The sequence below is a fragment of the Sceloporus occidentalis genome, unplaced genomic scaffold (genome assembly GCF_023333645.1).
Source record: "Sceloporus occidentalis isolate IW3139 unplaced genomic scaffold, rSceOcc1.0.p SCAF_135, whole genome shotgun sequence".
Taxonomy (NCBI): domain Eukaryota; kingdom Metazoa; phylum Chordata; class Lepidosauria; order Squamata; family Phrynosomatidae; genus Sceloporus; species Sceloporus occidentalis.
This window is the reverse complement of record NW_028317115.1, coordinates 1,722,178-1,794,266: the sequence shown is the minus strand read 5'-3', so window position 1 is coordinate 1,794,266 and position 72,089 is coordinate 1,722,178. Positions and strand designations below refer to the sequence as shown.

At 39.7% G+C, this 72,089-nt stretch overlaps 2 protein-coding genes across 3 annotated transcripts in view; one reads left to right on the top strand and one right to left on the bottom strand.

Moving 5' to 3' along the window:
- LOC149281338 (cholecystokinin receptor type A-like) overlaps nt 1-1,994 on the top strand; it is a 14,132-nt gene extending 12,138 nt beyond the window's left edge. The window contains exons 4-5 of the mRNA XM_089499439.1: nt 1,036-1,154; nt 1,456-1,994. Coding sequence (XP_089355565.1) covers nt 1,036-1,154; nt 1,456-1,994 — 658 coding nt within the window. The remainder of the gene's footprint in view (nt 1-1,035; nt 1,155-1,455) is intronic.
- A 16,841-nt stretch (nt 1,995-18,835) lies between these two features.
- On the bottom strand, nt 18,836-64,926 carry LOC149281337 (suppressor of hairless protein homolog). 2 transcript variants are annotated; one of them, XM_089499415.1, is made up of 11 exons: nt 64,868-64,926; nt 35,416-35,454; nt 33,019-33,114; nt 24,748-24,913; nt 23,773-23,947; nt 22,915-23,052; nt 22,331-22,443; nt 21,765-21,905; nt 20,829-20,984; nt 19,575-19,678; nt 18,836-19,151 (listed from the first exon to the last, which is right to left on the bottom strand). In XM_089499415.1, exons 1-11 carry the CDS (start codon nt 64,885-64,887, stop codon nt 18,836-18,838), a joined length of 1,464 nt encoding a protein of 487 aa, XP_089355541.1. In that variant the 5' UTR covers nt 64,888-64,926. The 2 variants fall into 2 exon arrangements, with proteins under 2 accessions (XP_089355541.1, XP_089355542.1); XM_089499416.1 differs by lacking the exons at nt 20,829-20,984; nt 64,868-64,926 and having other exon boundaries at nt 35,416-35,453.
- Nucleotides 64,927-72,089: the final 7,163 nt, after the last annotated feature.

Genomic DNA, 72,089 nt, shown 5'->3' with positions numbered 1-72,089 from the left:
GAACTTGATGGACTTTTTCAACCTTGATTACTATGTTACTATGTAAAAGAATTAGGCAGGGCATGGGACTGTGAATTGAATTTAGTTGCATATTTACACTACTACGAACTTCTAAATTTTGGTCCAGACAAGGGAAATTTCAACAATACTTCTTTTCTCTGGCCATTAGAGTAGATAGTTTTGTACTGTTACAGTCATACATTTTAATTTTTACCGGTGGAAATGTCCAAATCCAGATACCAGTCCCAGGTGGGCTGAAGCCTTCTTGCCTAGAGTCGAAAATACGATCAACCTCATGCAGCAGCAGTACTAGCGAACATCCTAGCCATAGTAGTTAAAATATTCTCCATCCCACCTACCAAAGTAAGGTTAAATGTTAGCCACTACCAAGGACTCACAGAGGGCTATGTTCTGGTGTTGTTGCTGGTGGTCCTGCAATGCAAAATTTAGTGTGTATCCCTTCCTAAACCTTAAGATGTTTCGCCAGTAAGTAAAAAGTCCACAACGTGGCGGGGAGCTCCCCCTTTGAAAATACCCCCCAGAATTTCAATTTGAATGAAAAAAAGACCTCTAAATCTCATCGGAACCCAACATTGGAAAACAAAAACCTTGTCCCAAATTAATTTTGCTTGCCGCGCACAAGTCTAATTTATGCATTTCTATTAATACATGGCATTAGTATTGGTTTTGTACTGTAGTCATACATTCAGTTACAGAATGCACAATACAAATGAAGAATGTGTCTGGAACTCAATAGCAAGTTATATCACTATTTTGTATTACTGCTTCAACACATTCCACGAAGGAGTTAATTTGCTAGGAAGGTCAAGTTAATCATGCTGAACATAGAATATCACAAATAGTTGAATGCCAGTAGGAATATTTTAAGAGCCAGGACTATATGTCCTTGGATTTGAGAATCCTTTTGGGTAGAAATCAACTTTTTTATGTCAAGGCATCTTTATCTAGTGCTCGGTTAAATTAAACTATAGTTTATTTGAAATAATTGACTTGATTTCTATGTTGTCTTCCTAGGTATGTCTTCTTGTTGTTAATCCTCTTCCTTCTTCCTGGAATTGTTATGACAATTGCATATGGCTTAATATCTGTCGAGTTATACAGAGGGATACGCTTTGATGTCGGTCAGAGAAAAGGTACAACATAGCTGGGGTTTTTTAAAAAAATGATATAATCATGTCATATCTTATCAAATAAGCAGATTTAGAATCTGGCTAAGTCCCTCAAAGGACCAAGAGAAAAACAAGAACTACCTTGACGCACATTAACCACATGTTTAGATACAGTTGTTTTTATCTGCCATCAAATTCCATGATTGTGTTGAAGCATCCTTCTTACACACTATAATGTAACTAGGATTTCTTAAGTATTCTTTATATTTATTCCTGCATGTTTTTTTTCCTTTATTTTCTGTACCCATTTGCCTTTGCTGCATAGAGTGCACCAACAACACAAGCAGTAAACAGTTTGAAAACGGAGATGGTTGTTATTTGCAGAAGACAAAACGGAAGAAATTTGAAATGCAGCAGCTGTCCGCTCATAACAGAGCCAAGATTGAGAGAGTGCGCAGTAACAGCTCAGCGGCTAACCTCATGGCCAAAAAGCGCGTCATCCGCATGCTGATCGTCATTGTTATCTTATTCTTTATCTGCTGGACCCCAGTATTCAGTGCAAACGCTTGGAGAGCCTTTGACACCACATCAGCTGATATCCTTCTCTCTGGAGCTCCAATTTCTTTTATTCATTTACTCTCCTACACTTCGGCTTGTGTAAACCCAATTATCTATTGCTTTATGAACAAGCGTTTTCGGCTGGGTTTTCTAGCTACATTTGCCTGTTGCTCTAGAAGTGGAGTAAAAAGTAGGGGCATGGTACCAGGTATAGCAGAAGAAGAAGGAAGGACGACAGGTGCTTCCCTTTCAAGATGCACCTATACCAACATAAGTATATCTGCCACTGCATCTGCCCCTACATGAAATACCAAGTGGGTCTTTGCATGGAAAACCAAGGATTGTGAGCACATAGGTACAAGTTGACTAAGTTACAGATGGATTTCTTTTTCTGAAAATGGCCTGGATAAAATATAACAGAACAAAACTATCAGCTCTACTGTTGCATAAAAGTAGATTGATATTGATTGACCTTGTGACAACTGTGTAACTCTGCGCATATACATGGTTCATTGACCTGCGACAGCAAGATATGTGAAAAAATACATTCATTCTATACAACATCTTTATACAAGGACCTTGATGTGGAATTTCAGCTGCATGGGGATCAGAACAGGACCATAATGACTCTCAGACATTCATTAACTTATATCGGGGAGAAAATAAAAAATGTAATAATTATAAAAAAAATAATTCTTGTTTTTACATTTAAATGTATGTGTCTCTGTACGTTTAAAGCATTTTCACACAGCCAGACCAATTACAAAGAATTAAGAAAGAATATAAATCACATCTTCAGATTAGCTTGCCAAATTAGCTGCCTACTGAGGGCTAGTTCTAGAATTCCAAGCTCCCTAGATAAATTTTATTTCTGGAGCCCCTCCTGCATGCAGAGCGGTCATCAGAGGGGTACGCAGGCAGGTCGGGCCCCCTGCTTTGCCACAGCGTTGTGATAAGGTGGGCGCATGAGAGAGCATGAGAGAGTGAAAAAGGATGACAACAAATTTTATGACTGAATGGAAAAATCCATCTGAAATTTGTCAGAAACAAAATGTAATGTGTTACTGTTTGGGACCATATTATGTTTGTGTAAGCATGTGTGTCTGTTACTGCATGGTGTTTAAGTCTACGTTAGCGTATGGTGTTAGCATAAATGTATGTGTGTTACTATTTGGTGTTAGCGTGTGGGTGGGTGTATGATGTTACAGTAAGGTCAGTTTGTGAGTCAGCATATGGTGTTGGAGTGTCAGGCGTGAGCTTAGGGTTAGTGGCATCTGGAAGAGGAAAAAAAGAAGAACATGAGAAAGACTGTGTATGTATGTAAGTGTACAGTGTTAGAGTGAGTTTGCGTGATAGCATGTTAGTTATGAAGAGCCCTAAAGAAATAGTGCACCCAGGCGCCACTAACCCTACACTCACCTCTGTTCTCATAAGGTGTGCTTACGATAGGATCTTAAGGTTGAATGATGGATGGAGCGATGGGTGGGACAATGGGATGGAGATGGGGCATGGATTGATGGAAGGGGCATGGGGGCCCCGGCACTAACCCTGTACTGAGATATTTGATGGTGGCCCTGCCTGCATGCACCCACTTTCTAACATAAGAGTCTCATAGTGGCACCCTCTACCTGCTAAGTGCCCTAGACAGTCATCTTTTTGCCTAGCCTTGCCTCGCACATTTTATTCTGCATTTACCTAAACTAGGTAAATAACATTTGCAAGCACAATCACAAAAATAAATGTATTTGAAAAATACAAAAGAATTATACTGTGGAAAATAAAACACTATTTTTTTTTTTTAAGATAATATTACAATAACTTGCTTAAGGGCATTTTAACATTGCAGCCTTTGGCAAATGTAACTTTTCAGACATTGTAACTTTTTCATGACAACATATTTTTTTACGTGCTGCTGTGTGAATTTTGTGTAATTTGGTTGGAATTCTAATCCTCTCTATTTCATTCCTGCTAATTAATCATGGAAGTTATGTCAGGTTTCCAAGTACAAAAAAGTACAACTTGGTTTTTTTATGTTTGTTCTAGTACAGAGTTTCGTACAGAGCTTGTGTCATTAACAAGATGCTGTTGATTGGCAATTCTTTTTATTTAGCAATAAAGAAAAAAAATTATCCTGTCCATCAAATTAATTTTATTGGGTTTTTAAACTAAAAGGATGTAGGATGTAGACACGTTAAAAGTAAAAATAGATGCTTGATGTCATCTCTGAGAGCTCTATTTTATTTGTTGTTAATACAGGTTGACACTTATTTTCAAATAAAACAACAAAATAACTATTGTGCAAATTACCTTTGCCATATTAAATTTGGTGAGCCGGTGTAACAAGCCATGTTGAATCAAATGCTCATTTACTATTTCAAGGCAAAATGGAATTGACATTGAATTTTAAATCTGGAAATACGTTTTGATCTAGAATTGCCTGTTCTGCATGGTGAAGATTATAATATTACAATCAAAGAGAACGAGTACTTAAATTTTGGTTGCATTCATACAAGTTAACTTCCTGATATAAATGTGAGCAGGCTCAAATTATAAAATTGTATTTATCAATTATATGAAAGTTGTTTGCATATTCTCCTTAGTAATTATAATTGAGAAACTTTAACTCTTTTGACTGAACACGCAAGCCAAGCAAGGTTGACGAGTGAGAGGATTTCTTCTTCTGTCTACCCAGAGAAGGCCCTTCACATGGTTACCTTGGATGTTATGATAGTTCTTCTGAAGCGTGTGGGACTTAGTGACACGATTTCAGGCTGGATTTGGTCACTATATTCATTTCGTACAGCTATGTTACAACTGAATGGGGCTGCGTCGGGAGCATTTCCAATACAGAACGCATGCTCCAAAGCTGCCCTTTTGTTCGCCCTCCTTATTAGAGCCGTTCCTTTCAAGAAATATTAGACAATCAAATGTAGTCATTATAAAGTTGCAGTCTACGATGATGACTTACTCTTCGCATCCCAGCCAGCCGTCTCTCATCTGAATATACATCTGGAATTGTCAGGGTATGGAGACCTCTCCACTTTGAAAATCAACTTTGGGAAATTGGAGGTCTTAAACATTTCTTTGACCTCGACTGAGGAGGCCAGGGAGCGGGATTCCTTCCCGTACCAGTGGTGTTTAACTAGCCTGAAACACCTAGGGATCCAGATTTCCAGATATATTAATATGCTTTATTAGGAGAACTTTCTAAATTTGCTCTTGACCTTACAGTGTGACCTACATAGATGGAACTTTATCCACATTACCTGAAATGGTCAAATTAATGTGATCAAAAAGACCATTCCCTTTGCAGTTCTCTGGGGGTTCATTCAGTTTGTAAGGACCATGACCATGAGGTTTGTTGGGGGGGAGGTGTTCCAGTTAGAGATATTCATTGCTAACATGCCCTAAGAGTAAGAGAGGACTGGCACTTCCGAATTTCGACAGATATTACTAGGCTTTCCATCTTTTGAAAGCCATGGAGTGGACGCATCCGTGGATCAAGTTGGAGTACTTGTTATCCTGCCTACCCCTGCAGAATGTCTTGAAATGTTTCTTAGAATTATTAAGAATTAATTAATTCTAAGAATTATTAATTTCTATTAAGGCAATAGTGCCACTTTAGATTTTTTGCATTTTATATCTAATGTTGCAGGGATCAGGAGAGTTTAAATGCATGCCAAAAATGAGTAGGAAAAATCAAGAAGAGAGAAATCAAGCCAAATATGTTGAAATACATAAATAAAAGATGTAGAAGTTTTAAAGTAAAAGGAGCATGTTTACACCCTGATGTAGCAAAATACCATATAGTGCTAGATGTTGGGCAGACAGGATGGGCCAAATGGCTCTTATCTGTCATCACTTTCTATGTTTCTAAATAAGTTTTTTCTTATTTAGGAAGGCAATCTGTTTTGCAGCAATGATCATAAAGAAGAGACAGAAAGATTAAGCATGCCACGTACATGACCAAATGCTGCTCCCCACTTGGAGACTGAAGTTGCTGAGTCCTGCAGACTCCCAGTCGGGTTCCAACTTTGATGCTAGTGCCTCTTTTACCCTAAAAATGATAAGGAACACTTGCATACATTTTTTTTACATACATGAACATGTACCCACTCCTCAAGGGAAAAAAACATTTATTAGACTTGAGATAGTGCTGTTAGAAAGATGAATTGACCTGTTTGCCACAAATCATTTAGGTAGATACAGTTGTAAATCTTCAATGAGTTAGCAAACATCAGCAGGCCAGAGGAAGAAGCCATTAGTTTTGGGCTTGTAATGTGATATATGTGTGATGCATCATTAACTTTGGTTGCTTCTAATTCCCATGGGGAGGTTCATACATTGCACCACAAGTGATTTATTTTATAAGAGCAGCTGACTGTTATACCAGCCATGGCCACAATATTCACAGCTTTTATAATTTCCTTGGGGAGTAGATTTAAGACTTTTCTGTTTCATGAAGGATGATCTACCTGGTAGGTCAACACAAAGGCTTAGAGATAAACTATATACCTAAGACACCCCAAGTTATGTCATGTTGTGCTTTTTTTCCTGGCACCAGATGGCAGCATTCAAAAACTATGTCCACATGTTTTTTTGTCATGTTCCATCTATCTTGTGTGGGTAATCTCTCTGGTTTTTAAAAGTTTTTACGTTTCTGTTCCTGTTTGTAGCCATGTTTTTGTGAAGTAATTCACTTTATGTATAATGTGCTAATATACAAAACTGGGGTCCAGGATGCGATTGAGTGAGTAGGACATGCAGTCAATATTGAACCTGAATGTCATTTACAGGGTAACATTTCCAGTATGGCCTCCTTGGTGCTCATGGAGGAGTTGAAATTGGCCAATCCATTCTCCTGGGATTCATATTCTGACAGGCTAATGTTTTCTTTGGAAGCTAACAAGGTAACTGTTGGTTCAGAAGAAGCCGTATTACTTTTGATATTGTCCACTCACTGATATCGCTCCCTTAAACCAAGTGGCCACTCATTTGAGGAAATAAACTGCTAAAAAAACATCTTGCACTCACACCATGTGAAAGAGTGAGGCGCTTCAGTTTGAGCAGACATAATTAACAACCATGTGAAAGTATTGCTGCAATGCAAGCTACCGGCAAAACAAAACCTGACTTTTATCATTGCACAAGAAGCAGTCTGCAACAAATCCAATGATAACGAACACATACAGGATGGTATATGTGATTCAACATCGCAAGCAGCACACACTGTTGATGCCCCATGTGATTGGAAAATGATTATGTTAATATAGTATAGTGAAACCACATACTAAAGGACCGGAGACACACACACAAGCTTTAATATACGGTTTTCCTCGCACTATGGAAGTAGACTCAGGTTGTGCATATATTGACAGTGTCCTTATTGGAGCAGATTACACGCAGTCCTTAACCGCACAACTGTGAGATATGTTACAGTGTTTTTCTGATGTTGGACTAAAACTGAAAAAATAAAAATGTGTTTGGAGCAGCCACTGTGGAACTCCTCAGGTATCGGATTGATGCGCATGGCATTCCTCTTAGTGACACTAGAAGCCATCCATAGTGCTCCAGTTCCAATAAGTAAGCAGGAACTGCAATATGTTCTAGGGTTACAAATATTTACCACTCTTCATTCAAAGACAAAGCTACTATGGCTATAACTATTCCCCACCTGCCAGATAAGGATGACAGCTAGAAATGGTATGACTTTCATAATAAATGTAAATATAATGTTACAACAAAACTGTTTTACTTGTACACTATGATTTGTGATGATTCTCTTTGTGGAATTGGAGCTGTACAGTACGGTACACTTTGAAAAATGGCGATAACTTAAAGGACGTATGCCCACACTAACCCTAAACCCAACCCACACTGACATTCATTTAGATTATTTCAGATGTAAAGAAATTTCATGACTACTTGGAAAAAGTTTATCATTATAGCAAACCATAAGACATTACTATGCTCTGTTCCCCAACATAGATCCCACTCCTCAAAACATTTTACCAAATCAGATCATGTAATCTTGATCTGAAGATGAAAACATCTTTTCATACATTGCATCATAAATAGACCAGAAACAACCATTTCAGTCACAATCTGGTTAATAGACTTATCTGAGTATTGGGTATAGGTGCATCCACCAAACTGCTGGAAAAAAAACCAAGATACAAGTAGGGGTCAGGAATGAAGGTGGGCATTAGTACATCCAAGGTCCTTAGCACAAGTGGCTGGTAATATTGTTTAATATGGGTTATTGAAATACTTTAAGTACTTCTGCATACCTCCTCCGCTTTTGGAAATGTGCCTTTATCAAGACGTTTTATATGACACAACTCTGCCTTCAGTGAACCAACCTCTTTATGACCTGAATATAAAAGATGGTGTTTGATACCAAAACCGGTAGGTATTTTGAGCTACAATTAAGATCTCTTCCGCACAAATGAAGCTTCTAAACACGTTAATGTAAGGGCTGTAGAACCCCGTAATAGAAGCATACCCAGCAAACAATCTAAGCTCTAGAAAAGAGGGACATCAGGGGAGGAAAGATGGAGTCTGAGAATTTGGTCCAAAAAGGGGACTCTTTCTCTCCTAAGAAGGACATATGCTTCTGAACTATTTTAAAATTAACAAGCCATTTTGATAATTTATTCATTTATATACAGCACTGTTTAGGTACCAAGGCCACTTCAAATAAACAAGTGACTGAATGTAGTACTCAGCAAAATATAAACGGTCTTTGCTGCCATGAATATGATCTAAACCTGTTCCATTAAGTCTCCTACCCTCTTATGTGCATTAGTATAACAGTAACAACCTTTTGACCGTTACTTGCTTGAGAGTTCACCAGCTAAACATTCTATTATAAACCGCCATGACAAGAAGCCGAGAATGTTTGGTCATGTATTTGCTTTTGTTTGTCCTTGTTCACTGCTTGGAACTATATCTGTACTTGTGCTTTGTTTTGTCAACTTGTTCCAACATCCGTGTGATTGTGCACACCTGTGTAACCTTCAAACACTGGCCTTTATCTTTTCGCAGCTTATGCTGGCTTCAAACCACTCGCTGCATTAGTTAATACATCAATACATAAAAAAATAATGTGAAGTTTATTTCCACTCTTTATATTATACAGAAATGAGACACCGATCAATGAGTCATGTTATATTGAGGATCAGTATCTCAATACTGCCATCTAGTGCTTGATACAAGAAATGTGCCTTAATGTGCAGAGTTAAATCGTGTTCGGAGTCTTGGGTAGTTTGATTTTTTTATACCAAGCAGGATCCTCACAGTTTATTTTGATTTGAATACATTTTGGTCAATGACACTGATTTGCCGTATAGTCCAATTGCACAGCACATGCAGGGCACACTTTACCCTGCATAAGCTCCTTTACTTTATAACACTACTAGGACTATGTCCAACAGTCAGACATGCTAACACCACAACGCCTTCGTGTGCGAGGGACAGTGTATATTATGACGAGAGGGACGGTGAGGATTCCTTTTTGTGGGATCTAATTGTTCAATTTTGGACTCTTTTCTCCTGTTTGGCAGGGGAATGTTTCATACACTACACTTTTACTAAAAAATGACATGATTTTTCAGGTCTGTGTGGTTGACATTTTACCACAGTATATATAGGTGGTATATACATTTGTGAGAAATATGAGCTTTCTGTTGCCAGAAAAGCAAGTTCATCCCCTAAGTGGATCACAAGGATACAGAGTTGGTATATTTGTATGGATGGGAAAACATTAGGAAGGCAAGAGCTGCATTTATTTTAATAGCAGAGAGGTCTTTTATTCTAAATTGGGTATTAGGATAGATTTTATGCTTCTCTAAACAGGTGGATCTTTAAGTGACTGTTTAAGCCTAGGGTATCTCTGACAGCGACAATGGTGGAGAAGAGATGCAAGTTGTCGGCAAAGCCAAGAGAGAAGAGTGTTTGAAGATAACAGCAAGGACATGGTGGGGTGCAGTTTTGTTGAGGACTCTGTAGGTAACAGTCAGGAGTTTAACCCATTCACTACCCTACTGAAAATAAACTATATAAGTTACTTATGTCAAGATTACCGAAAGGTATCGCTATCAGCATTGCACAGTGAAAATAACAAAACATTAAAACATCCCAATGCCCTAGCACAAGTAAAACTTTTATTTATTTATATATGTAATTATGTATGTGGGGTATTCTGCTGAACAATGCTGAACAATGCATGCCCTGATTACAGTAATACCCCACATACAGTACATGGGTATGTATAAAATTAGAAAGTGAAATTGCAAAAAAAAGTGTTTATTGTAGCATAGGTTTTCTTTTCAGAACAATATTTTTTGTGTGCTTCCATGGTTTCAAAAGAAAGTCCTAGTTCTCCTGAGAAAAAAAGGTGTCTAATTTGTGTAGGTACATCAAACACAGAAAAGCGCTATCTTGATTAAAACATATGGCAAAAATGGCCAAACATTTGTGGTAAATATGGAAGCATGAAAGATGGCAGACCAAAGAAATAAAGCACAGAATACATTTTCAAATACATTGAAATCGGTGCAAAACACCCCTGCTACAGGTAGAGTCAATGAGGTCAGATTTGAACCAAGAAAGAGCTGTGTCACAGATGCCAAAGTGTGTTTGGCCTGGAAGATTCACCTTCTAAATAGCTTTTAGACAAGCTGGGGAGAGCTTCTTGTGAGGGTCCTGGATGACAGCCCGCACAGGACAAATGTTTCAGTTTTGCTTTAGACTTCTTACCTTTTTCCTCTTCTGAGGGCTTATCAACACACTCCTGATTTAAAATATCTAGGAGTAATTAAAAAAAAAAAAAGGGCTGCAAATAAGATGCATTCAAGCAGGGACCCAACAACCTGCAAAACATATAACATAAATGCCACAAGGAAGTTCTCACTCGGGGACAGCAAGAATAACGGCAGCCTCAGAACCATAAAGTGCATTATGGAACACGGAGCACCCAATATGGCCACCAGAAGCAGCTTTAGGTTAGGCACATTGGGGAAGAAGTCAAGCCAATATGGCCTCTGGAGGCATCTTAAGCAAACAATGCCTGAAGTGGTTCTCGAGAGAAACTGGGAGGCCAGGCACTTTCCAGCACAGCAACTGGAGGCATAATGATGTGGGACTGCCAACTCGGGCGGCATAAATGTAAGATTTTAGAAAATTAAACCTGCCCTGGGGTGTGTAGCCACAGGGTCAAGCTCAATCTAGAGCCGGTTAAACAAAAACCACGTCGAAGAGACGTCCTCCCTACCTGTAGGCAGACAGAAAAACACATATAAAACAAAACTCTTCCTTGTTTTGTCCTATCTTTTAAAGTCATGCCCTACTAGGAGGAGTCTCTCACTCGTGTGCCACCAAGGATAACAAGGAAACAATGTGTGTATGTAAGTGTCTAGTGGTAGAGTGAGTGTTAAAGTGAGTTTGTGTGTTAGCATGAAGCTGTGTTCGTTATAGAGGGTCTTGAATATGTATGCACCCAGCCGCCACTAACCCTATGCTTGCGCATATGTGGTATGTGGATCTTAAGGCATTAAGTGATGAGTCGAACAATGGGTGAGGGAGTGGGATGAAGATGGGTGCCCAGGTGTTACGCATGTACCGGGCCCCAAGATTTCTGAAGGTGGCCCTGCAAATGACCTTTTGCTAACCACATATTTATATAGATATACACTAATTAGCCATAAAATTATGACCACTTGCCTAAAATTTTGTACGTCCCCGTTTTGCTGCCGAAACAGCACTGACCCGTCGAGGCGTGAACTCCACTCTACCTCTGAATGCATTATGTGGTATCTGGCACCAAGAAATTAGCAGAAGATCTAAAGTCCCGTAAATTGCGAGGTGGGCTTTCATGGATACATCCTGCCGCTGTGTGTTCTCCAGGCAAGCGACGCACACGCACCTAGCCATCCATGTGATGTATAAGAAAACGTAATTCATCCGACCAGGCTACCTTCTTCCCTTGGTCTGTGGTCCAGTTCTTATGCTCATGTGCCCATTGTAAGCACTTTCGGCAGTGGACAGGGATCCGCATGGAGACCCTGACTGGTCTGCAGCTACATAGCCCCATACACAGCAAATGGAGATGCACTTTCTATCAGAACTGGCATTAACTTTTTCAGTAATTTGAGCTACAGTAGCTCGTCTGTTTGATTTGACCACAGAGGCCAGCCTTCCCCCACGTGCATCAATGAGCTTTGGTCACCTATGACCCTATCTCCAATTCATCTTCTTTCCTTCCTTGGACCACTTTTGACCACTGCAGACTGGGAACACCCCACAAGATCTGCAGTTGTGGAGATGCTCTGACTTCTTGGCTCCAAAAGGGAATCAGATTTTTCCTTGGATAAAGAAGCTCTAAAATATTAATTCTATTCATAGCCCTTCAAAACCATCTTTGATTATTGGCCTGCACTTCTTAAATAGTGACCTCAGGTATTTAGGCTTAAAGATGAAACAATAAGATGGAGACTTCATGCATCCACAACTTAATGGTCTCCTTAGACCTGAAAGATGTGTATCTTCTGCCTGTAGCCATCCCATGGGATTCACATGTGTACCATTTCCAAACCCTTCATTTTGGCCTGTCGGCAGCTGCCAGGGTTTTTCTGAAGCTTTTGGTGGTTATGACAGCTTTATCAGGCTCATTCATGGCTATTTGGCCTCTGTTCTGCTGCCTCGCTTTACTGCGGCCATCAACACTTTGCAGGAGCTGGTGTGGGTCCTGAATTTGGATGCGCATCATTCCAGTGGATGCAGGAGCAGCACGCTGGCCAGCAGCCCCGATGAACACTCACAGCTGCCAGTGGAAGAGGTGCAAAGCTGAGAAAATCCCAATCTCCTGACCAGACAGCACAGCATCAGCTCACAAGCTAAGGAGGCCATCTCAAAATAGAGCAGTGAAAAACATAAGGGGGCAACATATCCTCCCTACCCGATGTAAGGGGCTTTTAAGTGCTTGAGTCCTGCCCTATTTGAGGTGTTGCAGAGGAGTCCTATCTGTGTCATGTGGGATGGCAGGGAAAAACATTTTTCCCCCAAATTCTTGATAAAATCCCCCCAAAAAGCTATAGCTTCTGCAGTTCCTCAACAGGGCAAATTTTTCTTCTTCCTTACTACTTCAGAAACTAATCATTTTCAATAGCAGTCCTTGGGTTGAGGTGGAGACTTAAATGTTAAATATTGACTACTCTCCACTGACTCAATCCACTATTTTTTTTTTCTATTGAAGTGTGTTTGGAGCAAAACATACATCTTGTATATTAAAAGGTCGGCAGTTCAGAATTTAACCAGTAAAACAGTACACGTTGTATTTACCTGACACTGCTGCCCATTTCTTTTCTTCTTTCACCCTTAATAATCCTGAGGTTATGCCATTATCCTTGTCTAAAGGCAGGCTGGCCCAAAGAGCTAACCAAATAGCTGCTTATCATATGGACCCAAAAGACAACTGAGACGTTGGGGTTATGTATAAAACACAATTCTGGTGCAACCAATGGAACATTTTCACTGGCGGGTCAACTTTTACCACTTTGCACCATAAGTACAGAGTAGTTCTCAGTAAGCATATAAAGTACATGTGCATGTTGGCATTTCTAGTCTGCATTGCTCTGATTTCGATCAATAAAAAACCTTATCCTTTGCTCCATTTTATTGAGGTTCTGTATTAGAGATCTGCCTTCTAATATTGATATGCATCAGCATTGACTGGATTTAGGTAAACTAGGCGTTTGCAGAGTCTTCCATACACAATACAACAGGCCACCCATAGCAAGTTTTTGCTGCCAGAGGTGGTGAGCTGACTCTCAACAACTTACCGTATGTATCGGTTTCTAAAATGTTATCCGACCTGTAAATAATGCATTAAGCTGGGTCAGCTCTGCCCTTCTTGCAGGGGAAGTTCAATAGGATTGGCCCCTCATAATGCATAGTGCAATGTTCTACAAACGTATGGTTAAGTAGATACAGATACACAAAATCTATTGTGTAAATAAAGGGTCAGCTTTATTGTTGGATAGGAATCATACTGCACAATGGCTCACGAATTAAGTGTAAATGCAAGCCCAAGAAAAATTGTGTTTAGTTGATGGCGAGACCTTTTCGGGCGCTAGCCAATCTTTCAGGACCTCAGATGTCTCCCTCTCCTCTTGGTTCAGTAAAAAAAAAAAGGTATAATCTGAGTAGAAACATTAAAAAAGATTTAAAGGTGATATTTGATTGAATGACTATAACACTATTTACTGGAAATATAGAGTTAAGAAAATTTAATATGTAAAAAAAAAGCCAAATAAAAAAAATACACACAAATACAGATACATGCTTGAACAGAATTGTATAAAAAGTTACCTTCCTGACAAGGTTTAAAAAGAAAAAAATGCACTTAATTTAGTTTCTTTGTTGCAAGCTCTTTTCACAGTTACTCATACTTTTTGCACTTCAAAAAATTTATGGTTTTAATTGAGTAATTTTAAGAATAATAAGAACACTAAGATGGTTTGCATTTTACGTTTTTTATTGAGACTGCCATATTGCATGATTTTTATTTTATTCCTTGATGAGAAAAATGTAACTAAGGTTTTCTAAAAAATAATACGGTAAAAAAGTTGCTGAATTCTATTTTATTGCTAAGAAACCAGGTGCACAGTTAAACAGCATAACCCTTTAAGCACTGAAAATAAAAGCTGGCTTCATTTCAAAACAGCACATAGAAGCATTTAAAAGAGGTGAAGCGTTGAAGTCAGTGACTGAAAGGACAGCCAAGCCTCTCAGTAACATATAAAAATTGATTTAAAAGAGCTAAGACCAAGACACAGATTCAGTTCTTAAAGGGTTAACCAGCAACCCCTATTAGCCCTCTGAGTTCCAGAGAGATGTGCAAGAGACCCCACTGTGACTCAAAGGGTTAATGTATTTTTACAAAGTTGTCATTCAAATTAACATTGCAGTACTTACAGGGAAATATACATTTGTTCAATACTCGACAGAAACACGGACGCTTTGAAAAGACAGGTAATAACCTTTACATAAAATCATTGCAGTTTTTGGTATAAACAGTTTTTTTTTGTTTTGTTTTTTTTACACAATACAACTGCATTGGACACAAAACGAGAATTGACGTAAACTGATAAGATAAACCCAATTACTGACCAAAAAGAGCAGAAACGCAGTATTTTCTGACCCTTTAAGGGTCACAGTCATGGGTAAAGCGAGCTCACCAGGTTATTCGTCCACTTGGCTGGCTAAGCACCATGTGAATTTTAGTTCAACTCCAGCGCCTTACCCACGGCTGCAAGTTAGGACAGTAACGGGTTTCCACAATAATAACATTGCCACTAAGAGACAACACTTTTCATGAAAGGAAAAAAAGACAAGCAATTAACATCAGTGAAACAGATAAAAAAAACAAAAAAAAAAAACAATCACCTGGCTTGAAAAACAGGTTTCATGATAAATCCCAACCTAAACATATTTCACAAAGAACAGACTGCACGTGTTTACAGTACAGCAGGTATCACAGAGCTTCATGGAGACAGGTTACAAATACAGGACTGGAGGCGAGGAAGACAACTTTGGAAAGACAGCGATGATGAAGTATATGTGTAGGTAAGCACAACATTCATTACACAAACGGCTTCTTGTAGTGTTTGGGCCAAAACGAATGTACACGTAAGAATTATTTGCTGGTGAGTTAAGCTGGTATGAACAAAGTATCACAAATGACGAAGTAGTACAATCCATGGATCACTGACTTTAGAAAAGGGGTCATCTGGTACCAACATACAGTTGTCATCACTGGCCACTTTGTTACACACAAAGCAACTAAAACACTAAAACTATACTTTGGTAACCGACACTTCTTGTATAATTAAAAATAAACGTGAGACTGAAATAGATACGCAGCACAGTCAAGACATACATCGGAGGATACATTACAAGCAAATGTCAAAGGACGTGGTGAAGACAGAGTAAACACTTTACAGCAAGAAAAACCAAGATATAAGGCCACAATGAATTCTGTTCTTGGTCAGGGACAGATGAGGGCAAGGCAGTTTCTAAAAGCAAAAAACAGCTTCGGTTTTTATACAAATGGAATATAAAAATACAAGAAATTAAGAAAGGCAAACGGCAACAATTATTTTTTTTCCAGAATGGGTAGAAATAAAGTTTCCCAGCAGTTTCCTTAACAGGATTTTTTTCACAGCTGTAGTTAAGTGGTAAGATAGTGTTTATTTTTTATTTATTTATTTATTTTGGCTGGGAGACAGCATATGAATAATCATATATAAAAAAAAAAAAACTATATATAAAAATGGTTGTTAAATCTAGTATTAAAAAAAACACAAAGGCAAAACATAAAACCCTGCATTTGCAATGTTTATAGAAGACTGCAAGCTGCTGCTGGAGCAATGATTTGGATCAAGATTGAGTTTCTGATCTTCTGCTGGTTAATGTTACAAAGATAACTTGAAAGGCACATGATGCTACGTGGGCTAGCAAATATCCAGGCTCAGAGTCACATGTACTGAACATTAACTCACAACAATGGAGGGACAAGACTATGCGAAACAGAACATGAGTGTAATAGCAAGAGAGCGTTGGCACTTCCAGATGGCATTGCGCAGTCATCAGCTGCCTGGTATGAGAGGCATGCAGGTAAAGGCAGAACGTGAATCGTCAGCTTCAGTATTCTATGTAAACACCCAAAAACCCCTCAAAATAAGTTATAGATCTGAAGCCGTCACTCAATGGCATTGACCTAAGGAGAATAGCATGGGTATAAGAAAAAGGGGTTACTTAATTCCTTAATACAGGACTGCTACAGTTATTGGTCATTAGAAAATATCACTCCAATTAAGCACCATTTCCATATAAAGTAATCCTCCTGGTTTTCTGGATGTTTGCTATTTAATAAAAAATATTAAAAAAGAAATTTGGCCTCAGCAACTGAAAGTTTTTTCCGCCTCTAGCGAAGCATTTTTTCCTATCCGAATGCATGACATTTAGTAGTTATGACACGTGCTGGCCACATTTAATATGCAATCTGGCAGTGAGGGCTGATATTAGGGGGTATGCTACACTGTGGGAAAATGTTGAGTAGTATAGTCCTTTATCACTTTCGTTGCCAATTGGAGAAGACAGCCCATAAGACGATATAACATGCTTTCTTCTCTCTGGGGCAAGAAACAATTTAGAACATTCACCAGTATATGCTGGACTGTCTCATCACAGGTGAAAATCATATATATATTACATTATGAGGTTTATTCACTAAAAACAGTAGGTTTTCAGAAAAGCGGCAGTTTCACTTCAATGAATGTATTATGTAGGGATATCGCTAGTTAGTTCCTCCTGCAAGAAGGGTTAAGATGGCCATATAAAAAGTACAGTCCAATCAATGAGTAAATGTAGAAATCACACTGATTTATGTATGCATTACACAGGGCTGACAGCTCTTGTGCAGGAGGAAGTCACTGGGTCTGGCCCTTCATACTACATAGGGAAGCTGGGGAGTTGAAATTGCAGTTGAACTACAACTTGCATTGAAGACCGCACTTTCGCGAATAACCTCCTTTGGTCTTTAAAAAATAGCTCTTAAACATGTCAACTCATGTCCTTCGTACAGCAAGAATAATGCCTCCACCTCACACACCATCCATCCAACCCTGTGACATTATTTATCTACCAAGGTTCTCTAGCCATAACCCAATATTTGTCATGAGCATGCTGACCCCAGGCCCTACAATTAACACCACTGATGCACATGCACATGCTAGCTTCCCAGAACAGGTGTGTCTTATGACCGCTTACACGGGCAAATAGAGGAAATGTTTACTATTTTACTGAAACAGCGTTTTAACCATGATGTTACCATGAGGGGTAGAATTAGGACAATTCTAAGATTAATCCTACCTTTTATTATACAAGTGTCATAATTGTAAGGCCCCTGCCAAAATGGCAGAAAAATGGACGCATAGTAAGCTTGGAGGGGGGGGTGGTATTACCTTGAAAATAATAAAAAATATAAAAAAAAACTATAAAACACTTAACTTACACGTAACTTACACTTAATACAAGTTATGTACAAATTTGAAAAGCTGAACAGAACCACAAAAAAAAATTAAATATCCATATGTATCGCCAACATGGAGTAGCAAGATATGAACGTGATTGTTTAAATGCCATGTATATTTGCAAGTATGTTTACAGGACCACAATTAGTCTCTATAAAAACTTCAGAGGCAGAAGCCTCAGTGCTTGCCCTTGCCAATGAAGAAGCGGAGGAAAAAAAATATAGCACTACATATAACAATCGAAAACAAGATATAATGGACAATGACTGAAAACTGAGCTCTAACAACATACACTGTTTGTATTGCAGGCAAGGTAGAGGCATTTTTTTTTGTTTTTCTTTTTTAAAGCTTTTGCACAGACTTCATATAATCTTAAAAAAATATGATGGCCTTTACTAGGTTCTACAGATGAAATAAACACAATCCATTCATAAAAAAGACTGGTTTAGAAGGAAGAAAAAAAAAATCATTCCAGTCATTGACCAAAAATATATATATCATAAAAAAGAAACTGGAAGAGTATGGTAATTAGATTATACAAGTATATCAAGGCTTGGAGCCTGACCATACTTCAGAGCAAAAAGCTCATACAAAATAACAAAAGAAAAAAAACTATTTGGTAACAAAAGGTACTATAAGTTGTGATATAAAAAAAGGTATGGTGAAAATGTACCTTTTACTAAAGCTTAGATGAGTTTATTGGTCCGTAAAACTATGCTCATGCTTTCTATCTGAAAATATTTTTTTTTACCCAAAGCCACATTTTTGAATTCATGACAAATTTAAAAAACAAAACAGATTTTCAGTGGAGTTTGTACGATTGCATGATTCCCACCCACTTCCCAAATTTTATTATTGTGGCTTCTGCTTTTTTGCTCGGCACTTGCAGGTCACAAGATTCAGGCAATATGAAGTAGAATGGAGAAATATTTTCTCAATGAAAGCACAAAAAAAAAAAAAAGTAAAACAAAGTCCAAAAATTATTATACATGTCCTTCCATGTAAAAAGATAAAAAATAAAGTCAGCTGAAGTCCAGGTACAGAAGTCTGTGGTTAGGACACGACGGCTGCTGTGGATGATGTGACATTGGTTGAATTTGTGCTGACGTTTGTGTAACTTCCCTCGCTGTTTGTACTGGATTCGTTGGAGGCTAGGAGACTCGAGCTGGCTCGTAGAATTGCCCCAGCTGCACTACAGTGTGGTCTAGGTCCGGGTTCAGGGGTGTATGTAAAAGTAAGGCTGGTTGAATAGATTATACCATCATTCCGGACCAACGTAACTGGCACCTGCACTGGTTGACGGACCCACCTCCAACCTTCTCGGAAGGCAGAAATGTCCGGCACAACACATAACATGCTCTCTGCGCATCTGGAAGAGAAAACATCCTTTGAGACATCTTATACTACAACTTTCTACTTCAGATAAACAGTGCCCGACATGTGTTGCTTTCTGTTAAACTTGATTTATCTTGGCAGGTTGTTGTAACTTCTTTCAGAACTTATTATTTGGCGTAAGGACAGACAGTATTGTGACAAGTAGCAGTGCAGGTAAATAAATCCATACTGCCAAGCAAACATCACACCGTGAAGAAGGCAGGGTCACTTTTATTTACTTTAAACTACTGAGGGAAAAAAGTCCCCCCGCCCATACTATAGCACTGAATACACAAACCGAAGAATGAGCTTTACACCAAATATGATATTTATTTATAAAGTATTTTGGCTGTGACTAGTAAGCCAGCTCACCATATATAATATAAAAAAAATAGCCTCGACACTACAAAGTGATTACCTGTACATAGTCTCAGCTTCCACATCACCAAACCAAACGCGTAAATTTGGAGTGAAGTTCTGTCCTGTTAGTTCCAACATTGCTACATCACCTCCACCATTCAGCTACAATAAATAAATACAATTATCAATTATTCTGATTACTAAATTGTTTGCAACTAAAAGAGCAGCTCAGATTGAACGTCCTAATGAGATACATCACACAACCCAAAAGTGTCCCCGGGCTCTACACAGATGAAGAGTTATGTACAAACACACAGCAGAACGCCTCTATATAAGATGTAAACAATCCACAATCATTTTTCTTTGCCCAGTCAACAGTAACATCTACCAATTTAAGTGTCATCCCTTCACTATAATATCAGAAGGCCCCTCTTTTTCATATAATTAAAATGGAGTTTCAAGATAGGAGAGTGAAGGTATATAAAACAGACATCAATAGTAAATGTGGGGCTCAATGGGTACCTTGTTTTTATATTCATGCATTTAAGTCAATGCTTGAGAAACCCCAGGTGCCAGGTTGCCATGGCGACTAGAAAGACAGGGTTTTGCAGGATTGCCATCATGAATCTGGCACCCTATGCTTCCCTGCAGGGGGGTGGTGTAGCGGGTGCTTCACGGCACTCATCTCACCGCGACCCTGCAAAAAAGCATAGGGTGCCGGATTCACAATGGCAGAAGAAAGGCAGGAGCATGGCTTTTCTCCACAAGGTGAGAGTGGGAGTAGTGTGAATGTATGTATACTACAGTGTCAGAATGTATGTCTGTATATGTATAGTGCTAGAGTCAGTGTGTGTGTGTGTGTATGCATAGTATGTATAGTCTGTGTGTGTATAATGTAGTATCAGTGTGTACGTGCGTATAGTGCTAGAGTCAGTGTGTGGATAAATGTATAATGCAAGAGTCAGTATGTCTACTGTATTGCAGTGCCAGATTCAGTGTGTATGTGTCCATAGTGTTAGTGTGTAATTTTATATATGTATAGTCTTAGCCAGTGTTTGCGTGCGCAAATGTATAAGAGTGTGGTGCTAGCGTGTACGGTGTAGAGCATTAGCATGAGTGTGTATATAGTGTTGGCATGTGTGTACAGGAACATAGAACATCAGTGTGTGTGTGTGTTACTGCAAAGTGTTAAAGTGTGTAAATGCATGTTGGTGTATGGCTTATTACAATCTTATTACACCTTTATGGAGGGTAGATTTGAAGTACTGATCTCACATCAACAGCCAATGGAAATTTCATCACTTGGCTTTACCTGAAGGCTTTCCACCACTGGCACAGGCGTCACTGGGGCATACACAGGCCCCATGCCTTCATAAAACGTATATTCTGCCTTGTCTGTGCTAATGATTGTCCATGATGCACCGTCATTAATCATCTCTTTATTTGGTTCTTTGGGACATGGAGTGGCCTTGAATATAAAACAGAACATGAAGCGGTTATATAGAGATTGAAAGGAAACAAATATAAACAAAATCATGGATTTAAAGCTCACAAAATGATTTTGTATTTGTAGGCTATTTCCTAATATGCAAAATATACTTCTATAAAGTGCTGGTGAAGATGTATGTTTTTATTACACAAAACACAGAAACATAGGAAATCATGGCAGATAACTACATGGCACATCTACTCTGCTCCCCTTTTTCTGCTGTAAAGACTTTATTCAACCCTTGCTCTTGTCGTATATTCAAGATATGCATAAAGCTATCTAATGCATGTTTAAATTCGCTCATTTAGCTCTACTACCCCTGCCGGCAGCCTATCAAAGTCTTTGACACTCTAGTTTTAGACTGACCTGAGATTTCTCTCCTTTCTTCTTGCACTTTAATTTCATTCATGTATTTACATACATGCAACAGCTGTCTATGAATTACATCGCTCTCCCCCACTACAGGAAGACTTAACCATCTTCTCACAGACTAGCTCCTTTAGGTAACATGCCTGGTTATTTTCTAAATCCAAAATAAAGAAGCAGAGGCTCAGCACTCAAATAATAAGGCGAGTTTATTTCACGCAGGTAACGTTTCGACACACAGGTCTTACTCAAGCTCTCTCAAGGACTTGGTGGTACCCTTGGCTCGTGCGCCATTTCCCTACTGAGTGCTGCCTTCCAACCTTTCTTTCTGTGGTTATTTTTTAAGACATTCCTCCACACAAAACACATCCCCTTGGGTAATCTAAAACTCACTTGAAACTGGATAATTCTTTCCTGAGAAAGGCACAAGTACATTCTTTCTGTATCCTTAAGGTAGAACGCACACTTATGGAGCTGGGAAACAGGGTCATCTGCATCTAATAATGCTGTCTGTTTATCCACTTTCCTAATGATCTAAAACACAAAATAAAACAAATGAACTATTAATGAACAGAGTACGGCCAAAACATACTTCTTGATGCGGCACAAATTCTTAAATGGCACCTCAGAGATTCAAGCCATTCATAATACAGAGTCAACCAGTTTCCTGTAGCGGGAGAAACCCATTGGGGTTGGCCTCTCACTATGCATAGAAACATCAGAGATGAGTATTTTATATACATACTTATGGCTTAGCACATCCAATGGAAAAAGTTCACAGCACTTTATTTCCCTGGGCGTCCAAACTCCAACTGGCAATATACAACTATTTCTGCATTTTGATGACATCAGGGACGGTATTGTTTACTGTATAACTTATGGTGCTTGACAGAACACATTTTTCTAATATACATTTTCTTAAAGAAAAAATGTTTTCCAGGCATAAAAGTAACGCATACCAGTCTTGGGAGCGCCATGCCAGTCACTGAACATACAAGTTTTACGGTCTGCCCATAATGAATGTAACCATCACGCACAGTGAATTCCTCTCCCTCCGACTCTTCGTCATCCACTAAATGGGAGACAATTACAGTGAACACATTTTTAATCAAAATTGCTGAACCACACATAAAACATCATGGTAGAGGTAAGCAGGGAAACCAAAGTTAAACATAGATCCGATATTTGTCTTAAGAGAACTTTTGGTTGACAAAAACAATCTATAATTGGAGAAATCTTAAAAGTAATGGGAACCCCCCCCCCCCCCCAAACTTGCTTTGAAACCTAGTTTTGTGCTCAAGCTACAAAATAAAGAAGTCAATGGAACACCTATCATAACCGAGTGACCACAAATGTAACACGTCTTAAGAGCAAAATTGGGAGGAAAAACAATAAAAATATACATTTGACTTACAATATTGGACAAACGTTTCGAATAATAAAGCCACATATTGAAACATTTTATTATTGAACTTCAATATTAAACAAGTATTTCAAAACATACAGCAAACCATGAAAACACTTAAGTGAAACTAGCACTTACAGAGGTGAATATAAAAAGCTCCCCACTGTTGCGAACTAGCGTGAAAGTTGCCCCCTTCTACGTGCAAATATCTTGTGCTGACCGTCTGTGATCGCAGCCGGTTAAATAGTGCTACTTTAGTCCCTGACGCAATACATACTGAAACAGAGCAGATATTGCATTAGTATAAACATTACATTAATAAACATAGAAAAACCGATACTGTTGTAACAAGAGAAAATGGTCTATGTACTTGAAATTACTACCTTTCATCGAGCCAACAAGGAAAAACATATTGATGGGTTACAAGAGCTTTCAAGACCTCAGATGTCGCTTCTTCCATCTCTGGTCCCAGAAGCTCATGTAACTTTACACCTTTTTCTATGATGGCTTAAAAAAGGCTCACAGCGTCAAATATAAAACACGAAAGCTAAACACTTATGAAAGTCAGTGGCTCATGCTTTGTCAAATTGATTTATTAAGGCCCTTTTTAGTTATAATGTACTCTGGAGACTATTTTGCATCCATCTCCAATGCACTTCATGCAAAAACGTGCGTGCGGCATCTTTATATATGGGACTTAAATATGTAAAATATACAATGTACCCAATAAAAAATCATAATATAGAAAAGGTTGCCCTTATTCATCACTTTAAATAAAACTTAAATGCAGCGAGAATTTGCCTTACACAGTAAATGTTCATCATACCTAACAATTTCCCAAATAGAGGGTACCCTATTTGTGTGAATTTATGAGGCAAAGACAGATACATGTTTGGCAAATGAACAATATTTTTCTATATACTCCTTAAGTACTGCCAGGACCCTGAAACGGAGCAAAGTTAATTATCTCGCATGAAAGTATCGTGTTATACTTACAGTCTGCATTTTTCAGTGACTGTTTCTTTTTAGATGGCTTAGAGATGACCTTGATTCGTTTGCTCAGGAACACACCAATGTCGTCACTATTGCCATAGAACATTTTTACTGATAACATGAAGTGCTTTCTCTTGTCCGAGTCGGATATGTACAATGTTTTGGCAGTGCAATAGTTCTGTGGACAGAGGAAAGCAGGTGATTGAGAGAAGAAAACGGTGCTTAGCTTGAGAATATTCTGTAGGTCAATACAAAAATGTCTTTAAAAAATAAAAAATAAAAATCTGACAGTTGGACACCATGAATAATATCCCTGTCTGGGTACATAAGTATATGGAAGCACAGAACATACAGGAAGCCAAAAGTTAGTTTATTAAGTGAAAACCAATGAGGTAAGGCTGAGAGAGATTTATTTTGTATAAACACTGCATAATAGGGGATCTTGTTTCTCTTTAGAAACCTTTGATTGCTCTCTCACACCGACACCAAATCCCACTTTACAGCCACGAAAAGGTACAAACTCCATGCCTGCGCCATTGGGCCGCGAGGCATGGAGGGTATGCATGAACACTGCTCATATTGAGACCACCTGATTATTACACCATTACTATTCCAATTTTATTTTATACTGAGTATTGGTCCCACATTTTCTTTTAGAAACCGAATATGAAGGTAGATAAGAACCATTTGGCTCATCTAGTCTGCCCATTTTTCCCTGATATAAAGACAGCCCATACTGACGTAGGCCTTGGTCTGGTATTGTTTGAGAATAGCTTTATGCCTATTCCATGCATATTCAAATTCCCTTACTTATTAGCCTCTACTATAACTTACTTCTGCTGGAAGTCTGTTCCACCTATCAACCACCCTCTCAACAAAAAGTTTGCCATTTGTGAAGAGCAGTTAAGTCCAGTAAACCTAGCTTAAATTACATTGGCTCCATATTGCAGTAGGTATACGACTTGTTTGTATTCTTACCTTTCCTTCCAAGTTTAGTTGCTGCATTTCTTGATCACTGTTGCCAATGCCAATAAATGCACATGGCTGAGACTCTTGCTCCGAGCAGCCGTCTCTCTCCATCTGTTCTTTCTTTTTCTTCCATCCACTGCCCATAAGATAAACACATGGAGGAGGACAAAAAAACCTGGAATACAGAAATTTACACAATGATCACAATTATTAAGTTGACCTTTAACAGAAAAGTCCCTTTAAGGATTAAAATCTAGCTGTAACTCGAATGCCTCATGTAACCAATAAGCACTCCAGCCAACATTTTAAGGGGAAATATGGTAAAAAAAAAAAAAAGAAGAAGCCCATAGTTTGTGTCACGTATTTGTAGTGTTCTACCTTCATTTTCACACTGAAAACTGAAGATTTTTTTGATTCGGAAATGAAATATTTTGATTCCCTTCCACCTTCTGGATCCAGACGCAATTTTGCATTGCAGGACCACCACCAGCAACAGTAGAGCTACTTTAATGAATATGCACATCCAGCAGTATGCAATAGGAATTATTTTTTCCCACAATTGTACCATTTTTGATGAATTAATCCCTCAGAATAAGGTGATAATGCCGCAGTAGTAGTAGTAGGGCACTGGGAAGACACTGGCAGGTAGACACACTAAGCCCCACAGTACAGGACACTAAAAGTTCCTTAATATTTTTCCAAATGAGAAAAATATTTAAAGAACGGTTCCCTCCGAGGAATGAAATTGAGCTGCAGCAGAAGACACAGGGCAGGCATTGCCAGACATATACATTCAGACCAAATTTCCCCCAATATTAGAATCCCTTCCTCATATTTGACAATAAAACAAGAATTGATCCTCAGAGTAAGGAAGGACATTGAGTCACAGAGGCAGGACAGACATTGGCAGACAGACTCATCCAGCCAATATTTTACCACTACTATAGCCAGGAGGTCCACTAGTACTGCTGCATGCAGTCTGTTCTATTCCTGACTCCAGGCAAGAGGGGTTCAGCCTACTTGGGACCGGCATGCCAAGGTTCATCGGACTACTTTTACACACGTCTGCTGCCACGGCCTCCACTCAACCCACAAAAACAGGTTTCACTCTCTGACATTTCCAAATCCGTTGTAGTCGCTGGAAAAGCTGGGGGGGGGGGGAATGTCACCGGCCCTTGCTAATTTCCCACCAGTATTATCCGATTCATTATTTGTGTTGCCCAAAACGAAGACTTAAACCCAATTCCGGAACAATATTTGAAGAACACGTTGAGTGCATTGCGTAGTCCCGGTCCTGCCTAATTTCTCACCAATAGAAATGTACTGTTTTGTTACTGCTTTGCTGGTAGTATAAGTGTATTAATATGGCGCAACTAAATCAGACAATTGAAAAAAAACAGCCCCAAAATAAACAAATCAATAATTACAGGGGGGGGGGGCTTCTGTTGCAGCCCCAGTAAACCAATAAAATATAACTATAGTCGCACAGCTTCTGGAAACCACCCCAGTAAATTTTCTGCACTACATGAAACTTGTATGGAAGATGACCCTCTATCTCAAATACAACGCTATTACTGCCAACTGTCATCATCCTAACTCCCATCGGTCTCTGGCTGCTACCAGGAAGTTAATATAGTGCCAACACACGTATATATGTCTATGCCGGTCTCTTCCGCCAATAGGTAAAAAAGGGTTATTGGACCCATCAAAGAGACAGGCCTCCTCCCAATTTTTTGCCTACTTCTAGCCATCGGGCATTTATATTTACCCTCCTACTTTACCTCAATGAGCATCAAGGGTAAGGGTGCCAAAATGTGGCAAACAAATCAACAAACGAAATTTGAGATTGTCATTTTTTTTCATGTTTATTTCTTCCTCATTATCGGAGATTCATACAACACGAAATTGGAAAATTTTGTTAAAAATTACGTTTTTAGTGACTACATCATTACACAAGGATGACCACTAGGTGGTGATGTAGCTTGAAATATATAATCACACACAATTTCTAGAATGGTTTCAAAATTACAGGCACCAGCTTGTTGTAACTAAAATTGACATACACACATCTTTTTGTATCTATTAGTAAGACAAAGTTAAAAAACAAACAAAAAAAAACAAAACACCTCTATGTTAAAATAGTAGATTTGTTTAATAAAGTTTTATATGTATACAAAGACCTTGATTCCTTATACTGGCTGAGGTGAAAAAAAAATAGAATGGCCAGTCTTAAAAGGACAATCCATCATATTTTAGCCGCGTGTCCCCTTTAACCCCTTCGTGACAAAGGCTGATTTTACTTTTTGTACCCTTCGTGACAATGGCCGTTTTAACATTTCTGTGCTGCTCGTGTTTAGCTGTAATTTTCTTCTTTCCCGTTTACTGAACCCACACACATTAGATATTGTTTTTTTCAGGACAAGAAGGGCTTTGCTTTCTTTAGATGACATTGTTATGATTGTATCATATTATTTACTATTAAAAAAAGTATAAAATATGGTGAAAAATTTAGACAAAAAAATGACTAACTTTTAGTTGAAAAATCTTTTACTCATCTATAAAAGGTAATGAAAAAACCTGCTTAATAGATTCTACTATTTGTCCTGAGTTTAGAAATACCCAATGTTTTTATGTTTTTTTTCTACACATTATGGGGCAATAAGTACAGGTAGCGTTTTGCTATTTCAAAGCCATTTTTTCCAAATCTGGTAATTCTTCCCCCTATGTGCCATTTCGGGTATCTTTGAAGCCGGCCAATGCAATTTACATATATTTTTGAAAACTAGACAGCCCAGGGTATTCCAAATGCTAGTATTTTAACCCTTTCCAAGCACTAATTCTACCATCAGCTTTTGTCAAACTTTGTGGTAGTAATTTTTTTTGCATTTGTTTTTTCACACACATTTTACTTTAGGTATGAATAAACAGGTTCTGGTATATGTCACTATCATTAAACACCCCAATATGTGTTTAGCAACATCTCCTGAGTACAGCAATACCTCACATGAATGATTTTGCCTGGCTGTTTGGGGGCAAAAGGGCCACATTTGGGGCATGCGCATTTTTCAATGTTGAACTTTGGCATTTGGGGATCCACTGCCCATGCCCTATTTGGTACATCTTTGAGCCGGGCCATTTCAGTGTGCCCAACAAAACCATATAGTTTTGAAAACTAGACACCCCAGGGTATTTTAAATGCTGGTATTTTAACTCTTTGCATGCACACATTTTACCACCAGAATTTTTTCAAAGTTTGCAGTAGTATTCATTTGTGTGTATTTTATGTTATGTATGAATTTACAGCTCCTGGTATATGCCGCTGTCACACGACACCCCAATATGTGTTCAGCAACATCTCCTGGGTACAGTGATACCCCACATGCATGGGTTTGTCATTTTTTGTGGGAAACTAAAAGGCCACATTTGGTACGTGTGCTTTTTTCTAGTTGGAAATTAGATGTGTGGCCATCCTTCCCCCCTGTGTTAATTGGGACGTTGTTGAACCCGGCCAATTCAATTTACCCCATCAAATCATACTTTTTTTTTTTTTTTTAAAGTAGACACCCCATGGGCATTTAATATGCCAGTATTTTAACTCTTTCCATGTGAGAATTGTATTAAGCTAATGTGCTAATTTTAGGACTTGCTCACAAAAATATATTTTTTATATATATATATTTTATTTTTTTTTGCCTTTTTTAAAACACTTAACATTTTTTTTCAACTTGAAGGTTCCCTTGATAGTGACATCAGTGGGAAATTATTTTTACATTTTACTGGTTTTTTTCTAATTATTATTAATTTAATTTTTTAATTTATTTTTACTAATCACACTGTGATTAGAAAGCTGGGATCCATTGACTTGCATGGTTATATGCAGTACGGTCCTGACACGTCATTTGTCGTAAACGACTTGTTTTTCCGTGACGTGCCCGGACCGGCAATTGTCATCAAGGGGTTAAATGTTCATGTCTGTTTTGCAAATGCAGGAGGAATTCAACGGGTTCCCACCAAATGCACTTGCCCCTTTCTGCATCCTCTATCTAAATGCAAAGCAGAAGATGCATTCGGCCAAATACATCCTCACGCATACTCCGCTCTCGCTCAGATGAACGTTGGGTGTGGGGGGTCCAGCTGCGCGTATACATGGAAATTCCTCCCATAGATCTTAGTGGCAATGGAAGGATGGCACCCGCTGCTGCAGCAAGCAGGCTCCTCTGTCAGGTAGGCGCTTATTTTGTAAATGCACTTGAAGATACAGGGATAAAGGGATTGGACTGTCCCTTTACTCCTCTTTCTAATGAAATTCTACGGCGTAAGGCTCCATATTACATTTATTTATAGAGCGGCAGCAGATTCCGTAGTTCCATTACAAAAGTGGGAGGGTAAAAATAAACAACAACATTAAAATTGACAACACATGTTAAAACATAGCAGTAGAGAATGAGGGATCTGTTTTTGCAAGTTTACAAACTATGCATTAGATAAGCAGGACTAAACTATAGAACTGTATACAGCGCTGTATTTAACCCCTTAAGGTCCAGGCTGTGTTTCTCTTTGTGGTCTACGCTGTTAACAATTTAGCGGCGTCATTTTTTTCTCTCTCTTTTAGTGAACCCACACAAGTTATGTGTGGACTTTCATTAGATTATTTCGGTTATATCTTACAAAAAAATTAAAAATAAGACTTATTTGGAAAATCTTTTACTCGTCTACAAAAGCTAATAAAAAAACCTGTTAAATAGATCCTTCTTTTTGTCTTGAGTTTAGAAATAGCCAATGTTTTTATGGGTTTTTTTCCCTTGCTTTTTTCAAAGTTATAGTTACAAGCTGCGTTTAAAAAAAATCTTGTAACAATGTCCCATGTCCTATTTGGGACATCTATCAAGTTGGCCAATACAATTTACCCCAGCAAACCATATATATTTTCGAAAACTAGAGACCACAATATTTTAAATGCTGGTATTTTCTTTCGATGCACTAATTCTACCACCAGCCTTTGACAACTTTTGTGGTAATTTGTTTTGTGTTTTTCCACACATATTGTATTTTAGGTATGAATTTATGGCTCCTGATATGTGTTTGGGGGTTAAAAGGGCACCTTTGGGAGTTTTGTTTTTAATTTTAGAACATGGCCCATTCAACTTACTTCCCGAAACCATACTGAAATCGCATGTGTATTTAATATGCTAGTATTTCCTGCCATTTTTGGGAAGACACTTGCACATTTAAAAAAAAAAAGTTTTTTTTTTGTTAATTTTGCATTTTGTTGAACTTTTTTTTTTTTCACATTAGTATTAGCAAGTAAGGCTCCATTGACATGGCATGGTTGGATGCACTACCTGTATTCAACCTGCTGGGGAAGCTCGGTGTTCTCAGGAGGGTCAGGACCCTCTTGGGAACGAGTTTGTTTTTTCGTGGGCGCTGCCATCTTGTGAGAGGCAACATGCCCCAGTTTGTTCTGTAGTGGATTTTTGGTGTTGCTGAATACAGCGACAAAGGTCTCTTTCAAAGTTCACTTAGTGTTATGACATAGCAGGCACTTCATTTTATGTTTTCGTGATCACTTATTGAAGGTAAAGAGTTAATCAAAACATAATTCCCCCCTTAACCTAATAACTGGTTGTGCCACCCTTGGCAGCAAAAACTGCAATCAAATGTTTGCGATAACTGGCCATCAGGCGCCACCAAGAGGTGTTTTTGGCAAACTCGAGCCGACCCGCCTGTCTGTTCCTTTTGGTCAGCAGTGGTTTTCGCCTCGCAACTCTCCCACGGGTGGTATTGTTACACAGTCTCTTTCTTATTGTGGAATCACAGACACTGACAAACTAGTTCTTTACATGTTAGTTTGGGTTGGACAGAAAAGTATATGTCAGACGAGTGTCCCTTTCAGTTAGCAAAGCTTCAGTTAACAAGGAAACACCTTTATTACCATGCATTAAAATACTCCAAACATATGATATATACTCTCGGTGGCCACTTTTCTAAATGTATTTGATGTGAAAACCTCAAGCACACTATAATGTAGATATTATTTGGTAGGATGTGGTATGTAAAGTCATTATACAGCTTTGCAAAGCACTAAGCCTTTTCGCACCTTGAGGTCTCTTATGAGGCAGGTGTCAGACCGGTGCAAACAGTGGATTATTTGTTAGAGTAGAGAAATTAGGGAAATTTGGCTATTGATAAAACCTGTCCCATTGTCACAATGTTTCTGTTCTCAGTTTTCCCCTTAAAACAGCACTTTTTAACATTTAAGCAAAAACATACCACCAACGTTTGTTTAAATAATCTTCTTTGTAGTGCATTAAAGAAAGTTGTCATTTTTTAAGTGGTTTTCTTTTCTAGCTAAATATTGTGGCCCTAGGGCCTCCTCATAAGCCTGCGAAATGTTTCTATGGTTAATACGAATTGCACTGCTTTTTATAAAAGGTGGTTTAGTGGTGAAACAGGGATCAGCAATGCACATACAGTTTGCATCATTGATCCTGGAAACAAAGAAACAAAAAAACACATTAATAGAGACCTAGATTTCCTGAAAGTCACCTCGCCGATGAAACCATGTATTACTAAAAGCCAGCTCTTCTTACCAGCGAAAAGATTGCAGCTTCCTTGTCTGACCAGTGCAAAGGAAGGGCACGGGTTTACAGATTAATATTAACATGTTATGTTATATGAAAGCAGAAATAGATTTGAAAGCCCCCTCAATATATGATAGTCTTTTAAAATACTGCATCCATTAAATTTTCAATATTTATTGGCATTTCCGCCTAAAACATTTGCATTTTAATTGCATAAGGGCAAGCAAATGACTTATCAAACACTTACTTATACAAAAATTCTAGAAAGTAAACAGCAAGAGTAAAATGTGGGCTTAGCAGATCAAGTTACAAGCTCCTGAATATATCTGTATAAACAAGATCATCAATACCTGGCAATGCTTAAAGGGACAGTCTATGGAAGAATGCGTATTAAATTACTCTGTGAGTAACCTTAACCTTGTGTGAGTACTTTAATATATCAATTCCTCCAAAACTAAAAATAAAGGACTTGCCTGACACAAGCTTTATAGCCATGCTGCAAAATCTTCATTCCTCTACAATCTGCTTGAAGCTGTCAGTGGCAGGTAAGTATTTCCCTTGACATCAATGGGAGCATTTCCCTGTCACTGGTTGACAGCTTCAAGCAGCCAAATCAGTAGCAGGAGAGTGCTCCCATCAATGGGAAGACCTTACACATACACACCGTTGTGTGCAGGGATCTGTTTAGACAACGCTTAGCAGAGCCAATGCTGGAACTGCCTGGAGGTGAGTAGTTCACATGCAGGGAGATGCATTCCAATACAGACTATGTACAAAATATACATTGTTGGCATCATGTAATATGAATGTGGATAAAGTCCAATACTGCCATTGGTATAGTGTCAGCCATTGGTTGAATTACACATTATGCAAGGTCAGCTTAGTCCCTTTTTGCTGGAAAAAACTTGCCAGATTGTGCTTTTCCTATCGGACAGTGAAGCCATATATAAGAACTCTCACTTAAGTAAATAAACCCTACTGAAGGAGAAATACTTGACATCCGTTTAAAGAGAAAGTACCGCTAATTTTTCTTTGCTATTTATAGATGTGTATGTTCTTCTTTGAGCATTTTATTTTTCTGTTTGTTTATGGATAACTTTAGAAGAAAGTGTTCCTGCCACCATGCTATGTGCGACAATTGAAATAGCCAAAGAGGAAAAATGTTTTATTTGATGTGGGTAAAGGTGTAGAGGGGGGCAGGGATTTTTTTTTTCATGCGACCTGCTGGCAGCTATTGGAGTCTGTAAGTTGAAAAGTGTTATTTATGCAATTTGTAAATCGTTTACATCTTTTATTTTCTAGTCTTTACATAAAACAGTGTGAGTTTCAGGACCACAGAAAGGGGACAAGCTATCTTATGCATTCAAATATAATATTTGTAGACTTAATTTTTTTTTTTTTTTTTTTTTTTTAACACACATGGCTGAACTTGTATCAAACAGCTACACAAATATGATGGGAATTTGGTGCCTCAATTGACAAATACATGCTTTGACATAATATACCAATACATTGAAACATAGGTTACTACTGTACATGTATTAAAGTAATTGTATTCAATTCTTTGTAGATTTCTTGCTTTTGAACTCTGTTTCACCTATCAGTCATGCTCTGCTGATTGTATTGCTTTACATTAGACTTGTGATTAACCCACGTGAATACAAATAAATATCGACAAAATGGGGCGGGGGTAACATACCTTTTTTCATTTCCATAGGATTTCTGTGCAACTTTAGCATGAAGAATAAGTACAGTCTGATCTCCCCTCTCTTTTAGATAATTCCGCATTGCTTCCCTAAAAAGTACAGACAGATTGTGAAAGGTGCTTTTTAATGTATACAGAGTGGAAGTTAGATTTGCAGTTGGAGAACTCAAAAATGACCTAATTTTATTTTCAAGTGTCATTTCAGCCTTCTTTCTTGTTTAAAGGGACAGTTTAGTGCCCCTGACAATCCTACTACAGAATAATGAACATTAACATGCAAAATCTCTGTTCCTCTGAAATTTCGAGCTATTAATGGGCTGCTTAAATAGCCCGTTTTAACTTTGAATTTTGACATGTTGAAAATTCTTCCCTATGTCCTATTTGGGACATCTTTGAAGCCGGCCAAATACATTTTACCCAACAAATATAAATATAAATGTTTGACAACAAGACACATCAGAGCATTTCAAATGCTCATATTTTAACTCTTCCCATGCACTAATTCTACTACTAGCTGCTGTCAAAGTTTTTGGTAGTATCCCCCCCCCCACACACACACACACACACACACATTGTAGATTTACATACACAGGTGTGAATGTACTGTTCTTAGTATATGTCAGTGTCAAATACACCCCCCCCCCAATATGTGTTCAAGAGCATCTTCTGAGTACCGCGATACAACCGATAACCCATGCATAGATTAGTTGCGCTGTCTGGGTGCTAAAAGGCCACATTTGGGAGTTGTGTATTTTTAAGGATATCTTTGAACACAGCCTATTTGATTTACCCCATAGAATCACACTTTTAAAAATGTTCCCCTAATGGTGACATCAGTGGGGAATTATTTTTACATGTTACTACACAATTTTAGGGGCTAGACTTTTAAGGACACAAATTCCATCTTGTGTCTCAGGATAGCTATGTGTTTAGTCCATATAAGAAAAAACACTAATGTGAATATGGACAGCCTTTTGAATATTTTGGTCTATGCATTAGAAAAAGAAAAATAAGTAATCCCAGACACCACAGATGTATCGGTTTACTTAACTTTCTTTTGCCAGTAAATGCTGTGTAATGTTTGCATTTCTGAGAAGAGAATTTAAATCTCCGCCAAATCTAAAATCATTATTACAACCAACTGGTCCTGGCTCCTTAAGGAGAGCTTGCTGGTCGTCCTTTGCGGTTACTAGGCTGGATGTGGCAAAGACGTTTCTTCCCTTGAGCTTTTAATGGCAATCTTGTAGCTAAGGGACTAATCTTGCCTTAAAGTGATGACAAAATAATGGGAATTTAAGACAAAAGCTATACCAGCTTTGCTAAAACTTTTGTTTTTTAAGAAAGCTGTCACAATTCTGCAGAAGATAAAGATTTACACGACTACCCACTAAGAACCATAAGGGCAATGGACACCGACTGAACAGAAAGTTACAATGCATGACAAGAGACAAACACCTTTGGACATGCTGATGCACCCTTTAGGTCTGAGACAAGATACCTCTCACTGCATACAGATATTGTATAAAGTCTTTCCAAATAGTTAAAAGTAATCATATAATACGTGTTAAATGCCTATTTGGTGAGGTATATTGTCAAGGTATCGCACATTATTATTTGTCATAATATTTAATACCACTGCATTTTCCACAAACGCAATGTTCCAGCTATGGAGCATTACACAGCTTTGTTTCAGCAGCCCAGAACACAATAATATTCTGAAAAGCATGTGTTGTGTGCTGGACATGCGTGTCATTGTATTCTTATTCCACAAATCATTGCTGAGGTTTACACACTACCGTCCTATGCTGCTGAACCTTCTGCAGAGGGCATCGCTGCATCGGTTCTTAGAAGAGGTTTGTGTTTCACTGAGGTTCACTAAAGGTCTCACTTTATTCCATCACCTGTGGTAAAAATACCCATCTCTGGCTTGCAGTGATTGCTGAGCATTCAAGGTTTTGCCCTCTTCATGCAAAACGCGCAAGGACAACAGACAAGTCGACTTTGTAGTCACAGAGTAAATCACGGAGGCGTAATATTCCCCCCCCCCCACAAACACAAAAAAGGCACACCGATTGCATCAATGTGCAGAAGTAACAATGCGTGCACCTCTTTAACCAACACAGATTATATTGCTGCAAGGTATGCATTCTTGCGAAAATCTACATTACTATACAAGTCACATATATGATATAGAGGAATTAGCATAACTAACAGATGAGAACATGGAGCTATAGATCTGTTTAATAAAATGGTGCCAACTGTGGGCAAAATACTGTCCAGGCTTTTGTTTAAAGTAAATGTGCAGAAACCACGTGTTGTTCTTAGATGCCGCCACCGCACAAGGTGGCAAATGCTGCCGGTGAGATAGGAAACAGTTTAACCGAGGCTTACCTCGTGAGACGTTTGGGTTGAGGCCGCTCCCCAAACTTCCTGCAAAAAACAAAAAAATAATATATATGAAACAAAAATACATTACGCATCTGGTATTTACATTTATTGGAAACACGGAAAGAGCAAATATATAGGTATTTATCAAGAATATGTTAACGAGGAGAACACCAGAGTGAAGAAACCCTACGGTTGTGTTAAAAACATTACAGTGCCGACGAGTTTGCTTCGATGTGGTTCTACGCCGCTTTACCATAATACTCCAACACATGAAAACTATATAGCAGAAATACTGAAGTGTGCTTGGGCACTGAGTGTTTCGAGAGGAGGCTAGTCTACCAAAGTGTCATTTTATTTTAATTCACGTTTAAGTACATTTTGTATGGACTCCAATGCATTTTACGGCATGCAAATTGCAGCTGCGTTTTCATTTTTTTAGTTAGAAAATTGGACTACTGTCGCATTTTAGTCCTCCCCTGGCTTTAGCTACTAAAATCAGTATGTAAGCTTTGTGGACATGCACTGCAGCTCATTAAAGTAACTCAAAGAGCAGCCAACCACAAGCACGCCAACTGGATTGTTCAGATAGCATTTGATTGACAGCTGCTACAGCCATTGATTAGAAAGGGAGCTTTACTGAGCATGTGCAAGAAGCATTGTGCCTTCAGTAAAGTAAGCCAGAGATGGATGAACTTATATGCATGCAGCAAAATGTTACGGGGTCCATGCGAAAGGCACTCCAATATGCATTTAACATAAAAACAGATGTGCTTGTTTATTTTTTTTATTACAACCACATAAATATAATAAATAATGTAGCCATACTGTTCCCCGAGACCAGTGACCAGGTTTGAGATCACCGACGGTAAGATGCCAAATATCCTTCAGGACATCCATGGAGCTACCCTGAAGACGTGACCATGAAATGATTTAAGGTGCGAATCTCTACATCAGAGCATAACAGGCAGACTAGGCATGCCGAACGGGTCGCCTCTCATATTCTGTGTTTCTATGAGTCCCAGTTAAGGGAGTCTGGGGCAAAATTTGCAATTTTTAAAGGGAGCAAAACTAGTTTACCTTGCCCAGAGTACTTTTGATTGTTGGGAAGCTAAAAAGATTTAGATCAATTAAAAATGGATCCATCACATACTTTAAATGAAAAAAGTTTCTGTTTTGTTTTAGAAACACACAGTATGATGAGCGAACCGGTTTAGCGTAGAACGGCCAGTAAATATTAAATTCATTAGATACAGCAAAGCACAAGGTAAAAATTGTGAAAATCATAAAATTACAGCTATCAAAGGTCTACTACAGGTAAAAACGCAGGAGCGGCAGACACAGCCCACTTAGGAAGTCTGACGATCTGTGCTTGTCCTCAACGCCGCTTCTCAAGTGTGAGTGTGGCAAGTCAAGGACTCCAAGTAGAAGACGGTTTTAATTACAAAGGAGTTCCATCGTTACATAAAATACATCTCTCCACCAACCACCATTTTAATGATATCATCTATAACAAAGGTGGCCTTCAAACGCGCTGAGCTGCCAAATCAGTGGCCTAAAGTGACTAATGTTCCTCTTGTAGCAACTTAATGGTTGTGATGGGGCCCATTTACCAAAACTGTTGAACACCGCGGTGATACGTGGAGAGCGGGCCCAGGGCACAGATGCTGCAGAGCTACACAAAAAGAGTGCAGCTAGTATGCTGGATTAATAATAACTCCGTGTAATGAAAACCAGAGCAACGTACCGTCTCCAAGGACTGACGTACCATTCTCATGTATCATTCCTAAACTTTCCTCACTAAACACAATCTTTAGAGTTAAGTGTGCGAATTAAGTGGACAGCTTTGTGTTTAAAAGGGACAGTCCAGTGATCACATTAGAAAAGAGTAGCCGTGTTACTGAGAAAAAGACCCATTATAACCCAAGTAAAAAATATACTAGATATATATATCAGAAAAGAACAAGAAAAAATAAACTGGGATATGATCAATAAGGGACAAAACACCAAAAACAGAAAATATACACTTATTATCATGTTATTGCTTTGAAAAGTTTTCTTCCAGGATAAGCCGTGTCTTCTTAAATGTCAGTCCAATACATATATATCATAAAAAAACAAAAACCATAGTGCTCTCGCGCTTTAGGGAACGACACGATGAGCTACATTGTAGCTTTAGGGTTCTGTGGTGCCCCCTTGCCAATGCAGAATCCCCCCATACACATTTAGCACCCCCTGCACAATATGCAGAAAATTCCGCTGAAGACACCTCGATGCACGCAACGCACTTACCGACCTGTAGGTTATTCGCTTTGAATGCAATGCCCTCAGTAATAGGGGATACTTTGCAAAACTTTGAATGTACATTTGTTACAATGATTTTTCCAGCATCTTTGGTATTTTGTGACAAGTATCTGTTGTATTTTCATATTCGAATACATTAACACAAAGGAGAATATGAAAATGCCAAGGTCAAACTGTGTGACCCGTGAACGCCGCCCATTCAAGTCGAGACCCCCAAGTATAGTCGCTCATTATCTAGTCAGAACGGAGGCATTTAAACTTTTGTCAACATGAACCGCTTTACAAAGAACGACAGAAAAATGGAGCTAGGAAGGGGCAAAGTATATAGCCTCAAATCACACAAAGAAAGCAACTTTAATGAAAGCAACAAGCATTCATTTGTAATTTGCTTGTATATACAGTAAAAAACCAAAAACCTTTACGTTCAAATAGAAGGAAGCAGGCTGAACGTCATAAAGCAGAACAATTTGTGGACAAAACATATCTAAGAAAAACTTGTTTGTAGCCGGAAATTCTGTTCACACACAAACGGGTGGGATGGTTTTACTAAATCCACAATGCCCGAAAAACGTACCACTTACCAAGGAGGTCTCCACACCTCAGCCACACGCTTTAGTTTCTCCATGAAACCCCAAGGCCTAAACAGGATGTGGATTCAACTTTATCTGACACCATCACACCATCGCTCATTTGGTGCCCCCCCCCCCCGGCAGTGCAGATTATAAATTTAATATAATCTGCACCGCCGTAAATACTTTGTGTTTGGGTTTGGCTTTTTTTGCCAAGAAAAACACACGGAATAACGAAACATACTGAATAGTCTTTAAATGGTACGTTGTGCTACTAAGCATCTCGGAAGCTTATCTGAGGAACACAGAACTACTTTTGTAACCCCGTAACGGGGCTTCTTTGTAGAAAAGAAAGGAAAGCTTTTTAAAGGGATTTTATCTGCTTACTATACACAGAGTCAGTGGGTCGGGGTCACATATGCTGTTCTTACCCCATCAAAAAATATTTTGAGATCCTACAGAAAACCAACCTTATTAAATAGCTTGCCAGCCATCTGCATCCCACAGACATCTCCTCATTAGTAACGGGACAACTGCTATCCTAAAGCATCCCTCTAAAGCATCTATCCATTCAGGCAATTATTTACTATAAAAGTTCACACAAAAGAAAGTTGTAGCACGATCATTATCAGTGAAATAAATAATCAAAAAAACCTCAGCACGGAAAGCTTCATCTGAAGGACAAATGCATGTTAAATGTACAAAACCAAGAGATCACCATTTTTTCCATTTCGGTGAAAAAAGTGAAACAAAAATGTAAATACTAGAACTTTCCCCTTTTAGGACACTTCTGTAAGGCTCCAGTAGATACCGAATACTCTGTATGAAACACATTGTATGAATGTGTTGGCAAGAGTTACATGAAGATGTACCTACCTGTAGCCATGTATTAATAAGCAATGGAGCCTCCAATCCATTACCACCAGCTGGCAGTCCTACCTACAACTGAGTGTGACGGTCAGATTTCAAACGATGTTCAGCGCCACTTGATTAAGAGAAGATCTAACCACAAATTGTAGGTGGAAGCATTTCCTTTTTACCAAGAACCAAGGCTAACATACACACACACACACACACACACACACACGCACACACACTGCAGAAAAGCGGAGAACTAGAGACTTGGAAAGAGATGAAAGGTTGTGGCTCCATATCCGGCAAGAGCTAATGCACTTTTGTAGTTGGAGGTTCAGGTAGGGGGAACACCTTATCAGCACTTTTTATGTGAATTTATGACCAAACTATAGTTATTGGGTAAAGCCTACAGAGGTTTCTACACACGTCACCATAGCTCACAGGGTGCCAGAACACAGACACACTTTCACCCAACAAGAATTACACCTCTTTAAGAGACTAAGGTGTTACAGTTTGTGATAATGAGGAAAACCAAATTTACTTAAGTATCAGTTTGGTTGCTTGAAGATGAGCCAGGCTGCCCGCCCCCCCCATGACAAATAAGGGGTTCCCAACTGAGTGCTCATAACACTTCATACAGATTCACACCTATTTCCACATATTACTTCTGTTCCTGGAGTCCTTAACATTTTGGCCCTCTAGGTGGATTTAGTCCATATGCTCATTCTGGGAAGACATGCACGCCGGTGTCTCCACGTACCACTGCACACGGGATGCTTTGTAATAGCATATGTTCGGGATAGCCTTATGCTTACCCCATGCAAAATTATATTACCTTGTTGTATTAGCCTTTACCACTTCGATTGGGAAGCTTTACCACTTACATGTCACCCCCTCACAGAAGTCAAATTTCCTTGCATCGCAACACAATAAGCATCAATACATTTTGGATTTTTTTTCTTCTACGGGGTTTGAAAGGTGTACACAGTACGGCAGAGCACCCACAGCTCTGGGATTTTCACATTTAAAGAAAAAAATCCTTTCAGCCCACAGTTAAGTGGAAGTGGTATACCTGATATCACTAATTCTTTATGGTTCCTCCTACAGTCTGATAAACGGAGTCAGGGTACCCACAGAGCAGGTTTCGTGCTCCTTTACTGTAAAGCAGCGTATGGTGCTGCTTAAAAGCCAACCAGCGTCCATGAAGGTATTTAGGGCCAAAACTACCAAGGCAAAACTGGACTGAAATGCGACAATTAATCATAGAAACTGAGGGACCATTTATGTTGCCTGTTCCAGATTTCCTGACTCTAAATGACTCAAACTAACCCTGGAGTTTACAAATTGCATTACACTTAGGAAACGAGGTCAGTGTCCCACAGAGCTTACAGTCTATTTCATACCAATTGTACCCCAATCAAAATATCTGTACACTGTACTTACAGTACTTATTGTATCCCATCTTATTATACCATTAAGTATACAGCACTAAGTAAATCACAATAAATAAAAAGCGTGTGTGTGTACGTATATTTATGTATACGTATAAAAGAACACATAACAGTCATAATGCAGATGACACCCTAATCCATTTTTCTGCTCCTTACCTTTCCCCCTCTCGTCTAACTCGCCTCACTGTATCAGGAATTGCATCATGGATGACGTCCTGTTACCGAAAGCTCAACATCTCTAAAACCGAACTCATGGTAATCCCGCCATCTCCTCTGTCCACTTTTCCTGACATCTCAATTACCGCACATCCAGTCCCTCACCGAATCTGCCCTTTCCTCACACAAGAAACCACCAAGTTACTAATCCACTCCCTTCTGATATCCCGCCCGGATTATTGCAACTCCCTACTAACTGGTCTCCCCCTCTCCCGCCTTTCACCGCTTCAATTCATCCTCAACATTGCAGCCAGATAAATTTTTCTCTGCCACCGTTCCTCATCTGCTGCCCCAATATGCCAATCACTTAATTGGCTTCCCATGCACTCCAGAATCAAATTTAAAATTCTGACCTTGACATATAGAGCCCTCAACAACTCTGCACCCCCTTACATATCTATCATTCTATCCAAATATACCCCTACCCGCCTGCTTCGCTCCTCTCATGACCTGCGGCTTTCTTCTACTGTTACCTCTTCCCACTCCCGTATTCAGGACTTCACCCACGCCACTCCCCTCCTGTGGAATTCCCTTCCCCGTTCCCTCAGACTTTCTGCCTCGTACACAGCTTTCAAAACCTCTCTGAAAACCCACCTGTTCAGGGAAGCGTACAACATTCCTTCCCATTACTCCCAACCATCATAATCAAGCCATCTAAACAATCAACAGCTTCAACACATCATCGGAACCAGATAAACTCATCCCCATCCAAACAGTCCTCTTCTATTGTCTCACTCCCCCCTCAACCACCGACTAGATTGTAAGCTCGCAGGAGCAGGGCCCTCCTCTCCTTTGCACCAGTTTGTTATCGTATGCGTTTCTAAATTGTTCTTCTGACTGTAACAGCGCTGCGGAATCTGCCGGCGCTTTATAAATAAAACAGTTTAACCTCGATGTTGCTTGTCTGCAGGATGATTTAGACAGAGTAGGGGACTGGGCAGGCAAGTGAAAACTGAAGTTCAATATGCTAATATTTAAGATATTGGCGTATAAAAATGGGGTATTAACCTCTTCAGTCCCCTATGGACAAACAGGTACACCCTATAAAAAGCATTCAATAAAGCCCTTTAGGACGTACACGTATGTCCTGACATTGTTCCAGCTGCAGGGAAATCTTCTGGCCGACACACTGGAGATCTAGTTGTCTTGACAGCCTGGACTCCACCCTGTCAGATCACGCGTTATTACTAAAGTCAACCGGAAAGGTCATCGGAGGACAGGTTATCCCCTGCAGGGTCTGTCTAGACCCTGCTGGGATATCCGATCACTCCCCTTACTGGCCGATCACACGCATTGCTATCTCCAAGGCAAGTCTATGACGACTTGCTTGGTGATCAGTGTGATACAGGGGGATCTCAGGGAAGACAGTGAGGAATAATGTCTCTCCATCTTCCCACAAGTGGAAAAAGTAAAATAAAATTTAGACTAATAAAAGAAAATATTTAATAATCACTAATGAATACAAAATCAACAAAGAGCCAAGTGATGTCATCGTTACATCACTGGCACGATAACATGCTGGAGAGGTCCCTAGAGGGATCTCTATAGACATTGCACCTATACATGTAAGAACTATAACCCTTCTTTCACTACTCTCAAACCTATTAAGCCAATACTGGCCCCCTAGATCATAAAAAACGTATGTGGGGTATTGTCTAACCAGGGCATGTTTCCAAATATAAATATGGTCATTGTGCAACAGGGGCACTTAAAGTGTATAAGAAATTCTAAGAAAATTGTTTTGTTTTTTTTGGTTTTTTTTTACATACTAGGACAATTAATTTTTCCATGTTACTATGGTTTCAAATAAAAACCCTATTTTATTTATTCTGAAAAAAGGGATGTGTAATTTTATGTGGTTACATCAAATACGGAAAAGTGGAGTCTCAATGAAACCCACATATGGTATAAATAGCAAAATAGCTCAGGGACTTAAGGTGCCAAAAAGCCTATGGGGCTGAAGGGGTTAATTTACTGGAGGATAATAATCATACCTCTTTGGTGAGACCTCACCTTGAATATGCGGTGCAATTCTGGGCACCTGTCTTTAAAAAAAGGACATTATGGAACTAGAAAAGCTGCAAGGAAGGGCTGGAAAACTAATAAGGGGATTGGAAGATTTTAGTTATGAAAGAATAAAAAAATTGCACCTACATACGCCAGAAAAAAAAAAAGGCGTCTAAGAGGGGAGATTATAACATTGTATAAATATGCGCAGGGCCAATTGTATAAAGAACAAAAGGTCATCATCCTCTGATACTGGAAGAGCAGAGACAAGAAGGGAAGGGATTCTTTACAGAACGGGCAATAAAGGTATGGCATTCACTGCAGAGGTGGTGCTATCAGATACAGTGGATGTGCTGAAAAAAAAAAAAAGGAAAAAGGTCTGGATATTTTTTTTTTCTTGGAAAAGCATACAGGGCTATAAATGATAGATTATTTTAGATCTTCATGATTCAAGGAGAAATCGGATTGCCTTTTGGATTCTAGGAGGATTTTATTTCCTTAAGTAGCAACATCCAAAAAAATATCTCAATTGGTATTTTTGCCTTCTTTTGGATCAAAAGCAGGAAGGATAGGTGGGAGGTTTGAACGAGATGGACTATGTTGTTAATGCATAGTACAATCAGTGTGCACTGCACCAACTAGTACCTGCGTGTGTCATTTAATCCTGATCTCTATGAATCGCTCATCTTTCCAGGGGACAAAAGGGCTGGTAGTAGAGGGTGGCTCCAAAAATTGTGTTTGAAACTTAAAACCCTGTTTTTCCCTACACGTTCAGAATTTTTTTATTTTTTTTTGTGTGTACACCATAGTGCAGGGGCGTCCAAGTTTTTTCTGCAGTGGGCCACTTCATCAGAATTGTATACGTGCGCGGGCCGCACTCATTTTTCACTGAGAGAAAATATGGCCTTTAATTAGATATGCAGATTAAAATAAAGTAAATGACACAAAACCTTTACTTTTCCTCTCACTGATTTCTGGGCCTAGAAAGTTTTGTGACTACAAATTCAGGATTCTGGATAAGTAAAAATAAAATAGTTCTATTTATTTTAGCGATGCACTAAAATGAAAATTCTGGACCAAAACCGAAAATTCAGGGTTCACTTAGCCGAAACTGAAAATGACCCCCAAACACACTTTTAATAAAAGTAAGTTACACACCAAAATTGTACAAAAAATTATATATTATGATTGTTAACAGCAATCTCAGGCATACCCAGATTCCAGCATGTACTGGTTGGCTGGGCATTGTATTTTTTGTCCAATTTTAGCGTGTAACCACACTTTTATTAAAAGTAACACACCACAATTGGACAAAAAAAAACACAATATGACTTGGCATGATAGGAGTGTGATTGCTAACAGCAAACACGCTCTTTTTATACCCAGGCAACCAGTAAATGCTGGAACCTAGGCATGATGGGACTGTGATTGCCGTTTGCAGATTGCTGTTAGCAGTTAGCAATCACACTCCTATCATCCCAAGTCAGCCAGTACATGCTGGTACAGGGTGGCTGTAAGTGCAGACCACATACTGCTGGCAGCATCAATATACAAGGGAGGCAGCTAGCTATGTTTCGGCATGTACTGGCTGACTTGGCATGATAGGAGTGTGATTGCTAACAGCAAACACACTTTTTATACCCAGGCAACCAGTAAATGCTGGAACCTAGGCATGATGGGACTGTGATTGCTGTTAGCAATCACACTCCTATCATCCCAAGTCAGCCAGTACATGCTGATACAGGGTGGCTGTAAGTGCAGACCCCATACTGCTGGCAGCCTCAATACACAAGGGGGGGCAGCTAGCCAGGTTTCAGCATGTACTGGCTGACTTGGCATGATAGGAGTGTGATTGCTAACAGCAAACACACTTTTTATACCCAGGCAACCAGTAAATGCTGGAACCTAGGCATGATGGGACTGTGATTGCTGTTAGCTGTTAGCAATCACACTCCTATCATCCCAAGTCAGCCAGTACATGCTGATACAGGGTGGCTGTAAGTGCAGACCCCATACTGCTAGCAGCATCAATACACAAGGGGGCAGCTAGCCAGGTTTCAGCATGTACTGGCTGACTTGGCATGATAGGAGTGGGATTGTTAACAGCAATCACAGTCCCATCATGCCTAGGTGCCAGCACTTACACATCCATGCTATCACACACACACAAATTCCTTCATTCACAGATTCATTCCCTCAATCAGGCATACTCATTCAAACACCCTCCCCCACCCCCTTACCTGCACTACAGCTCTCTCAATGCCGATCACAGACTTCAGCAGGGGGCGCGGCCTCCCTCGTTCTCCCCACAGAGGAGGCAGGACTGGAGCAGAGAATAGCCCCTCCCACAAGTAAGCAGCAGGGCTCTTGTGATCCTGGCTGCCGATCTCACGCGGGCCGCACCTCGAGGTCCCGCGGGCCGCATTTGGCCCGCGGGCCGCATGTTGGACGCCCCTGCCATAGTGTCACACAGACCTAGAAGGAACACTAATGGGTAAACAGACATTCTCCTCCTTATGTAAACGGGCATAACACAGAACCCATCAGCCGTTTGAAATTGCTGGGTGGTGCGTGAGTGTAAAATTTTACATGACGTTTTCCCAAGAATGTACAGTATCTCACAAAAGTGAGTGCACCGCTCAAATCTTTGTAAATATATTATATCTTTTCATGTGACAACACTGAAGAAATTACACTCTGCCATTAATGTCTAAACCTTGGCAACAATTAGCCATTTTCCCTCCCCTGTGTCATGTGACTCGTTAGTGTTACAGGATCTCAGGTGTGAATGGGGAGCAGTTGTGTTAAATTTGGTGTTATTGCTCTCACACTCTCTCATACTGGTCACTGGAAGTTCAACATGGCACCTCATGGCAAAGAACTCTCTGAGGATCTGAAAAAAAGAATTGCTGCTCTACATAAAGATGGCCTAGGCTATGAAACTGAGCTACAGCACGGTGGGCAAGACCAAAGAGGGGTTTCACAGGACAAGTTCCACTCAGAACAGGCCTCCATGGTCAACCAAAGAAGTTAAGTTCATGTGCTCAGCGTCATATCCAGATGTTGTCTTTGGGAAATAGATGTATGAGTGCTGCCAGCATTGCTGCAAAGGTTGAAGGGGGGGTCAGACGGTCAGTGCTCAGACCAAACGCCGCACACTGCATCAAATTGGTCTGCATGGCTGTCTTCCCAGAAGGAAGCCTCTTCTAAAGATGATGCACAAGAAAATACCCACAAACAAAACAGTTTGCTGAAGAAAAGCAGACTAAGGACATGGATTACTGGAACCATGTCCTGTGGTCCGATGAGACCAAGATAAACTTATTTGGTTCAGATGGTGTCAAGCGTGTGTGGTGGCAACCAGGTGAGGAGTACAAAGACAAGTGTGTCTTGCCTACAGTCAAGCATGGTGGTAGGAGTGCCATGGTCTGGGCCTGCATGAGTGCTGCAGGCACTAGGGAGCTATAGTTCATTGAGGGGAACCATGAATGCCAACATGTACTGTGACATACTGAAGCAGAGCATGACCCCTCCCTTCGGAGACTGGGCCGCAGGGCAGTATTCCAAGATAACGACCCCAAACACACCTCCAAGACGACCACTCCAAGACGACCACTCCAAGACGACCACTCCAAGACGACCACTCCAAGACGAAGCTGAGGGTAAAGGTGATGGACTGGCCAAGCATGTCTCCAGACCTAAACCCTATTGAGCATCTGTGGTGCATCCTCAAACGGAAGGTGGGGGAGCACAAGGTCTCTGACATCCACCAGCTCCCTGATGCGGTCATGGAGGAGGAGTGGAAGAGGACTCCAGTGGCGACCTGTGAAGCTCTGGAGAACTCCATGCCCAAGAGGGTTAAGGCAGTGCTGGACAATAATGGTGGCCACACAAAATATTGACACTTTGGGCCCAACTTGGACATTTCTACTTATGGGTGTGCTCACTTTTGTTGCCAAGGCTTTTTCATTAATGGCTGTGTGTTGTTATTTTTAAGGGAACAGCAGATTTATACTGTTATACAGGCTGTACATGCACTACTTTACATTGTAGCAGAGTGTCATTTCTTCAATGTTGTCACATGAAAAGATAATAAAATATTTACAAAAATGTGAGGGGTGTACTCACTTTTATGAGATACTGTATGTACTCACAAATCCACTCAGAAACGATGTTCTTTAATACTACACTACCACATATACATTATAAGGGGTAGGGAGAAATAAAAACTTTACGGGATTCATTTTTCAAATCCGAAGGGCCAGCGTTTTTATATTCAGGTCTAAAATAAGGTTTTGCAGGTCCGTGGAAGCAAAGATGTGAAGAGCGAAATATTTCTAGTGCATTTACTGGCTGAGGAGTAACTCCTGGGAATAGAAAAGCATGTCATGCATCAGCTGACCAGACATTCCTTTACTTCCTGACTTAATTCCCAAACCTTCTTTAAAGGTGCAGTTCCACTATCAGTGTCTGGTTCTGTATATGTAAAATACCTGAACTACCTGATTGATAACTTCCGGGAATTCAAATGTACCGAGAACAGTTTCTAATGCTTAGTTTAGTTGTATTCTGCAGAGTAGGGAACACTACCGTTGTACTAATCGTTTTCAACAAAGGCAACAGTAGAAAAAAATAGTTAAAAGAGACTGTTCAGTGTCCAAAGTGGCCTCCTCAACAAAAAATGCATACTAAAGTACCATGTAAATACTGCGATATGCACTTAACTTGCATGGAAAAAATAATATACATGTATATGTTGTGGGCAGACAGAGCAAGTAAATAAGAACACAAAATACTCAGGATAATACCTTATGCTTATCACAGGTTACCAAAGCAGGGTTGGGTCATTTTATATATGATTAAGAAGCCAGGTATATTTAGAAACCAGGGGTTTTTTTAGTAGCAACTAAGAATTATGTTCAATAAGATCAAAAGAAAATAGCACACAATGTCAACTTTTAGGAACCATCTGTTGCTGCAGGGCTGGGCAAGTCCCAGATGTGTGTGAAATATCTAATATACTTTCAACTTTACTTTGAAAACACACATTTAAGCTGTGTATGGTACGTTACTGTAGGATATCACTCAAAGGCACGTTCTACAACAGTAAGAATGTATTAACTACCCCTTAATCAATCAGGGCCAATATACATTTTACCCATGTCCCCTTACCGAATATTTCTTTAAAACAAAAGAACGTTGTCTATTAGTGTGTGTGTGTGTGTGGGGGGGGGTTAGTATGCACGAAGAGTCAGATTTAAAAGCCTGGTACTACGAGATAGGAAGACATTTGTCTATACTTTAAAAGAAACCAAAAGAAGTTTTGTAGATGGCACTGCAGACAAATGTAAAAAAGAATACTGGGAAAGCGTCCTGTTACACCCAGCGTTATGTATAATGTGTCTGGTGGGACGCGCATCAAGTACAAACTTCTCAATGCCAGGTAGCTGCTGGGTTAAAAATATTTTTGCAGCTACTGGGTAGTTCCGGCCACGGAGAGGATGAAGCCGTTCAAAGGGTTTAAGTTCTCTCCAGCAGCAAAAACACCCAGAACGAAACAAGAAATCGAGCATGTCATCTGCACACACTATGTGCTTACATTACATACGTGTAACCCAATCAGCATCACATACATTTCTATGTAATATAAGTGCATCTTGTGTACAGATGACTAAATACATGTTTTACTTATTGTTTTATTCTGATGGAAAATATTTAATGTGTTAGTTATGACTTCTTAGGAGTTGTTGCAAACTTCACACCAACTACGGGGTTTATCCACTAAAGTGAGTAGACAGGAGAGCTGAGCTTTCACGCCGCTGACTGCTCTGTACATTATGAAAAGCTACGCTCATTTTACTCTAAGTTTACTCATACAACTAATTATTTCTTATACACGGCCAGCTCACGCTTTCGTGCTGGAGAAACGCAATAACTGAGAGAGAAATATGAATTCACAACTCTCCACTAAGTGAATAAACCCCTAAATGCCTCACAACCTGTGCCCTGCAGCAGTATTATTGTTTCACCTGCTCATCACTTATAAACATATATAATACGCATTCCTCAACTACAAGAACCTGAAGCAAACGTTTCGCACGGAGGCCTTGCTTTGAGGTTTCACACAGCGGTTCCCAGATGTACACAGAATAAAGAAGTGGTTTTGACTGCCAGATCCGATGCCTTTTATCCATCTGGCACTTCGTCAGCGGTGTATTAACCACGTTACTGCTGGAGATTAAAATTTATGGGTACAATTATTCAGAATATTGCTAAATATTTGGAGGTCTTAAATTAAAAAAAATCCTGTGATACCCAATGTTCCATAAAAACATTTTTATATATATATTTTTATATTTCGAGTGCAGTTTGAATTTCATAGATGCTAACCTTGGGAGAAACAAATCATACAATCTTGTAAAAATCTTAAAAGGCAGATTTCAAAATAACATACCATTTGCCATATAATGTTACTACTTAGGACTCCCACCAGCACAACAGACATGATATACAATGTTCACAGCTGTGTTTATAGCTGGGATTTAAGGGCTTCTAGACTTCACCATGAGAAAGCAAACACTCCCTGACAACTAACGTACAGTCGTGTGAAAGACTGTTTTTGTGTAAAACCATAGAATTCAAATTTGTTTCTTTGCAGGTCTAAAAAGTAGGTAAATACACACATATATCACACCGTGTCATGAGTTATTCAACAAAAATAAAGCCAAAATAGAGAAGCCATGTGTGAAGTACGCCCTTACTGCTTCCATAGGAATTAAGATGTTAAGTAGCAGACAGGTGCTGCTAATCAAATGCCCTTGATTAATTGATCATCAGCAAGTGTGACCACCTTTATAAAAGCCTAAGTTTGTTGGTCTGGAGCGTTCAGGTGTGTGTGTTAACACAATACCCGGGAGGAAAGAAAAAAACAATGGTTTTAGAGAAACAATTGCTGCTGCCTATCAGTCTGGGGGGTTATAAGGCCATTTGCAAACAATTTGAAGTCCATCATTCTACAGTGAGAAAGATTATTCAAAAGCAGAAATCATTTAAGGTGGTTGCCAATATTCCCACCCCAAGGTCAGACCCTGCAATGCTCAGTTACATCTCAGACTCTACAGGCCTCAGTTAGTATGTTTGGGGAAACCAAACACAGCATTTCATCACAAACACCTCATACTGTCAAGCACGGTGGTAGAGGGGTGATGATTTGGTCTTGTTTTGAAGTCACGGGACTTGGGAACCTTGCAATCATTGAGTCGACCATAAACTCCTCTGTATACCAAAGTATTCTAGAGTCAAATGTAAGGCCATCTGTCTGACAGTTAAAGCTTGGCCGAAATTGGGTCATGCAACAGGGCAATGATTCCTAGCACACCAGCAAATCTACAACAGAATGGCTGAAACAGAAAAGAATCAAAGCGTTGCAATGGCCCAGTCAAATCCAGAACTCAACCCGATTGAAACGCTGTGGAGGGACCTTAAGAGAGCTGTGCATAAACAAATGCTCGGAAACCTCAACGAACTGAAGCAACATTGTAAAGAACAGTGAGCTAAAATTCCTCCACATGAGAGACTGATAAAGACAAACAGAAAATGATTACTTTAAGTTATTGCTGCTAACGGTGGTTCTACAAGCAATTGAATCATAAGATGTATTTAATTTTTCACACATGACTTCTCCATTTTGGCTTTATTTTTGTTGAAAAACTCATGACAGTGTCATATGTCATGTGTTGTTCATCTGAGGTTGTACTCTTTAGACACACTAAGGAACAGAGGGTGTACTTTCTTTTTCACATGACTGTATCCAGAAATGCCATGTACTTGGTGTGGTAAACAAAAGTACCCAAAATATTTACAAAATAAAATAGTGCCATTCCTTCTGCTTTAAGCGAAAAAGCTACAAATGTATACCATTTATCGTTAACAGACCACTACCATAAATCTAAGTTTTATCTGAGGCAGACCTTGTATGCACACATACACACACTTAAGTTGTTTTCCTAATGCACACTAAAGGTAATCATTACTACCCAACATACACCAATTCCATATAGAGTGCAACCTCTGTAGATCACTTCCGTGGCAACATTTAGATGAAAGTCAACATCAGAAATGGGCCACTGCGTGTTCTCTCTCCATAATGATCATTATTCATGGCCAGCTGACACAAAGGCAGACATCACTCTATACTCACTCACGCTGCCACTCCAATGGCAGATCAGGTGCTGCAGTGTACGCCCATTAACTGCATATGCGCAACTTCATGCTGCGTGAGCATAGAAAATGTGTGACCTGTCACAGCCAGCCGCCGGAATTAAAGTGCCGTTGCCGCCCCACCATCCTCAGTTGGGCTTCCATCAACCCCCTGTAGTCAGGCTTTCACCACTGGCTGCAATCAGGATGCATGGTACAGCTGGATGATTGCCCCTCTCCTCCTCTGATGACATCGCTTGTAATTTTCGCCTACCATTATCTCCTCTGAGCCATGTTGGTTTTCCTGGACTACAGCTACCAACACGCATTAAGTGCAGTTCTACAGATGTCGGCATGCCACTGCAATTTGCTGTGAAACAATTCAACAAGACTCAGCAAGGAAGCAATAACTCCAATTGTCAGGCTGTTGGCAACTACATGACATCACATTGTAAACGCTCATTTTAAAGGAAAGAAAAAAGTGCATTGGTTTTATAGAACAAACAGAAATGTTCATTCATATATTTACCATACTGGACAAAGGAACAGCCAGCACTTTGCTAGCAGCAAACAGCCATAATACACTGCCGCTGACCTGACTGGCATAAAACCTAATATAAAAAGGGTGTTTTCTGGAATTTGTGAATCATGTATACATAGTTTAGAATTATTTGATAATGACTTCCTATTAAGAGACATAATTAATAAGCTGGTGACACTTAAACTCTATGTTTGATGATGAAACATGAACGACCAACATACCGTATTTGCTCGATTATAAGACGACCCCCCAAAATCTGAATATTAATTTATGAAAAAAAGAAAAAGCCTGAATATAAGACGACCTTATAGGAAAAAAGTTTTACTAGTAAATGTTAATTCATGTAAACTATGTGAACAATTGTTTGTTAATAAAAGCTATGATTGAGAAAAATATTTTGTTTTTATTTCCTTTTTTTTTTTTTTCAATCTGCCCCCTGGCTTGCCACTCTGCCCCAGAAATGCCTTATACCCCCTATATGCCACTGTGCCCCATGATATGCCTTTTGACCCCCTATGTGCCACTCTGCCTCCAGAATTGCCTTATACCCCTATATGCCACTCTGGCATTTAGGGGGTTAAAAGGCAAATGAGCGGAAGTTGCCTATGCGAATCGCGTAGAGCTCTACACGCTGCCCGGACTAAGTGCCGGGGGCTCTGAAGCACCGGTAAGTTGGGGGGGTGAGACGGGAGGATCCAGGTCCCCTGCATCTGAGTCCCCGGTGCTTAGTCTGGGCAGCGCGTAGAGCTCTACACGCTGCCCGGACTAAGCACCGGGGACTCAGAAGCGCCGGTAAGTTGGGGGAGGGGGGGTGGCAGGAGGATCCAGGTCCCCTGCATTGCTGCGGGGGATCTGGATCTTAGTCTATTTGAGGTCTGATTATAAGACGACCCCGATTATAAGACGAGGGGTATTTTTCAGAACATTTGCTCTGGAAAAAACCTCGTCTTATAATCAAGCAAATACGGTAATTTATCCCTATACTGGAATATGATCAGCAACACGTTAGCTGTTTTTCCTCTTGGAGGAGTTGCATTACGCGTAAAGCATTTGCATTATTAAATATCTCCACCTGCTTAATGCACCTCCTGCTTTCCAGCGTGCATGCGTAGAATAAAGAAATGGTATATATATTTTTTTATTATTTCTTACAGGTAATTTAGCATACATTATTCCATAAGGGTCTGTATGGGACACAAGAGTATGCATTAAAAGCACAGTCATATAGAGGATATTTTTCCATCCTCCAGCGAGCTACTCTGATAGGTTAGCAGTGGCGCTATATATCTACAGATATATCTATAGATCTAATCTCAAAGTAGTGAAGCATTATTTTAGACCGCGAGGGCTGGCTTCTCTACTTTGAGATTATTGTTACTTTGCTATCAGCCAAGCACCGGGCACCATGTCTTTTGAACCAGGAATCTAGTATTTGTCACCTTATTTATGTTTAGGTAGGAGTGCAGGGCTATTTGTTATTTTTTGTATCTATAGATATATATAGAAAGAGAGAGAGAGAGAGAGCAGGAAGGAAGTTTTGGATAGGTTGCAAAAGTAACATTAATCTTTAGATCGGATTGTGAATTTGTTAAAGCAGAGACTTTTTGCTTCAGAAGCCCACACTATTTGTGATGAAGAATAAGATGACTCCATAAAATGACATATATATATATATATATATATATATATATATATATATATATATATATATATATATATATATATATACACACATACACACACACAACCAATCAGTGGAGATGAAACGGTTCCAAGTTATGCAGTTAGAAGGGGAATACATTTGGAAAGCAGAATTGCTTTCTGTAAAGGTCAGCCTTGAAAAGTGTTTATCTTCTGTTAGCGGGCTGATGTGGATCATAAACACTTATGTGTTATTAATTATCATCCGTTTTGCCTCCACTCAACAAGCCGTACTGTAAAGAGCTGCATTTTATCTTCCTGGTTAAAATGATTATAATCTCATGAAGGATTAAAAAATAATATTATGCATAAACGTGTTCTGGGGAGTGAAGGTGGGGATTGGGGTGAACTTAAGGTTGACCTTCATATTTCTTTGGTTACATACACCTCAAAAACCATCGCCGTGAGTTATGAAAAGCTTCCACAGATGTTCTCCACAGAAAGCCTGAATACGCATTATGTTGGCGTTATTAGGGCATTCATTATCCTCTGTTAGCGTTTCAGAAAACTTGCAAATAAATGATCATCGTACCTACAGACACTATAACCCTCAAACACATACTTATACACGTATTGCGATTCAGGAATGGCCAATGAACATATACGCTCCTTTAGAGACGGACTTTAATGGCTGACAAGAAGCTCTGAGGCCCAACTAGTGTCCCCCGCTTCTCCGGCTGTAACATTACTCGGAGTAATCACTTAGCGGTATAAGTAACACGCATGAAAGTGCACAATAAGCAACATGGTAACAGTTCCCTCTTCCACAGATGTGAGGTTTAAAAATGCCAGCTCTATATTCTTCAGTTTCACTTCTTGTTTTCAAGGATTTTTTATTTTTTTTTAACTCTCCCCTTTTAGCACACTGCGTGTACATGGAGACATATGTCGAAATCAAACTCATTCAAAAAATGCATTAAACATAACAAAATGGACAAACAGTACAGTCCGGGCGCAAAGTTCCTTCCGGGGTCGGAGCAGGAGAGGCCAGCGGTACCAAAAACATAAAAAGGAAGGTGTAAGATGCTGCGCTCCTCATTAACCCTGCGGTGGGTTTGTATAGTTTATTACACAATTAAAGAAACACATTTCACGCCAAATATAACTTTAGAAAGTTGTACAGTTTCATAGGAAAAAGTTTACTGACAAATTACATTTTCTAATCCAGGGCTTGACAAATCTGTTGTGAATCTAGGCGCCAGCTAAAAAAGTTAGGAGCCAGGATTTTTTTTTTTTAAACTAACAGTTGGTCAGGAGAGATCTGATCATCATCAGCCCACTTACTAAACTCACAGCATTTAACCTGGAAGCACCCTGGACTTTCAGGTCAGTGCTGTTTTTTGTTGGTATTTTCTTATTATTTTTTAATAATGTTTAAATGTTAACCCCTGCAATGCCACGAATGTGTTATACACAATTGTGGAATTGAAGTGGTTAACGCTGCACTGTCGCTCTCATGGAGCGATCAGGCAGCAGGGGGGTGTTGTGTCAGGTCCCCACACACGTGTGGAGACAGAAGAACCCTCTCCCCCTGTCCCTGAAGCTGCCTCTGGTCTATAGACCAGCCATTGCAGGGGGGAAGTCTCAGATGACTGCTGTAGGCTTCCATGATTACAGGAATCATCAAAGGGCTTGTGGGGGCTCATTTTGGCTGTTGCTGGTCTGCCTGGGCTTCCAGGCAGACCACCAGCAGCAGAGCCCCTTACAAAATGGGAATTAACCCCTAAATGCCGCTATCGTGGCATTGAAGGGTTTAACGCTGCACTGTCGCTCTCATGGAGCGATCAGGCAGCAGGGGGATGTTGTGTCAGGTCCCCACACTTGTGTGGGGATCCAATCAACACACAACCCCCTTTCCTGAAGCTGCCTATGGCAGCTGAAAACGCTATTGCAGGTTTTCCTGCAATCGCGGTTTCAGCCTACAGGATCACTCTGTGGGAGTGATCTCGGACTCGGGGGCAGGCTCTGAGTGGCTGTGCTGTCTGCCCAGACTCCTGGGCAGACAGCAGCAGCAGCGCCCCCATGTGGTGAAGCGGGGGCATTTTTTTGTGGATGTAAGAGGCTGACAAACTCCTAGGCGCCAGGACAAAATTCTGTCGCCATGGCGACCTGGGATTTGTCGAGCCCTGTTCTAATCTTATTTTTTTTAACTCAAAATGTATACCTTTTCCTGACACAGTTTTATAATTCTCTCTCTGCTACAATATTTTCAGTAATGCTCCTAAGGTGATCACGTGGTCCCTTTACATAAAACATTCACAAAGATTCCCATTTCTTTGAAGCTGGTTTGGAGGCACCAAGATGAAGACACATAGTAGAGGTAAAACAAGCACTCTGGCTGATCCGAGAACATCTTTAATTCAATAAGATATGAATTGCCCAAATGCTACACTACAATCTGGAGAAAGAACCCAAGAGGCCCTAAAAGCTTAAATAATTTCACCTGGCTCAATAAAAAAAAAAAAAAGTTATCAACTTCATGCTACTGTGTACTACTTATTCATACAGATAGACTAGGAATACATCTCTTTGAAAAAAAAGGGACACGCCTAGGCGTTTCTTTTAATGTAGGTAGCCCCCTCCTTGTGAGAGCATGGGGGGGGTTATGCAGAAACCCCTATCCTCCAGCAATTTTCCATGCAGAAACACTTCTCCTGACACATGACATACCCCAGCACTGGCTCGGTGAGTGTCAGAGGGGTCTAATGAGAATTAGAATATGTTGGCACTTCAGCAACAATGATTTATATTCTACCCACTTCGCTTAAAGGGAACTTCTTGAAAACATTTGATCAAAATCAAACAATGAAAAACAGATGCATCCAATAAATTATATCAGGTATACAAACAATGACTTGGCACAGATACCCAACTTTAATATTTATCTATATTAATTTAACGCCAGACAGCATGGAGCACAGATGTAAAGAGCAGATTCTGCCCTCTGTCGTCTTGAAATTAAGCTAGGGTGAATCCATTCGGTGAGAGCCATAGCGGTACACAGTCTCAGATGGCTTCAATTATGTGTCCCTTACAATAAGTTCTAAAATAGACGTTGCTGTATTGGATAGTAAATGCGTTTAATGTCCAAATTTCCTTCTTCAAGGTCAAAACATAAGGGAGGTCTTCCTCTTGTCATTGATTTCACTCCAGCCGTAATCCTTCCACCTTCTCCATCCATGCCTCCCTCTCAAGTCTCCCCAAGCCTCCGGGGATGCATGTTCCTTCAGCACTGCTTCCTGGAGTACTTGACGCACGCACATACAAACACGGTGCTGTGCCGGTAAGCTGACACAAGCACACATCAAGGCTTCAGGATGCAGTGTGCAGGAACTTGCCATCCTGTGCTGATCGATCTTACCCCCTGCACAGACACGACCTCGGACCTCCAACCTCATCAACGGCTTCAGACGCAGCCCAGAAATGTCCAGATCCTGTCTGTGCCTATTCACTGTGTACAGTTGACCATAATGTCCCTAGGAATTAGCAGACCACATGTGATCTATAATAAAAGCAGCAAGTCTTTGAAATATACACCTAACAAAATACATACATGTAAGGGACGCTGATAAAGTCAGCAAGTTTATATCCACTTGGCACCCTAAATACACGGGGCCGCATAGAAGTAATTGTTTGACTGTGCAAATGTGTGACAAATTCTCTTAAATTAACTAATTTAGAGGTCCTTAAAGTCTATAGATTGGAATCTATGTGTCTTCTTATTGAGAACACACCTTTGAATCCAAAACTTACATTACTTTTATTTTGTTTGGAATGCCAACAGATTCTGTAGCACTAGTGAAAAGAAAATCGAGATTATTACTGGCAATATACCTTGTGAGTTTATGATCTATTGTCTATTCTAATCTGCAATTTATTTATCACCTCATTAGCGCCTGCCTGATGTAACCATTCAAACAGAATCATTAACGTTTGCTATAGACTGGTTGCCAGGAAAGTCTGCTAACAGTCTTATCAGGCATTATATTATGCACGATTTTCCCACGCTGTCACGATTCATCCCTTGCTGCTTCGGCATGGAACATGGATCTCATTCTTTGCAGGATCTCCTAAACTGGTCTGGAGCGAGATTAGTGTTCTCACCGAGGCTGCCACAGCGTGGGAAACCTCGGCTGTTTTTCCACAAAGGTGCTGTCTTTACCTAATATGCTAAAGGCCAATTAAATAAACGAAGACAGGGGACATTTAACTCTTCATGTAAAACAGCAGGTAGTGCGAAAGCAACCATTGCCTCTACAACCACTGATTAACTACAGTTCCAGTGGTCATCGAGATGGATAACCCCATAGTATTTTATAGTGACTCTCACAGAATATATACATATATACACACACACACATCTTTTCGTGTAATAATGCCCCCACCAATGATGGTTTTACTTTACTACCCAACTCTCACTGAGAGTCCCTTTGCCAGTTCTGGCCATTCAATCAATGGGAGTGGTGTCTGTGCATGCACGACCCAGTGCTGGAGCTGCCTGGCAAATAAATCGTGGCTTTGTACTGGTGAGAAGTAGTCAACACAACCTCAGAAGGGGGTGAGAAGTTATGATCTGGCCACTTTAACTAATGGTAAGATTAGAAACACCAGTTTCTATGGGATGCCCAAATCTGTATCAAACCCCATCCATAATTTCTAAGGGATGCTTTATTTTAGCCCAGGGGTTACAGATACGACAGAGGTCCTTGCCGCTATAAAAACAACTGTGTTGGGCTAAGCAGTGCTGTCCTTTTAGTAGCGTGTTAGCACATCAAAATAATAGCCTGGTTTTCCGTCAGAGTTTTGGTCATTCAAACACTTAAGCTAAATAGTTTAAAAAGTATAAGAATGTAATAAAACAGCTTTGAGTATTACAGCATAAACACATAAAGCCCTTCTTAAATCATGACCGATTGCCTGTGTACAATCCCACCCGCCACACAGAGTATATAAAACAAAAAAAACACATCAGAAAGCCTTGTGGGAACGCAGCAAGTGGCCAGAGCAGAGCAATGCGATTGATCATCTCATATCTAGAACTGGTGATAAGGGCATTCCCTCATCAAAGGATGGTTGTCAATAGGCGGTCTTTTTAAAGACGGAGAATGGACAATTACCAAAAAGCAAAGAGCCAACACCAGTCCCCAAACTTTTTTTTTTTTTGATATGTAGATATCTGTAGCAGTGACTACAATTTTAGCCCATCTTTATTTTTATTTTTTTACATAAATGAAGCTTGATCTTTCTCGACTTGTGCGACCTTTGATCCAGCTGTGCAGTTGGCACCAGCTTAGTTTGAGGAACTTAGAGGCTGGTTTGGTTCAAGTTTATGATGTAGAAAGCAGACTCCAGAAAGCTGCTTAAACGTATCAGAGATTTATGTGATTTCAGCAGAGAAGAAACATGAAGTAAATCATCACAGCCAAGAAATTGCGAAAGCCTTTAGCAGCACAATGCAGAGAATTCTGAAAGAAGATCTAAGCAATGGCACACGGGGTAGAGTACCAAACAATAACCTCTAAAGAGCCAGAAACTGCTTACAAAAAAAAGGCAGAGAGGCGACACATCCAGGAAAGGGCTACATTACGCCTTGCATGCGATAAATGTTTTTTTTGTTGCATTAATCTGCCACGGGTCTCAGAGGAATCTCCAGCACTTTTAAAGTTAAATGTGCCGACCCAAGATCCAAAACTGTCCTTCCATCCAGAAAGCACTGCGTACACACTAAATAGACAACTACTGTATCAGAGATGCCACCGAGACACTATTCAACTAAGCGACCAGTAACCAGCAGTGGCTTACTAAAGAACACAGGATGGCTTACAAACAATACTCAGAGGGCAACAGTTTAAAGAGTCATTAGAGTTAAGCAATGGCTGGACAAACTCCGGGTGCCAGGCCACCATGGTGCCCAGAAAGCCCTCCCTGGCACCCTGAGGTCCCCAGTGGCTGGTCTCCACAAGGTGATAGGTGGAGTAATTTATGTGAGTGTGTGTACACTAGTGTCAGTCAGTGTGTGTGTGTGTAAATGTATAGTGCCAGATACAGTGTGTGTGTCTATTGTGTTAGATTGTTTAACTTTAATATATGTATAGTGTTAGCCAGTGTGTGGGTGTGTTTATTAGTGTAGTTACAGTATGGTATTAGCATGAATGTGTGTGCATCAGCATATAGTTTTAGAATGTGTAGATAGTGTATTGTGTTAATGTGTGTACATGAGCATAGAATGTCGGTGTGCGTTACTTTAAGGCATTTGTGAGCATAAGATAAGATGTTTGTGTCCGCTAACATATGGTAATAGCGTAAATGCATTTTAGTGAATGCCAAGGCTTAAACCCCCGGGCTTCAGAAAAAGAAACATATGATGGGGGGGGGGGGGAGCTAGCACGTATCTTTTTTTGGCTGTCTCCTAGATCCAAACCAAATTTGTCAACCCCTTAGTTAAGCATTCACCAACATCAACACATTTACTTAAAGCCTACATGGAAATTTATTAGCACGTAAACTCTCTCAGAAATAGCATGGCCATAAGAGAAGCAAACCCTAATTTGTTTTATCTTTGTTTCCAATTGAAATGCCGTGGAGTTTGCTTGTTTGTGATTCAGTTGCAATCATTCTTTTGAGGTTTTTGTTGACAGAAATTAAATAACTATCTTGTCTGTATCTATGAAATACATAAACCACACAATAGCAATATTTATAAACTGAGTAAGGCTCTAGATGTGGCCATGGGTAGCGTGAGTTTGTGTGAGGACATCTGTGCAGGCACCTTACCCTTACTGATTGAGAAGCTGCCACAGCCGCATCAAAGACAGCAAAGTGACAAAGCTATTCGAATGCGTGGCTTACTCCCGTGTACTAACAGAGAACGGTCAGTTAACGGTTAATACTCCCTTTACTGAATCCCATGAGGCTTAGCAAGGGTGGAAAAGAGCCTAAAATATAGCTTGCCTGAGAGGTAGAGTCAGTCACTCCAGGACATGGCAGAACCTTCCTAAAGCACAATCACTACCCAGGGTGGATTAAAATCAATTAAAAAAAATAATAATTTATTTAAATCGTATTTTTTATTTTCATTAAAATTTATTTTAATGCTTTTGGAGGAAAAAAATCTCAGTTTTCTAAGATATATTATAGTTCAAAGGTTATCCAGTATGAAATAGAGCTTAGCTACGTAGCATAAGGCTGTATAATTCATATTTACATGTTCGGTAAACTAATTCAATTAATCCAAGTTATCCAACCTGAGATAACATTCTCGTTGTGAACAAACAAGAGAATGAAGACGAGTGAACCGCAGAAGACGGTTTATGTTTTTCACGTGGGCCCAGCTGATGTTTAAAGTTGTTTAACCACTTCAGTTAATAAAGATTGATGTTAAGCAAATACAAGAATATGTATGCTATATAATGTTATTTTTTTAGGTAAACAATTTAAGTAGTTCTCCAAATATGAGTGATTAATTTATATCAGAACTGATTTTAGTTTAATATCGGTTTTGCTAGCTGGTTGCTAATTTTAAAGATTATAACTACGAGCAAGAATGAGTCTTTACATTTAAAAATTTAAATAGTCTTACTGGCTAGTGATTTCAATCAAGTAAAGGGGGGGGGGGGGGTTCAATACAAATAATATGGGTGCAATCATGTAAAGCAACCTCCGGAAGCGTGCGGAATATTTCTTGCAAGCCTATCCTCCCGAGCCCCCAATCATGAAGTAACTAGTCACTACACTGAGAATATGTTCAGCGGTCCAAAACTTTTTGCTGAGGAGGTCCATCAGATCAACATTCATACTTTATATAATCAGATGGCACCTACATGTGATGAGGTAACAAGGGAGTGAAAGTTTAACGATCATGTAAGTATACCCACAACACCGAAATACTTTTCTCTACTCCATGGCTGGCCAACTGGGCATACGTTTATGGGCTCAGTGGGTTTCGCATCAGTGTTGTCCATCTTTTCAATAGAGAGCTGCATATCTCAAACTTAGGCAGTAAGGAGTAATGTAATGAAGTATATAGGAGGACCTACTGATCTCCCAGACAATCTGGGATTCCTAGGAAAGTCAACCACCAACATGTAGTACACAGACTGGATAATACGTTAAGTCATTTTGATGATACGCCTCTCCTCATCTGAAAAGGTCGGGGAAGCCCTGCCCTATAACACAGACTACTCATATTGTTGGGATTAAATTATAAAGTTTGCCATCAATCTGCAATTTCAATGTCTCACATTACAATAAGACGTTACGATCTCCTTCAAATATTTTCATTTATTCTTAGCAAAACTACCTAAAGCCTCAATGATTCTTCTCAGCCCTTAAAAATAAGGACGTGAACTAAACGTTTTACTCCGCTGCTTCCTGACGGCAGAAAAGGGTATGACCGGCCCTTGATATTTTTAGTGTATTATAAACAGTAATATTTTTATCATGGAAAAAAAAATATTACTCGACTCACCCCTAATCACAGATCACACAACGTGCTGAAGCGATACGATCAATAAACCTTCTAGAAAAATACGCAAATCATAGCCTGACGCCACAAACACAGACTGTACTGAAAACAGGGACAGCTGCTCTTAAAACCGAGAAAGCCAAGTTTGTCCCAGTTCAATAATTTGGGTTTGTGAAGAATAAAAGTTACTTCACTACAAGGACCAGTGGAGATTTGCAATGCTTTTTAAAAGTAAACTCCTACGACAGGGTTTTATTACCATTAAACCGCTTTTAAATAAAAACATTTTCAAGACAGGTATAGTATTTACGAAATGCAGTCTGACGGATAAAGCTTGCTGTACCTGCGCGTGAATTCAAGCACGCCAAGTTCTTTGCATCCCACTACATGGCAAAAAGATTTGGCCAGTCCTACGGACCGGCCCGGATGGACCATCTGACCAATGAACGTGTAATGGAGGAAAGTACTTCTTTAAATAAGCAGCACTTTATTGGCTCCGCTATAAACAATGAGCCAAGGTATGTCACCAAACTATCGCGTGACTTCCTTCAATGGCAGCTTCAGCAGAAGAATAGGAAAAGCTGCTTCTTTATGGCAGAATTGTATTACTGTACACAACACTCAAAAGTAGTATTTTCATTTCCAAGTTACTATATTGTAAGGAGCTGCAAGTGACAAAAAACCCAATTCTAGTGAAACCAGGGGAACTTAACTAATCAAATGTAATTAAAAACTCTATAAAACAGCAACCTACAAAGATATCAGGCCCCCCCAAACTAAAAACGCATAATTACCAAAAGCCCCTTCTTAAATTTCATAACCTAGAGTACAAAGTCCAAAGAGAATAGAGTGAGAGGAACAAAGAATAATATTTGGATTAGCAAAGCTCTAAAGATAATGGGCTGTATTCACTAAAGGAAGAGTTTTGGGTTTAAACTGTCACGTCACTATTCATTTTGAAGGGCCAAACCTGGGAGGTTTCTCCGCCGTCCAGAGATGAGCTAGCCCTGTATAATGCATAAGGACATTAGTAAGGACAAGTAACTTTACTGAATAGAATAGATTCAGGTCTTATACAAACTAAGGACACCTTTAACAAGGAGAGGGGAGAAATCCTCCATCAAAACCCTCAGTGATAAAGCATAGTCACGGTTACACCAGTGCTTCCAAATAAAAAGAACAGTTCTGATGAGAAACAATGAGCTGGTAAGTATATGGGAATATACCCAACTGAACAGATATCTGCCTATAAGACAGTTACACAATATATAATACGGGAAAGGCAGCCGGCGGGAGCACAGACCACATACAGATGTATCCACCATTCGGCAAACAGACCACCACAACTACAGCTCGGATGCCACGAAAGCAAATCAGGTGCCAAGGAGGGCCTTCCCAGATCGCTTCATAGAAACAGACAACTGATAAGCAAGCGACCACGAAAACAGCGGCAGGCAACATTAACACATGTATTTCTCCACAGATATATATATAAATAATGAACGTTTCATACGGCAGCAACAAACATGGGGATAAATACTTGAAGGCATTTTACTTAGTATGTTCATGAAAATTAAATGTACATATTGTGCAGCCGAGAAGGAGCCAGGCAATGTACAAATCAAACACTTTCACACAAACACGATAACTTCCCGCGTCACACGCACTAACAGTAAGCGTTGTGCATGTTAGTATGCGGCATCGAGGGGTACAGTTATAAGAACAAAATAAAAAAGGTAATGTTGGCAGAAGACAAATAAATGTGATTTGGTGGAACGGTTACATATAATATCAGGAAGCATGGAAAGCAGAGAGAAGCAGCGACTGACGAGCAAGCGCAATAAACGGGCAATTGGTTATATATACCTGTTCCTGTATGGCAGGGCTCTAAAACACAACAATGAAGAGCCATGTCATACCCCTTGAATATATGTATTGTATTAGGCACTGTGTAAATTGTTGGCGCTATATAAATAAAAGAAGATAATAATAAAGTATAACATCACACATGAAAATTGAAATTATTATTATTATTATTTTTTTATTATTACAATAAATTTGTGAATAAAAAAAATGATCTATCCTAGATCGTTCTATACACGTGTGGCACAGGTGTCCAAATGGAGCCAAGGAGAGGTCAACGAGAACAAAAATATAAAGTAACACATGGCCCAGATGCATCATGGCTCCGCACTACAGGTCAACAAAGGGCAGCAAGACGCACCTTGGGGTCACAAGAGCACAAAGCAGCGCAGCACAGAGAAAAGTGTAATGAATTGGGTTAATAGACTTTAACTGTAAGTCACAGAAGCATCCAAAGAGAGCAACACCAGCCTGCACAACAAAACACCAGGGGCAAAATCAAGCAATGAAGCCCCTGGGACATACCCAAAACTGCTATACCGGTCCTTAATGAGCGTGATGCCCACCAATCAGATCTCGTACTGGGTTTGTGTGTGTAATATATATATATATATATATATATATATATATATATACACACACACACACTTATATACGCGCTCTCTCTCTCTATATATATATATATATTCTCATTCATCACACACATATGCATACATGTTTATACACACACACATCACACTGTGGGAATAGTTAACAGACTGCTGCTGTTGCAGATACATAGTCCTGTGATTAACAGGAACGGGCCGTGCGTGTAAAATACACTCGTGGGGCATTACATTTAAAGTGTGGAGTAACTAGCAAGAAACCGTCTACTGGTTGCTATAGTAATTAGGACACATTTTCCAAGCGGCTGTATATCATTCCATGGATATGGGCCACACTGCACACAAACACAGCTTGGGGTGATGCAGACACAATGAAGAGAAGCTGCGTGGGATCCCATAAACACACACACACGGGACGCCATACAAAGCTTGGGGAATCCCTCACACACGTGTACGAGGGCCAACTCTCTCTCACACACAGCCGAAGGTCTCACATAAAGCCCGGCTACTCGGGGTTAGAAAGCACAAGCAGCGCCAGGGGCCGACCTCTACCACAGGGCGGCTGCAATATTTAACCCAAGGCCTGCAACACCCTGGCCACCCGGTAGACAGGCCCTCGCCCCTCAACTCCCGGCACTCGGTCTTCTTGCTCCTCTCACAACCGCCCTGACTCCCAGACTTACCCTGTCACAACAGGCGCCATCTTCCACAAACTCTCGCCAAAACTCCAAACCTCGCGAGGACTGGCTGCTGTTTGTACCACGCCCACTAACGACATGGCACGCCTATATCGGTTCGGAAGTCACGCCCCTTCCCAGCCTCCCTAAACGTAAGAAGTGTGAGAATGGAACGGTGTGTGAATGTAGGCGTGTCCTTTACCTGCTAGCTGTGGGAGTAAAGCGAGACTTTGTATAAACGATTGTGCGTTTGTGTGAGTTCCCAGTCGGTGAGAAGGTGAGCCTGTGTACTGTGGCAGCATATGTAATATATACTTCCCATACGCATCTATATGTATGCAAATACACTACGAAACTCCATAACACACAAATAACTGTATGCAAGCACAGTTACATAGAATTCACCCCCACTCATTACTTCCGTGTATTCGGCCGTATTGCTTGTAACTTAAGCACATTTCAAGAGTTTATTTTTCCCCTAATGCATCATTATTAGAAGTCTAGCAATCATAGGGGGGAAAAGTCGCCGGCACTCCAAGGGTTAAGCGTGGGGGAGGCTGGAATCCGTATCCAATCCCAGACGCCGGCAAGGAGCGGCGGAGTCACAACCTTGTATTCTCAGACACAACAGGCGTGGGAACTTTAGCAAGTCTCGCGAGGGATGCCTATTAATTGTAAGTAAATGATGAAGTGTCGCGAGACTGGCCTCAGACAATAAGAGTTGTCCTGAAGGAGGGGAGAGAGAGAAAGAAATCTGTGGATTTGTTGCGTAAAAGCAGCTTCTGTTGGCGGGTTTACAGCTTTGTAAATATACAAACAATCGAGAGTTTATGGAGTAGGTGCACAGTAACTGACCCTCAGTAAGAGCAGTTTCCTGCATGCTCGTCTGTCTGCGCCATTCACGTTTTTTACGTGCACCCAAATGTCACTCTAGAGAATCTGAAACTACAATGTCAGATTTGGAGTTCGTATACTTAATAAATACAAACCAGGGCAGGAATTTTAATATCCAATACCCTTAAGGATCTATTCATTACAGCGTTACGGAATATGATGGCGCTATATAAAATATTCAAGAATTCTGAAGACATTGGCAGGAGTGTTGTGGTTTCAACTCTTTCATTAGGAGTGGTCCACACCCACCAGTTTCTCCAACAAGAAGGCCCAAGCTGGCCATGTTTTATTCAGAGAGGGAGGAAACGTTGAAGAATCCCTCAGATTTAGCGATCTCTATAATAATAATAAGACAGACTTGGGTAACTAGGGGAGTAACGCAATATGCCTTTGCATTGTTTTCAACGTGAAGAGCTGGGTAACCACTTTTAAAGCTAAATCAATGGCAGAATCCCCACATTTAAAGTGAAATACACGGATATAATTGATAACAGGTACATTTTACCGGCATTCTGCACTTATGTCAAGGTAAACATTCTTCATACTCTCACTCAAGCTTGAGTGGTACTGTCAAGTAAAACAGCTTATACCCACAAAGATTTTTGGTATGTAAGAATTATCATCTCATGCACTGTGTCCAAGGGCTTTAGTAACTAATACATTATACAGGCCAAGTTCTTCTGGCACAAGAAGCTTGCTGGGGTTGGCCCTTCATAATGGATAGTGAAGTGAGGGAGTTGTAACCACAGATCTCCTACAAACGCTTCCTTTAGTGAACAAACCCTAATGTGTGTCTTAAATGATATACCTAGACAGCGTATGTATAACTTTTTATAGAGCGGATCATATAACATCAGAATATGTAGGCTGCAGGGTCCGTTATCCCATTAAATGTAATACACACTACGGTTTCTCAGAGCACTTGGAGGCACATCCAGTCTACAGGCCACCCAATGGACACAATATGTTAGACTTATACCACACAATCTAATGCGTAGCTGGAACTTTAAGTATAAGGTAGGGTGTGTTTGAATGGCTTTTACAATTAGTGTGCTATCAGCAGTGCGTACAAACTATCATATTTGATCAACACATACTACTTTGTTTTAGTTGATGAAATTGTCTGGATTTCACTCATGCCTATTCACTGTTTTACACAACCGACCTCCTATTAGACTAATTGAAACTACACAGGAGCTGTTACGCCATGTTTACCTAAACTTTCACACTCAGATATAGTTGAACTGCGTAGAAATTAGCAACACATGTATTCACTAAGGCCAGCTAGGAAAAGTAAAAAACTTGGCCGCTTGAAAGGAAAGAGCAGCTCAGGTATTCATTAATACAGTTATTTATAGCTATAGAGTTGCACCTAAAGAGCAAACAACTTAAAACTGCTGCTGTGCAAGTAGTGATTTTATATATCACTATCTGGTATGTTTTTTTATTTCTTTTTTTGGTGTAAGAACAAGCATTTGCACATTTCTATAGAATAAATTAAATAGCGGCTCAATGCGTAGGGCAGCTCTTGCAGTTAACTTTTGTTATATGGATATTTTCTAAAAAAAATAAATAAATGGAGTAATATGAGAGACGAAGATGAGGGTCTTGAATTTTGTAGGGAGTTTAAATAAAATAATGTTTTTATATCAGAGAACCACGCCAGAGTGCTAGACCCAATATGTATGTATATATACGCCGATCAGCCATAACATTATGACCACCTTCCTAATATTGTGTAGGTCACCCTTTTGTGGCCAAAACAGCCCAGACTCGTCGAGGCATGGATTTCACGAGACCTCTGAAGGTGTGCTGTGGTATCCGGCACCAAAACCTTAGCAGCAGATCCTTTAAGTCCTGTAAGTAAAACATGATTCATCAGGCCAGGCCACCTTCTTCCTTTGCTCAGTGGTCCAGTTCTTATGCTCACGTTCGCATTGTAGGCGTTTTCGGCAGTGGACAGGGGTCAGCATGGGCACCCTGATTGGTCTGCTGCTACGCAGTCCCATACACAACAAACTGAGATGCACTGTGTGTTCTGACATCTTTCGATCAGAACCAGCATTAACTTTTTCAGCAATTTGATCTACAGTGGCTCTTCTGTTAGATTTGACCACACGACCAGCTTTCGCCCCCACGTGCATCGATGAACCTTGGTGGCCCAATGACTCTGTCATCAGTTCTCCACTTTTACTTCCTTGGATCACTGCTGGCCAGGAACACCCCACAAGAGCTGCAGTTTTGAAGATGCTCTGTCTGAGTCGTCTAGCCGCCGTAATTTAGCTCTCGTAAAGTTGCTCAGATCCATACGCTTGCCAATTTTTCCTGCTTCTAACACATCAGCTTTGAAGACAAAATGTTCACATGCTGCCTAATCTATCCCACCCACTGACAGGTGCCATGATAACAAGATTAACAATGTTATTCATTTTGTCTGTCAGTGGTCATAATGTTATGGGTGATTGTTGTATATGAGCGTATAAATATTGCAGGAAAGTGTGCATGGGTTGCTACACAGATCAACCAGCCAGTCGCAAATTCAGTGACATGAGCCTTTATCATCCATCTCAGTCTTCTTTGAACCAGACTCTCAATACACTCTTTGCAGAAGAAGTCTCTCAATACACTCTTTGCAGAGCTGCTTGTTCAATAATGGCTGAGAGTCAAAAACTGGCCTAATTGCCCAGGGGGTAGGTGTTCCTTCAAAGTGAATGTGGGGGATGATGCCGCTGCCTTTTACCCTGACAAATGCCAGATTGTTGTCCCCTTACATATTTAGTTAGTATTACAAATGCGCATATTAGCACTTTTTGCTCTAAAAACACATATGCCGTACATTGTATCTGGGCATTGGGGCCCCTCAACAGAGTTTAGAGGGAGAGTTGCAAGCGCTCCATTTTATGTCACATAACTGTTAAATGCTGTAGACAGCAAGATTTAGCAGCAGAAATGTAGCGTAGCAAAGCCAAATTCCACATACTGGATATCTCTATTATCCACATGTAGGACATGGCTTTGGTTTTGTAAAAACAAATTAGAATATCCACACTGTAAAAAAAAAAAGGCTTTAGCTAAAATTAAACCAATTTGCAAGGATGTGGTTTGGGACCATACTTAACTTAGGTTTTCTTGTATATAGGCTGTTTAAAACTTTGGGGATTTGTACTAAATGCTTAAATAATGGAAGACATTTTACTGGGCATAATAATTTGGAAAGTTAAATAATGCTATTTAATGCTATAGTCATTCACTCAAGTGACGTTATAATTGTGAAACAAATACAGAATCCAAAAAAATGCCAAGCTAAACATTTAAGCTGGACTGAGGAAATATTTAAAGCCCTTCGGTCTTGGTGGGAAGTCCAGCCAAATGTCTATTGAAGAACACATTTACCATGTTAGATACCATAAATAATTTAGTAAAGTCAAGTTAGTCCTGCTTAAAAAATAGATAGTGATAGCAGCAAAAAACAAAGATAAAAATGTTTTGAATAGATTTATGCTCATTGAAAACCTTTTTTAAAATTATTTTACCGGGCCTGCTATACTACTTTCATTAGAAGTCTGCCCCACATATTACAAGCCTTTTCTGTAAAGGAGACATTTTTCACAATATACTTTCAAATATTTGTATTCACTTTTTAAAGTATTTTTTGAAGAGGGAGAAAGATTGTGTCTTGCTCTTACAATCCCCACTGATGGTGAGCACAGAGTGCATTGCCCTGCATCGCTGATTGCTATACCTGTGATCAGTCTGCAGGGGGAGCTCATCAGAGGTTTCAGGAGGGTCATGGATAGACAATTCAGTTTCTGTGATGTCAGTTAATTCTGGTGTAACCAGTGCTTGCACCGAGTGTTGTTACACCTGGTCGGTCTGCAGGAAGCTAACGATGCTGGCTCCTGCTGACACAGGAGACTCCAGACTGTTGAATGACACCCTGATGCATACAAACATATATACACTACATGGATCTCCAAAGCTGAGGTTCTGGTTATTCGCCTTATTTCCTCTGTCCCCAATTCCTGATATCTTCATCACTGTAAAAAAAAAAAAAATTCACAATCCACCCAACAGCCCAAGTTTGCTCTTTTGGAGTTACACTCAGTTCAACTCAGCTCTCTCCTTCAGCCCTCCCATCCAGTCACCAAACCTTTCTGCAACCAGTGAAGTGCCTCTCAATTTGATATTTTGTGACAAAAGAGACTACTAAAATACTAAAGCATTCTCTTTGTTCTATCGGTCTGCAACTCCAGATACTCTTCTAACTGATTTCTTCATTCTGCACTCAACATCTCTGTCCAGCCAATAATACTTCTTCCTACTTCTGTATCAAAGGTTTTACCCATGCTGTACAAATTCTTTGGAGTTTCCTACCTCCTCCTGTCACACTCACCTACTTTTCATAGAAGCATACAATCTAATACTCACAACCAGCATTGTAAAAAGGAGCCATCTCATCTCCCCTCATTTGAGATTTCCGTGCCACTGACTTCTCCATATAACTATCACTGAAATCATCCTCAGTCATGTTATTCACTTTCTGTCCCATTTCCCCCGAACCTCCTAATAGATTTTAAGTTTGCAACATAAGGGCAATCTTGTCCTACCGTACCAGTATGTCTTAGTGTATGCATATCTTATTGTTACATTGTCTCTGACAGTCCCACCAAAGAAGCATGCGTATATACATACCCTGTGACTACTTTAATATGCAGTCTTCAAACGCAAGAAAAATAAAGCACTAACCTGAGGTGGAAGCTGCAGTTTTGCAATACTAAGACAATTCTTGGCACCGATCGGTTGCTTTGGACACCAAGATAATGTAAAGGGACCATGCATTAAAGTTGATTGCTAGACATTGGAAGGCATATTCCCCCCTCAAAGTGGAGGATGATATTGATGATGTGCATCTAATTCACTTAAAGCCTATGATAGAATTTGGAGTGTTTTAGGGGAAGCCAATACCGCAAATAGTGTGTATGTCAGCCCCTCTTGTTGTGTTGTTTTACATGTTATAAGGTACTTTGTCATAATATTTAGGAAACTGGATTCTAATTCATACACATTATATCATAAGCATTTATGGTTATTCTTAGACAGGTACAGTAAATACCGGTACTTTACCCCCCGTTTTTCGTGCTGTCCGTACCAATTTTGTTGTAGTCATGATTTATTTTTGCTTATTACTGATGCATTTACACTTGCAATTATTGTCCCTCATATATAAAATAAAAGCAAAAGTAACAAAAAAAAGGATATCACGCTTGTCTCTTCAATGGGACATCAGTTAAGTTGCATACCCTTACATTTATTCACTTAATTTTAACTTTGTGTTATTTGCAAAGTGTAGTTTGGTTGTTGATGACTGCAGCAGTGAATCTTAGCAGCCCGTAGGATGGAGATATTACTGGTGAGTATGAGGTGTGGTTTAAAGTGAACGGTAGCAAAAAGGCTCTGGGGTTTCCTTGGTGATATTAACAACAGAGCAAAACAAATTAAAATAGCTCCGTCACTAACTCCCATACAGAGATCACAGCCCGACAGTAGCCTGGTTACACCTATACAGAGAGGTTTATTGGGTTCAACTGTATTTATCTGAGAAAACAGAGATTCCCTTGTATGCCTGCTTTATATTCTTCCAAAACATTGGAAACCAATTACATTAACCCCTACACTACCAGGGGGCTGTAACAAACTACAAGATTTTGGCAACAATTCTATTTTTTTTTCAATAAACATTGTATTTGGTAATTTGATAACATGTATTGTTAGTTTATTTTGAACTGGTATGATACAGTGCATGTTATTATAATTTATTTATTGTTTTATATAGAGCCATTGTATTCCACAGGGCTGTAAGTACTATATAACATAATTCGAATAACAGAAAGAATGGGTAAGGTGGACCCTATGTTTGGTAGTGTATTTTTAAATAATGTAAGGGAAAAGTAGATTTGTGTCAGCTGCCCAAAAGCAGAAAAGTGATTTAGTTTTATGTTAAATATTCTGTTGCAGACTAGTATGCAAAGAAGCTGGCAAACATTTTAAAATATTTTTTAAACATGCAACATGGGAAAGGCATGACCAAGAACCAAATATGATGCTAGGATTTGTCTGCAAGAAAAGAATGGACTGAAATAGGTTTTTATCTGCTGTAAACATCTGCAAGTATTAAAATGTATACAACACCACTTCTTATGTATAACCCCCAATGTGTTTTAAAAGATACTGAACTTTAATAATTAGGGATTAATCTAGCCTTGGTGCAGTATTAATCTAAATTTTATTAAAGACAGGAGGTGACTATTTTGTATTAACCTTCTTTACTGTTAAC

Coding starts and splice junctions, on each gene's coding strand:
- LOC149281337 (XM_089499415.1), bottom strand. CDS start 64,887: ATGGCGCCTGTTGTGACAGG. Junction 33,115..35,415: donor CAACCCAAACGTCTCACGAG/GTAAGCCTCGGT, acceptor TGTACTTTTTAG/GGAAGCAATGCGGAATTATC. Junction 19,152..19,574: donor GAAGCTGAGACTATGTACAG/GTAATCACTTTG, acceptor TTTCTCTTCCAG/ATGCGCAGAGAGCATGTTAT.